Genomic DNA, 72,089 nt, shown 5'->3' on the forward strand with positions numbered 1-72,089 from the left:
AGACTTTAAAGATGTATATGCAATTTTAAGTCAAGGCAAACGAGTAGAAGAATTGGATTATCACATTAAGGACCAACTCTTGTATCATTGTGGGGAGCTATGCATTCCACAAACTGAAAGAGTAAAGATAATTCGAGAAGCGCACACTTCTCTAATATCAGGTCACTTTGGGTAAGTAAAACGGTTGCACAGCTACAAAGATTTTGTTATTGGCCAAAAATGAATGAGACAGTTTCTAGATATGTAAGAGGGTGTACCATGTGTGCTAAAAGAAAGCTCAGCAATAGAAAACTAGGCTTGTACACTCCACTACCAGTTCCTTCTCATCCTTCGGAAAGTGTTTCCATGGACTTTGTTGGAGGACTACCTAAATCTAGGAAAGGTCATGACTATTTGTATGTTGTTGTGGATAGGTTCAACAAAATGTGTATCTTGATACCTTGTAATAAATAGATTACAACTGAACAAACTGTAAAATTGTTCTTTTAGCATGTATGGGTTCATTTTGGATTACCCACTTCCATTATATTTGATCGAGATACCCGATTTGTTGGGAAGTTTTGGTCAAGTCTGTGGGAAATGATGGACACCAAACTGAAGAAAAGCACAACCTTTCATCCACAAACAGATGGCCAGACAGAAGTGGTCAACAAGACAATGATCCAATTGCTCAAAGGCTATTGCAGCAAGCATCCCAAACTTTGGGATGAAAATTTGTGTTATGTGCAGCATGCTTACAACCGAGCAAAACATTCCTCTACACAGAGATCTCCTTTTGATACCTGTTTTGGTTTCACACTAAGGTCTCCCCTGGATTTTGTCTTTGGTAAAGACATAGTAGTTGGTGGACATAGTGATTTGGACAAGGCAACCAAGTTCATTGGACAAATCCAAGAGATTCACCAGGAAATATAGGAACAATTGTTATCGAGAAATCTAGTGCCTATGCAGAGCTGCTAGTCCCACTAAGTCTGGTAGCTACCTTAGAAACAAACAAACTAAAACTACTTTCATTTTCCTTTATGAGAAATAGATAAGAGGGGAATAAAGAGACCAACCTCTGTCTTGCGCTTGGTTCCTCACTCGATTCCTCTCCCTTCTGATAGATCTTTGCCACTCGCTTCCTCATCTACCCAGCTTCAAAGAGCACCTGTAGAATCAAAGCAGCATAACACTATCCAAGAACATAGATCTATTATCATAAACAATATAGGACCATATATATATTGACCACACAAATGCATATAACATCAATCATACAAAAATGTGGAGGAAAACTTGAATAGCTTTATTGATAATCAAGAAAGAGAAAAGAGGATTACAACTAATTGTTCTGACCCAACATCATCCTCTCAGCAAGAAAGCCCTTCTTCACCTCATGAAAAGCTTAGATCACCCAACACTATGATATTGCACCAAGAAACCAGCAGCACTTCCTTACAAGATACAAAATTCCAGCCTCCCAACCTCTGGATCTCTGGGATGAGAGATCTATATATAGATATTTGCAGAGGTGTGTGTCAGCTCTGGGTTTTTGATTAGTGTCTTCTCTCTGATAGTTCTTGTTTCCACTTGGAGATCTCATTGATCTCTTACTCATCCTTGGGCGATTCTGAGAGGCAAGTGTCATATGAGAAGTTTCTGGAAGATTCCATGATCATCCACCTCGCAAACTGTCTCTGCCACTTGTATATTCTCATCCATTGCACCCTATAAAAGGGCTTTTCAGTATGCATCGCACCTCCCATGTGCACTTATGTGGGATGCATCGCACCCTCAGCACTAAGCAATCAGTATGGTCCAATTTTGACCATTTCTGAGTAGTTTTTTGTGGAGAACTTCTGGGAGATGATGTAATCAGTTGACCTTGTTCTTTTAGGGGTTGGAACAACACTTTTAGGGACTTAGGAGCCCTTGGTTTATGGACATATTTGATTGGGGTTGCAGTGCCCAAAAATGTCTATAATAGTTGCCCCCTAAAGCATGAGGTCATTAATCTTTCGATGTCGGGTGAAATTCTTTATCATGAGGATCCGGAGTTTTTTTTCGAGCTGGAAGGCGACCTGTAATAAGATACAATACAATACATTATCTTCATAATATTTTCATGATCTATCTGAGGCGGGCATTCCCATTCTTAACTTTATAAATTCATTTTCATGTACATAAGACAGACAATCGTCTGAGTGCAGACTGATGATTCTGGTAGAGCCATCATCCCTTGGATTGGATGATTATTTGTGCAGTAATGATGTACATTTGATGTCTTTATTTTCCTGAATATATAATGCAGCCCAGATGGATGAAACTAGATCCGGGGTCTTCAATCTCGTTCGATCTTCACTCAAAGTACAAGTCGATCCATGTGAGAGATGTTCTGGAGTCGAACATGGAAAGACATCGCCTGATTACCAGCCAATGATGTAAGCTGTTAATAGGCACGAGAGGAATCACCGATAATGATGATGACCCTCAAGGTACTACAGTACAATTCACGTGGTGTGAATAAGGGACTTGGCATTGAACACCACGCAAAATCTTTCGGTCGAAGGCCATTGATGTAAACCTGTCGTCGGAAGTGAGAAACTTGCCATTGAGGCATGCAAGCTTCAAAGTACTGAAAGGGTTGTTCCTAGATCGACTTCCTGGATAATGAGCTGATGTCGACAAGAAGTGATCCGTCATAGGAGGGCCTTATTGAATCCCACATCAATGACATGGAATGGAGCAAATGATTTTAATGGAGGTGAAAACGATTTGATGACATAAGGTTCAGGGTGGCAGTCATGAAAGAATGGAGCGTAACTATATTGCAGTGGATGAGACATAGGTGAATTCTCTGAGCGACTTCTCTTGAACATATCGGAAACATTGACATGATGGATTGGTGGCGTTAACCCCAAATATGGATGGTGTGATGGACCAATGGTGATATGACCAGTGAACGGAACAACCCAACCTGACTCGGATGTGGAGTGAAAGTGTCATGTTCAAGAGCGATTTACTACCAATAAAGTTTCTTCAAGTTTTCTTCCCAATTTCTCCCCAGTCATTGCTGACGAGTACCTATTTATTTTTGTCAAGCTTGAGGAGGATAACATATGCTTGTTCTATAATTTTCCCTTCGGGCAAACCCATTGCTATGTTTTAACGAGCCTAGCGATAGTGAAACTCGTTCTTGTCTGTATGGACAAGTTTGTCGCTATTCGGTTTTAACGAGTTTAACGACAAAGATAACTTGGTCCTTTTCAATTTTAGAGAGTCTGAAAAGGGACGTAAAGAAAAATCCAATAATCCTTTTTCGTCATATAATCCCTTAAGTCCGAAAAAGTATAAAATAATACAACAGGGATGGATTTTTGGTAATTTTAACAAGCCGAACAAACAAGCGCTCGATATTTTTGTGTAATAATCCCTCAAGTCCAAAAAGATTAAAATCTAAAGGAGGGATAGCACTTCTGATGACTTTAACGAGCTGGAGAGGCAAATTACTCGGCAATCTTTTCATATTTTACGAGTCAAATGAAAAGAGCTTAAAGGAGACTCGTTTTTCGAGGAACGAGTGATAAATTCAGGTAGCAGCTAATTCCATGTAAGGTTTGGGATTTTTCAATCACGCCAGTGTCAAAAGGATGGCTAACAGGATCACTCTTTGCAGCTGTTCCTCAAAAAGGGTAAACAATCAAATGGAGGTGAATGATCGGCCAATACAGAGTGGAGGTGATGATGAGAACACAACCAAGGCTTCAAAGGCTGATGATAATGCATTCACGATGGTTATTTAATAGAAATTGGTTCATTTTTTAATGAATGAGCTTAAACTCTGGGGGAAACATTTTCTCACTGCTTAGGTTTAATTTTTAACGAGCTTGAACTTCACATAAAAACTGCTCGTGGCGGGTTTATTTTTTAACGAGCTTTAACCCTGCGGTAACACTACTCATGGCAGGTTTATTTTTTAATGAGCTTGAACCCTGCGATAACACTGCTCATGATAAGTTTGCATGCCCCCAACATAATAATGCAAATCGAGGTGTATGCCCCCCAAGCTTCATTGCATTCATCTCGGTGGTTGGAATGAAGGTTTACCTTCGAGATCTTCGAAAGACTCGACTTTGATTTTGACTCGATTTGGAAAGGGAGTTGTTTCATTTTTTAATGAGGTTGACACCGTAAAAGAACTATCCTCATGACTCGTTTCATTTTTTAACGAGGTCGACACGAGATAAGAACCATCCTCGAAATCCACCGTATTTACAGTATTTGATAGAAAATCAAAAACTGAAGGATGATTAAGGTCATTGGAATAATCTTCGTTGTAATCCAGAAGATGGGAACGATGGTGGTAATCTTCCCATGGTGCCTCTCCTAACATCATTGACTGAATGATTCCTTTGTCTGTAGAACGTACATGTGACCAAGGATCTGAAGAGGTGTCATATTCCTTAGACCTATCTATCCAAACACTCGATGAGCGTTGATTTGGGTTTGCCCCACAGGCCAAGAAAATTGATTGCTACAATATTTCTAAAATGGCGATGATCCATGCTGACAAAATGTTTAGGAATCTTCCGAATCCATTAGATATAGAAGATTTCATATTGCATGTTTCCACTGTGGCCACTTCCGCCAGATTACTCGGAGGCGGTAGGGCAAAAGTACCCATTAAGGCAGGGTCTTTTAGGAGGCCTACTCCAATATTTTGAAGCGAATGGGAGCTTCCATGGATCATCAGAATGCTTCCTGTAACTTGGGAACTATTGGGGAGAAATGTTTGTTGGTTGACGATTGTAATTCCTCCTTCAAAAGGAAATGCAATCTTCCTAAAGTAGGTCGACACAACCGTAGCCATAGCATATATCCATGGTCTTCCCAGTAGGATGTTTTAATCGAGGTTTTTGTCGATTACTTCGACATCTATTTCTATTGTTTTTCCCCCTAGTTCAACTTGCAAGTTACTTAGAATACCGTATGGGGTATATGTTCGTCCATCAAATGCTTTTAATGTCGTCGAAGATCGTGACAAGGTTGGAGATCCTAAAGTTTTCCAGCAACTCATCGACATAATACATGTAGATGCCCCCGCATCAATAATTGTTCTATGAACAGTTTTGTTGAGGGATTTCACCTGAATGAGGAAAGCTAGTTGAGCTGGTAACTGAGGATCATATCCTTTGTGATTAAAGGACACAAGATTAGAATCCTTTGGGTCTATCCCACCTATAGCTGATAATAAAGCCTGCTTTTTGGATGGGCAATTTTGTAGTACTTCAAGTGTTGACATAACAGATGGAGATTGGGCCAGATATTCCACTATATTATAATGTTGTGTTGCTCTGGCATGAGGATTAAATGTTGACTTGTGTACTACTCCCTTTGGCGGTTTTATTGTCAGCTCTGGAATTATGGGTGGCGCAACTTCTGTCAAAGTTGTTTTCGAACTACTAGGTTGATCCTTTTCCTTGTTGTTCGATAGTTGTTGATTCCCGTAATCTTTATTCCTTGTCGATATGAAAGCATCATTTTGTTGTTTCGAAACTGACAACATCAGCACTTGGGATGGGGAAGCATTTTCACTAGCAACCAGATTTGTTCCTGGATTTGGAAATGGATCAGTCAACACCGCCGAGGTTTTTGAATTCTTGAAGAATTTTCTAAGCTCAGCTTTATATGGACAATCTCTTGTCCAATGATCTTCATCACATATTAGACATGGATGACTTGGTTTCTTATCTCCAAAAGGGTTTGCGGAAGATTTTTCAGGTAATGATTCCTCCTATTTCTTCTTCTTCCCTTTGTTTTTCTTCTTGCCTCCTGGTTGCTTGGTTTCTTTGCCTTTATCAGTCGAGATGGAATTTACTTTCGAGGCGAGAAGTTCTTCTTTTGCATTTTGACTAGAAATCTTATGGGCCTTTTTAGATGTAGCCTTTGTCGATTTCGTGTCTGTCATACCAATCACTCCATCGCCGGCATGAGAGTCATTGTTCGATTTAGGAGGAGGAGGGACGGAAAATTCCGGTCTGGGAGAGTCAGGGATTTTATTGTAGAGCATGCCAGACTGAGTATAAATCAAGTCTAAATATTGCACACGAGCAATAACTTGCTCTTTAGTGACGACTCCTCCTTTTGCCACATCTTCTGTAATGGAAGGTAATAATGACTTAATAAACCATTCAGCTAAAAGCTGATCAGGAACATACGTTTTTACCATTCTACGATGGCGTCGCCACTCATGAATATGATCGGATATGTGAGTGGTCGTCGTTTGTTTGAAATTGGTAAGAAGTTCTATTCTCGTTTCGTACCTTATGGGTAACTGAAAATGGGTTAAGTAGGTTGTGGCTAGGGTACTGAAGTTATCAAACGAAGCTTTAGGTAATTTGATATACCATTTTGCTGCCGAACCAGTTAACGTTCTCTGAAAAAGGCAAAGCCTAATCGAATCATCATTTAGGGTGTTTGATGAACACCACAGATGAAATGTCATCACATGATTCGACAGATACTCACTCGGATTCCCATTAAATTTAGGAATATCTGACGGAAGTTTATGCGGAATCGTCGGCCACCAAGGGGCATAAGCAATTAGATCATTCGTCAGCTGGTTTAAATCTGGTAATTCTAGAGTTGCTACAAAGGGCAACTGTTGATTCAGGTTAGGCGAAGCATACCCAGGACAAGATGGAATCGCCTGAGCAGTGGGTCTTTGCATACCAACATAATGTATTTGATGCTGGTAACTTTGATAAGGTTGATGGGCATAACCATTATAGTATGGTTGTTGATAACCACTTTGGAAATGCGGTTGCCCATTACTTACAAAGACTTATTGCTCAGGTCCTTGATATGATTGCTGGAATTGCGGTTGTTGAGATTGAACCAACCATGGTTGTTGGACCATTTGTTGTTGTCCAATACTGGATGATTAACCAAGATGAGGAGTCATAGTACTTGTTTGAGCCTGAGTCACTCCAGATACGGAGGCACTAACCTGAGGTTGTGATTGAATCGCTGAGACGAGAGGCTGTTGTATTGCAACCTAAGAAACTTGGGGTTGACATACAACAGGTAGCACTTGTACTTGCGAGGCAATCACCATAGCAGGTATAGTGGGAATATTTGACACATGTTGGACTGGTTGCACTGAATATACAACCCTTGGTTGCTGAGGCAGTATTGGTACCCAACCGCCGGATGTAATTCCAGTTTGACCTGAACTTTGTTGTAAACTCCCATATGGTTGTTCTCCGGGAGGGAACAATGAAAAGGCATACTGCCCCCCATATGGTGGAAATCCAGTACTTAAAGGGTAGATTGGCCTTTGAAGACACATTGGATCAATTTGTTGAGTTTCAACATAAGAAATACTAGATGATAATCCGGATGAAGAAATAGGAACTGACCATGTCGTCGAAACAGTCCCTAATTGGACTCTGGCTTGTTGTTGATAACTTGCTGGGACAGATGGTACACCAGAGAACATTGTTGGAGTAGCAGCAGGAGGTTCTGTTGCTGCTGTGTCAGATGACACAGTCCTGGATGTTGACTGTTGTTCTGACATATCTAGTCTATCCAAAAGATTTTCTAGCGATTTCGATTGACTTTCTTCCACGATTGCGGATTACTCGATCAACTAAAAATAAAATGGGAAGAATGTTTCTGAATTGAATGAATTTTAGACGCTTTGACACAACTTGTTTTTTCAATTTTTAAGAGTCGAGAAAAAACAAAAGATGACTCTAGTCGCCTTCGATTTTTAATGAGCTTGAAGTGACAAGTGCTCAGATGGACCTTTTCCTTTAAGGAGTTTGAAAAGGAACGAAAGAGACTACTCTAGAAATCTAGATAGAGGGATTACCAAACCAATCACAAAACTGTAGAATACTTTTTACGGTACGACAGTCAATCTTCCCGAATGCTGTGTTCAGTGCATTGCGATCGATAGGGTGGCAGACACGGCTTCCTATGGATAAAGGATAAAGCCTATTGTGGTCTCCCAATATATACTCGACGGTACGTGGGAGCACAAGTCCGTACTGGCACTTATCATCTCAAAGTGGAGGAATCACCCAACCATCAATGAAAACAACAGTTACCAGGCTTTACGACGCCGGAATACGTCTCTAGCCTAGACTTCTAAATGTTGTGCGTTAGGTTCCAAAGCGTTTTTAGATTCATTAAATTTATTTTACAGTTGATCTTGCTTAAGAAATTTTCCTTTCAGGTTCACCGCGTGATGTAGATGTACAATTCCTAAAATGAAATCTAAGATGATAAAAAATTGTCTAATCTTCTTTTTGCAATGAAAATCCTAGCTACTAAGGAAAGAGAGATGGCGTTCTTTCAACATAGAGTAGAGAGCACACACTATATGCACTATCCTAAATCAAACCAACAAACAGTCTAAATGAAAATGCACATGCATGTATTTGTTTTCAGCCTTCTTAATGTGTGAATGGTAAAAAGAAAGCTAAGCGCAAATCTGAATTGTTTTGCAAAGCGACATTTACTAACAAGTTTCTTTTCAAGACAAAATGAGGACAATGACGACACTTTGCGGTTTGGAATTAAAAACTTTCTTTCGACACTTGAAAAATTACTAATTCAAATCAAATACAAGAGTAACAGGGTAATCGACTATCAAGAACAATCAGATTCTCTTCTATGACTGAAAACGACACTTGCGACACTTTCAAATCAAGAAACGACAGTTCAATTACGCTACTTCTTTGTAAAAGAGAACTGAAAATGGCTCAAAAGACATAAAAAAATTTACAGTTCTTTGCACAATGGAGGCGGAATAATGGCAAGGAAGGGGGTTTCAACAGAGGTGTACTAACTACAGGCAGCAAAACTCTTGAATAGAGCTGAAAAGAGTGAACATAGAAACCAAAATCTAGGAGCAGGAAAGGCCTTGTCTGATCAGCGCACCTGTAACACAGTGAAAAAGAGATGCAGCGCACCTACTACACTCGGGAAGTGCGATGCATCTAGAATTCATAGAAGAGATAGTGCGTTGGACCAGGGACGAGACTTTAACTGGGTTCCGGGTCACAGTTTGCAACTCAGTTCAGGATTTAGGCCGAGCAGGTGGTAATCAGTAAAATCAATCACAGGGGTAGATCTAAAGAGGTTACTAGAGCCACCACAAGGGCAATTAGAGAGCTTTTAAATCAATTGTTCAGTTCATAAACAAAACCTGGAGATAGACTGAAGCAGCATTGATCTACTTTGCACTTGCATAGCAAATGCAGTTCGAAAGCTAGCTGGCTTGACTTCAAGCTCCGTCTATAAGTTTATAAAGCAAACAAATGTAGATAAACAAACAACCTATTCGCTCCCCAGTGGAGTCGCCATTTTGTTATCGGGAAATCTAGTGTCTATGCAGAGCTGCTAGTCCCACTAAGGCTGGTAGCTACCTTAGAAACAAACAAACTAAAACTACTTTCGTTTTCCTTTATGAGAAATAGATAAGAGGGGAATAAAGAGACCAACCTCTGTCTTGCACTTGGTTCCTCACTCGATTCCTCTCCCTTCTGATAGACCTTTGCCACTCGCTTCCTCGTCTACCTAGCTTCAAAGAGCACCTATAGAATCAAAGCAGCATAACACTATCCAAGAACATAGATCTATTATCATAAACAATATAGGACCATATATATATTGACCACACAAATGCATATAACATCAATCATACAAAAATGTGGAGGAAAACTTGAATAGCTTTATTGATAATCAAGAAAGAACAAAGAGGATTACAACCAATTGTTCTGACCTAGCATCATCCTCTCAGCAAGAAATCCCTTCTTCACCTCATGAAAAGCTTAGATCACCCAACACTATGATATTGCACCAAGAAACCAGCAGAACTTCCTTACAAGATACAAAATTCCATCCTCCCAACCTCTGGATCTCTGGGATGAGATATCTATATATAGATATTTGCATAGGTGTGAGTCAGCTCTAGGTTTTTGATTAATGTCTTCTCTCTGATAGTTCTTGTTTCCACTTGGAGATCTCATTGATCTCTTACTCATCCTTGGGCGATTCTGAGAGGCAAGTGTCACAGGAGAAGTTTCTGGAAGATTCCATGATCATCCACCTCGCAAACTGTCTCCACCACTTGTCTATTCTCGTCCATTGCACCCTATAGAAGGGCTTTTCAGTATGCATCACACCTCCCATGTGCATTTAGGTGGGATGCATCACACCCTCAGCACTGAGCAATCAGTATGGTCCAGTTTTGACCATTTCTGAGTAGTTTTTCGTGGAGAACTTCTGGGAGATGATGTAATCAGTTGACCTTGTTCTTTTAGGGGTTGGAACAACACTTTTAGGGACTTAGGAGCCCTTGGTTTATGGACATATTTGATTGGGGTTGCAGTGACCAAAAGTGTCTATAACAACAGTTGGAAAAGAGCTAAGGCAAATACAAGGTAAGGCATGACAAGCATTGGACGGAGCATAGTTTCCAAGTTGGTTATCAAGTCTGGCTATATATCAGCAAAGATAGAATGCAAGGTGAAGGTAAAAAGCTAAAGCCAATTAGGTATGGACCTTTCAAGATACTTGAGAAAATTGGTGAGAATGCTTTTCACCTTGATTTACTAGCTTACATGCACATCTACTCAGTCGTTAATGCAAACAACTTGAGACTATTTGAACCTTCATTAATTGAAGATCTCAAAGAGCAGAGTCAATTGCCTTCTATTGATGATATGTTACCTGAATATCTCAATGAATTGCAGGAAGACACAGTTCTAGACAGGAAGGTGAGGATGATGCGCAGGGGAGATGTTGAGTAACTCAGGATTGGACTCAAGGGTTCAAAGCCAAGCAGTGCAAAATGGATAAAGATTGGACAAGTGAGATAGCTATACCCTCACTTAGTTGATGCTTGAAAACCAACTTTTGGTGGTCCAAAAGCTTTTTCAATGGGAAGGCCGTGATCCGAATTGGATCCTTAAACATCATCTAACTTTTCATGACTATTTCAAATTATGTCAAGCTTCAAAATCTTATGAATATCAAGCTTATCAGAAATAACCTCTAAACAACATTTGGCAATTTGTGGTCAACACGGAACAACGAGGACCCTCGGTCAAAACACAGACCATTGGCCCATGGTGACCGTGCACTAGCACAAATTGATAACAGGAGGTCAAATCAAAAAACCGAGGTAGTTTTTGACACGTGATTAGTGCTAATCACATTTCGCAAGGCATCCCCCTCAGTGAAGGAAAGCCCCAAGTGCTCAGTCACGAGGAAAAGCATAAAACTGTATGGAAATTGTCGATTCCATCAAAATGTGGGTCCCGTGCTAAAGCCGACAGGATATCGGAAGGGATTCAAGCAGTAAGCGGGTTCGACTGAGTCCCGCCCGATGCCATACACTGGGTGACACGCGTCCAATGGATGAGAGAGAAAACTGCTCACATCGTGTAGGTAAAGGTCACGCTACTTACCCGTGCGATATGGACAGAGACCATAGGATCTGGAGGCTCCAGATCAATGGCAAAGAAATGATCTGATGGATGTCCAGATTCGACGGGGAAATAGGCTGAGTCATATGAGATTTGAAGTCCAACATGACCACTGAGTTGACAGAGGAATCATTTTCATGGGAAATATTGGAGCAACGGAAATAATGACTGTTCAAAGAGAACTAACACTCAGTTCGTGAGGAAACAAGTGGCCATCTCTCTATGAAGCATTACACAGTGATGATGATGCAAAGCAGGGGAATTCTAGCGGACAAAGGCAATAGATCCAGAGAGCTGGGAAGCGGAAACGAACAGTCAGGGAGAAGATTGGCTTTAAGCCACAAATAGACAAAGAGTAAAGGAGACAGAGAAGAGAAGTACAAAGCCGAGAGGCAAGAAAGAAATGAATTGTAGAGAACAGAGAAGTCGAACTGACTTGCAAAACAAAGGCAGCATTGAGTAGACAGAGACAGAGAGAGTTCAAGAGTCTGTGAACTCCAGAGAAGGCTTTAGAGGTTCAAGCAACTCTTCTGTGTATACCTGTCATGTATTGAGTACCAAATTGGACTCATACCACTGAGACTAGTTGAGCTCGAGATTCAGTAAGAGGATTCTGTGTACTCTAGAGAGTTGGGGGATCCAAGTACAATCCTACTGATCATCCTCTATTAAGTGAGACTCAAATTGAGCACCTTATTGTAAAAACTCTACTTTAAGACACAATAGGAAAGGCCACCACTGAAGGCTGGACCAGGAGATGTAGCCCAAGAGGATTGGGTGAACTCCTTATTAAATTTTTTGTGTTTATGTATTTGCTTACCATGTTCTCTTACTGTTTCAGTGTCTGTGTATTTTGCAATCTTATCGATCTGTTGCATAAAATAACATAGGCACACCCTAGCACTTAAGTCTGTAATACCTTCATTATTTCTTTGAGGTCATTAAAGGGTGATTTTAGATCACCAATAATGTCGAAAATCTTGACCAAAATGTGCTCAGGAACCTGCTATCTTGATTTTATATAATGGTCTGCAGGATCCCAAAATGTACCCAAATTCATTTAAATAAGAGTTTGTCAGTGTCCTCTGTTGTGATACTCTTCTTGCAGGCCACCAATATAGCCATCTTAGAAAAATTTCCAAGACCACAAATACACAGTCATTACCATGCTTGGTAGAAGGGGGGTCAAACAGATAGTCCATGGAGATGGATTCCGAAGGCTGGATGGGAGTAGGAAAAGGAGTGTACATGCCTTGCTTCTTCATTGTTGGCTTGGCGATGACACAAGCAATGCAAGACCTAATATATTTCCCAACATCATGTCTCAGTCAATAAAAGTACTTTTGTGTAGGAGTTGGCTAACTTTGAGAACCCGATATAGTTGGATCTTCTATTGGTGAGTGTTCTTGATATGTGTGTCCATTATCGATCAATTGTGGCATGTTCCATGTAGTCTGAGTTTTTTTGGCATGAGGTTTTTTGCAATGTCTGATCTATCCAGTAATGGTGGAAAGTATGGGCGAAGGCAGTGCACATTGAACACTAGGTGTAGGCCAAGGAATGGGGGAATGAGGAGCTCAAAATAATTGTCTTCCACAACCTTTTTAATGGTGTAAGGTCCATGATATCGAATTCATATAAAGTTCTGATGGGCTCCAGTAAGTCATTCTTTCTACAAATGCAACCAAAATTTTTTGGCCACCTAAGGCTTGTGTGGAACCCAATGTTGATCATGTCGTTGCTTATACTTGGCATTGGACTTCTCCAAGAGGTCATGAACTTGCTGGCGGATGTGATGGATGCATTCAATAAAACTGGTTGATTTAGCATCCTCAGATAGTACATGTGTGGATTTTGTCTATGTAGTCACATGATGCATGGAAACATCAATCAGACATAATGGTCGAAATCCTAGACCCACTTGAAAGGGACTGCCACTATTCGAGCTGTGGAGAGCTCTGTTATAACAATTTATCACATAGGGAAGGATCTCATCCTAGATTCATTGATGCTTTTGTTTGTACATGTGGAGTATGTGCACTATCATCATGTTGATGATCTATGTTTGGCCATCAGTCTAGGGATGGAATGCAGTTGACTTGGTGAGCTTGGTGTCCAATATTGTCAAGAGGCTTGACCAAAATGCACTCAAGAACTTCCTATCCCGATATCATATAATGCTATGCGGGATCCAAAAATGTACCCACACTTGTTCAAAAAAGATTTTGGCAGTGTCGATACTCTTCTTTTAGACCACCAATATAATCATCTTAGAAAAATTGTCCACGAACACAAATACACAGTCATTACCATGCTTGGTAGAAGGGCGGCCAAATAGATAGTCCAGGGAGATGGATTCCCAAGGCTGAATAGGAGTAGGCAGAGGAGTTATAGGCCTTTCTTCTTTATGGTTGGCTTGGCGATGGCGTAGATAGTGCATGATATAATATATTTCCTACAATACTGTTAGAGTTTTGGCCAATAAACATATTGTTTTAGTATGACTATAGTTTTCTCTGCACCAAAGTGCCCTGCAACTCGACTATAGTGTGCCTCCAGGATCATCTTGGCATACTCACCTAAAGGGAGACATAAGTGGCACAGGTAGCATAACAATGCATCATGGAGGTGGAAATCAGGAACTTTCTTACCATCTACTAGCATCCGGTATGTGGAGGTGAACTGTGGATCATTTTTGTATAGCTCCGACCATCCATATATCTCGTGGCCACAAAAGTTGACAACAATAGTTTGTGCTACGACTGGGAGCCGTTTGAGGCAGTCCACAACATGATTGGTTTTTCTCTTTTTGTATTTAATGTTCAAGTGGAATTGTTACAAATATATAGACCCCTTCTGATGGTGATCGTTCTCCAACTTCCCTTATGTCTGTATAAACTGAAGAGGTCAGGGATTGGTGTGGATGACCATCTCTTTCCCCATAATGTAATGCTTCCATTACTGACAACACTGCAGAATGGAATATATCTATTTATCATAGGTGATATACTTTTGAATTGTGTCGGAAAGTGTCTTAATATGATAGGCCACTGGATGCCCGTGCTAGGTGAGGACTACACCAATAACATAGTTGGAGGAGCCTGTCTCAATTTCAAATGGCTACCAAAAGTATGGCAATATGAGTATCGATATCTTAGTGTTTTACAGGTTGGTAGTTTTATTAGCAACATCCTTATTTCATTTACTGAGAATCTTTGTTGTAGAAGCAAGGGAAGTTACTAGTTTGCAGGAAAATTGAACAAAACTCATTTAGACTACTTTTATTGGCTTCTAACTTCTCTGAGTGCAGTGAACCTTTGCATTTGCACATTCTTAGTCAGTTGTTATAAGTATAGAAATGCCAAAAACAATATTTACTATGAGAAAGAATCCTTTAGGGCGAGAACACTTCTTCCTTCGAGAACCATATGTTGAGATATATGAAGATAATTGTAATCATCTTCTTCTTATATAGGGTAGTGTGCAATCATGCAAGCACATTGCATAGGTATGTGCAATATATGTTATATTTTGATTGATATGTTAAACAGTGTTAACTGGGATAAATAATTAATTGTTCTTAAATCCATAAGTGATTGGTGTGCATATATTAGAGCCCTACCTAGGATGACTAGTCAATCATATATATAAATTGTTGAAGTTGTTGTGAAAGCAAGTGCCCTTCATAATATTTCCCTTCACAATATTTAGTAAAATTGATAAGAATTCTCTTAAAAAACAAATGGGAATTGCAACTCCCCTTTTCAATTGTATGTTGAAAATGACAACCAACAGTCTCAATTTTGTTTATTTCACAGAAGCTTTAATTCTTACTTAAACTCTTATATGACTTGGTTATAAAACTAATAAGATTTCTGAGTGCAAAAATTCAAAAAGTTATTGTAAATATGTTTTCATGGGAGTGTTGCAATTAATGCCTATTTTATAGGTTTAATTCATAATTGATATAATGTGTCATAAGAATGTGAGGATAGATACACACATGTTAGGGAATAATATATGTGTCATAGGGGAATTATATTTGTTTTTATTGTGTTATGAGAGTATTATCATAGAATTAATGGTAGAAATAGAAGAGTGTGAAATTAGACAAAAGGCATCATTTGAATACTCTGATAACACCATAAAATGTATTTGAAATGGTGGGTTCATTCCAATAATATTCACTAATATCTAGAAGATCATCGTAGGTTTTTCATTGCTACAAAGAGAAAAGTATATTCACAAAAGGTATTGGATACCAAACTTAATATTCACTATCAACCCACCCATCACATTCCAACGTAAAATCCAACTCAAAATCATCTAAAACCTCTATATATAAATATTTGTACCCTTAGGCAGGAAGGTTCACCCATGTCATTGGCTCCTTACTAGTGAAATCAATTTTATCCACTAGTAGTCTAGCTCATGCATCTCTAACATCCTATAGTCTCCCACCACGTTGTCCCTCAAAACTTTGCATCATGACCTGATATCCTAGCCCTAATTGTTGTGAATCTTGGTTCTCTTTATTCTTAACATTTGTCCTTATTCTAGCTAGCACAACCTAGATTTTGTTGTCGGCTGAGTTGATGCAACTGTGTCTCCAGTCAGAACAAAGGGGCCAACACAAGTGTTGGGAAAATTGATATACCACACTGGTTAGTGTAACATCTTACTCTTAACGTATATGAGGACATACTCCCTAATATATTTTGATAGATGGAGCTTAAGGCAATGAATTTATAATTCTAGATTCATGATGCCAATGCTTCTTGCTTTGTAACCTAGGTGAACAAGAGCACGGGTGAAATAAATATGAGAAAAAATTCCATATTTAAAAACTCATTCCACGGTTATGTAAGAGTCATGAATATATCTAATGATCATCTTGGCACTTCTCTCATGTAATGTACATTAGTACTACAATGTGCTTCTTTATCTTATGTTGAATGCTTGATTTGATAAGCACTTAATATTCTATGTTTGTTCATATATGTTGTATTTTGTTTGTAATGAATGTAGTTATAGCCGACATCTACAATGTTTCTGAATTCCTTAATTGTTGCATTAGGCGAAAGAAATATTTTGACAGGTGGAAATCCTTAGATAACAAGTGCATATTATGTTGTGTGTATATAATATCATTCTTCAATTGTAATAGTTGAGAGTCGAGACTGTAAATTACGTTTACAATGTATGTTTGTAAATATTTTCAAATGTACCATAAATTGAGGTAGAATGGTGATGGGATTTGATACATCATAATTTATCTTTTCTTGAGTATATGGGAGAGCAAGTAGGAGTGAAACCAAAAGGAGTTGAATTGCCTAGAGATGTAGTAGACAAAGAGATCATGCAAATGAAAATGGAAGATGTACCAAATGAATATCGACCCATATTCCTGTTGGTGTTGATTCCAAATGGAGGTGCATGTGGAGAGTGGACCCTTGACCACTAGAGACGTGCTTTAAGGTCTGATACAGGATGCCATGTTTATTTTGGTGTTCAACCTTTGTTTCCTTGTTTAAGAAAATGTTTCCTAGGCTTTATTACTAAATCATATTCTCTTCATGATCTCCTATATTTTCCTTCATATCCAGAAGTTAAATTATGATCTTGTGATGTTAGAAGGGTTCCCACAATAGGAAGATACTATGGATGGATGGGATTCTATAATGATATCAACTATCGAGGTGATCTAGATATATCATTTCTTATTTATTCTCATAGTACTTGTATTTTCTGTTAATTTTAAAAAAAATTGTTACATTATTACTGGCCCCCTTTCCAGTATATTTATTCAATTATCTAAGTAGGTTGTGGAAGAGATGGCAGGTATTGGTTTTGGGCTTTAAAAAGATTAATTTATTTCACCATTGCAATAGTTATTTAAATTCTTCTAGGACATATCCAAATTTAAGTTTTCAAGTTGCTAAACCTCTATTAATCTGCAATAATTTTGGGCATTATTACCACCAAATGTTTCCCTTTAATTTTGTTACTGATGATGGGAGGGACCTCACTTGCTCACTTCTACACGGAGTGATCTTTTAAGGCATGGAAAATAAGGGACTTTATTTGCAGGTTATCATTATGACCTTAAATTTATGACTCTACATTTGGTTGAGAAATGGTCAAAAAGTTGAATTTCGTGTCCTCATTGGTTCCCTGTTGATCCAAGCTGGAAAACATGTAGTAGGATTCAACATTTCACTATTTACAAATATATCAATTTGAGGCTTATTGAGAATCTGAATTACAAGGCTAACATATCGATTTGGTCTGCATTTTCTACAAAGCGGCTTGAGTGGCTTACAAAGGGGGTGATTTACAAGCTAAAATGCATGAAATTGTTGTCACTAAAAGAACTCTTGCAACTATTGAAGTGGTAAGGCAGGATGGAAAGAGCTTATGAAGGGTTTCTTCCACTGTGAGTGCATTGATAAGAATTATTAATTTGTTACTTTAGCTATTAAAACCATTCGAGAATGTGATATTTATATTTGATATACTCAAACTAGAAATGAAATGAATTCACCAGTATTTACAAGTGCATTACATGTATACAACTAATTCAAGCTAGACTCTATGGATTTCCATTTTCATAACTACATGTTAATTGATTGCCAGTTGTATACTTTGTCTTTGTCACTGAAAAGTTCTAGGAAATTCTTTATTTGTAAGCATGCATTATCGCTAAGGGCGATAAGAATTATGATTCATAATTGAATATGAAATTCAACCCATTCTCCCTTTTGTAAATTTATTTCTGTGAAATTTTTAACAATGTTTTATACCTTGCAATATCGTTAACTAATTTTATTTGTCTTTAATTACATGTTTTTGGAAACATTGCTTTTGTTGCAATAGTACAACCACTTGGTCACTTTGCAAACTCACATCTTGCATAAAATTATCCTCCCATATGCGTTGGGGATTTTTTGGAGCTATAACTTGCAGCCATAAATTTGAAGGGGAGGCAAGATGATGTCTTAAATCTAGAAAATGGGAACTGTGAGCAACAAACAGTGGGGATAATATTATACCAAAAGTGTTGATGGTTCTTTGGAACTAGAAGAAACCCATAATAGTTGCAATAAATAATCATGTACATGAGTTCAACTTACAGTCAATAACTGTAAACATCAATATGGTCTCATCTAAAGGGTGCCAATATGTAGTGTTGGTAGACATCAATATGGTCTCATCTAAAGGGTGCCAATATGTAGCCTTGGTAGTTTCACTGGTGAAAACTTTCTAGTTAAAAAATGTATAATTCCTATAACTAACAAAACTAGATTAGAGTGTCGCCATCTCATTCAGGATATAAGTTTGATCTCAAAGATATCTCAGTTAAATACATTTTTAAAAGTTGAAAAATGTATAATGCTTATAACTAGCATTTCATTTACTCAAATTGAAACAAAAAACTAGAAAACTAGAGTGTCGCCATGTCATTCAGAATGTGAGTTTGATCTCAAACATATCTCAATTAAATATTTTTTTTAAAGATGATGATTTTGATGAAACTTAAATTCTTAAAAATCTAAATTAGGTATTTTTCAACATCAATATGACTTTGTAACTAATCTAATAATATAAAAAAAATCAAGGGTAGAAAATATGCAAATTGAGGAAACCATATATTGTAAAAAAACACCTTCTTGAAGTTATCTAGTTTCTCAAAATATGTTTCCTTAATGTTCAAAAACCTATCATTAACCTCCGCTCGGCCCCTCGAGTCTTTGACCACCAATGCCCCTGTTTGTTTGAGAGACTTCACCAATTCATCGCATAAACTCTTCAAATACATACCATACTTGAGTTCACCATTTGGGTGACAGATAGGCTCAATTGGTTCACGTTTGGAGTTAGAGCCACATCTAGATCTGCTCATGAATTCCAAGTATGGCTCCAAATCAATCATAGGGACCTCCATTTCTCGCTTTCTCAAACACCCAAAAATATTTAGTGGCTTTTGACCTTCCCTTAAAACAACCCTAGTCCTTGGTGCATTGTTGTATGAGAACAAAGTTTACATACCTCTGATTCTTATTCCTTGTGGTCATTGTTGAGACCTTTGTTGTGACAACACTCTGGTTTTATTGAAACCTATTTCCTAGAACTGTTGGAGCTGACATGCTTCAACAATATCTGGGTTTATAAAAAGGGAAGTGGTGGGAATTGTTCCAATAGTCCTTCCATTGAGCTCTACATCATGAGTGACTTTGATTGCAAGGATTGGAGTGGTTCATGAGGTGCGAAGGTGTTGTGGTAAAAACACAACCCCCCATTATTAATGTGTTCACTTCAAATAATGGGGACCCTTTCTATAAAAATTTGGCTAAACACCTTTTTGACTTTTATTTAGTTGATTGTCCTATGCTTTTGTTAATTTTTTATTTTCTTTGGATTCTTGTTTTGATTGCTTTGTTAGAATCGATTTTTTATAAGCTTCCCATTGACACTTGTTTTGCCTCATTTGGTCAACTGGTTTGAAAATGGCACTCCTTTGAAAATCTGATTATTTATGTAGCCTAGGTTAAAAATGCATAAAATGTACAATATTGCATTTTATAAATAAATTAGTTCAATAATGCATCCATTTTAAATATTAACTCCTAGTTAGTTTTTACTAACATTTTTTTGTTTTTTACTTATACAGCCAAATCATGAAGCAACTGGATTTTAGTAATTTACTCCAATAAATTACTAATTTCGGAAAATCATAATTTCAAAATGGCTATAATATATTTCTTTTTTATTTTCAAATTAGCTGTAGTTTAATTTTCATTTTTTAAAAAGTGGTTGTAGTTTATAAAATAAACCTCATAAAATAAAACCAAATTAAATAAAAAATTGATCTTTAATATTAAATCTTAAATTAAGTATTATTTAAAATATAATTAATTTAATTAAATTAAAATTTAATATATAAAAAATATATACAAAAAATTATTTCGCAATCGGAGGATCGCATCGGGACATTTTAATAAACACATCTCTTAAATCCCCGATACCCCTCCCAACGCCAATTGCGAAAAGGCATGTCCCATGGCAAGTTAATTGATTTAATATTGAAATATATTTTTTTTCATTGCCCGATCAAATCGGAACTATTGCATATAACAAAGTTTGAAAACCCCGACATTTGAATATCCCCGATACCAATTTCCTCGTATCCCCAATTACCGATTCTCGAAAAAGACTCAAACAAATTAACCTAAGTTTTATCGCTCCTTTAGTTTTTGAGTTTTACACTGATTCATATGAATGAGTTAAAAGGAAAGGGAGTGATGGGTAGTATTAATATAATATTATAAATAATATTTAAATATTAAAATTAATATTTTTAATTAATTTAATTAATATATAAAATGTAAATTAAATTAATTATTAATTAGATTAATTTGTTAATTATATTAGTTAGTTAGATTAATAAATAGTTCATTAATTAATTAGTTTAGTTCATAATTAACAATTAAATTAGAATTAATTATTATATAATTAGAATTCTAATTTAGGATTTAATTTTTAATTAAAATTTTCATTTTTAGCCCAGCAACAGAATTTCCAGATTCATGTCAGATTTGATCCATCAACTTTGGAGACTCATAGATTGAGTTATACTTGGCCAAATGAGGCCCAGGATGGCTCATTGGAAAGATAAAATCAAGGAGAATATTTCTGAAGAGGTTTCACTAATAGGCTTAGTCATTTATTGGGTCAAAAATCAAATAGAAGATCAAGCTCCGAATTTTGAAAAAAAAAATCAATTTTCTGAGTTTTATTTTCATTTGTCCAAGCCTATTCTAATTGCAGATTCACTCGTAATGATATTCTTGGCCAATTAAATCATCCTAGGCCTCAATAGAGAGCTTATATTTTATTTTCAATTATTTAGTTAAATAGAATTTGATTGGATTTTATTTAAATGTCAACAATGCCATTTTGATTTTATTGTTGCATTTTAATTTATTTTGATTTCTTCTTACAGGAAAATAGTAGAAGAGATATGGAGAAAATTATTTCAATCAATGAGAATGCTCCAACAATTAAATATTGGAATTTTAAACAAATAAAATTGTATTTGGCAGATTCCTCTTCAACAAACTCTCCTCTTCAAAATTCCTTTGCAAATAGTATAAATAATAGATTGCAAAATTTAATTGGGGCTGCTCTCCTCTGCAATTCTAGACTTCTAAAAGCACTATTGTAATAGGAATTTAGAGTTGTAGGAGAGGAGAGAAAATATCAGATCTGGGGATTATTGAGGATTTTTCCTTCGTATCTTGAATTATGTATGAGGGGCAGAGTTTGCACTATTGTGGCTTTGGTTTTGAAGGCAGAAGTTCAAGAAATGTAAAGGATTGTTGGAGACCAAGATCAGAGAAATGGATGCAATAAATTGGTATTTTTAATATTACTATTTCAAATATCAGTTTCATTTTTATGGTAACAGGAATGTCTCATTTTATTCATGTTTGTGCACTATTGTCAATATGGGTAATTTGTCTCAATGTTGTTATTATGTATCTCTGCTCTTATGAATTAATTTCTGATTTTTTAGTAACTATTTACTCATAAATATGTCTTATAAAACTGATTTATCGAATAGTAATGTGTTGTGAACTATTTCCACATATTATTGTTTAATTATTGGATTGACTGATCTGATAATCAATATCATCTTTGTGAACTACTTCCTGAGTGTCGTTGGTTTATTATTTCAGTTAATAGGTCTCAATAGGATGTGTTTTGATATCCATAATATCAATTAATTGAACTACTTCATTAACTTGATATTTATTATAAACAAGACATATTTAAATCCCAATACTTTAATTATCTTGCTCTTAGTTGGGTTAGATCTATATCTGCCTAATTAAGATAGGATTTAGATTAGTTTCTTTTGCTTGCATCATAGAATAAGCTTGCATTTAGAGTAATTTCTACATTCTTTTAAGTCTTCTCCTCAAAGAGGCAAAACTTTAGTTGTGGCTTGGCTGAACCCAAATCAACTTAAGGGTCATTCTCTTGCCTGATCAGTAAGAAGAAGTGATCTGATATCCCTAACTATTGGTAGTGAAAGATACATCATAAACCAATAGCTATAGGGAGAAGGTAACTGGACCTAGTTAAACCAGTCGGAGCCACCACACCAAACGGAAAAGGAGCTGCTTTAAAGTCCGGACCGGGTGGTTATCCCCCATTATTGCTGCAGCGATTTTCAAGGCATCAACATTTTTGGCGCTAGAAGGAGGGCCTGAGATTTTTTGTCTATTAGAGTCTTTTCAATTTTAATATTTTATTTATTGTGATGGCTCCTCTTAAACTTCCAATTTGGAGTTGTATCCATGGACGTGCATCTTCTAATACTCCACCCGAAGTGGTAAGACTCTTGTCTCAGGTAAAGTTTAATGGTCAGAGAAATTCTTCTGCTTTTAATCATGTCTTTCAATTTATTCAAAATGTTTCAAATTATGATTTTCAAGGAATTGATGAAGGCATCTTATGCAGAATCTTTACTCTCACATTTGTGGCAAAAGCCAGAAACTGGTGTAAAACTCTTCCAGTTGCCTCAATTCGCAGCTGGGATCAATTTGTTACAATTTTCATTTGTAAATTTGACGGCTATGATTATGAACAGGTATGTGATGAAATTGAATATCTACGAAGGTTTGAAAATGAGTCTGTTAATGATTTTAATATTCGATTTCACTTGAATTGTTTAAGATTTAAAGTTGAAGATAAACCTATGGAAGAAGAATCATTAGATTGGTTTGAATATATTTGTTCTCTTCCAACCATTCCCAATCCATATGAAATTAATTCAAGCTTTGTTCCATCCCCTTCCAATATAAATGAGAATCCCAATTTGGATGTGCAAATAAATTGTGATGAAGTGGTTTCACAAAGCTTAGAAGATATTTCTAATCAAATGAAAGAAGACAACAGCAGCAATTTTGAAGAAAGAGCCGCCTTAAAATCTGAAAGCTACTCTACAGTGAATTCAGAAAATCAGATCGCAAATCAGCAAGTGCAAGCAACAATAAAAGTAAATAATAACACGCAAACTATTGTGAAAATTTCTGAATTTTTCCATAATGAGCAAATGCCGAAATCAGAACAGCAAAGCAACCTTCTTCAAGAAAGCATGAGTACACAAAGGAATGATTTAGAATCTGATATTTACAATGAGCATAATGCACAAGAGTTCTCAAACAGAGACAGTTTTAAATGCATTGTTTCAGGTTCACATTTTTCCCTTTATCCTGATATTTTTAATGTTGGTAATTTTTCTCCCCTTGGTATTAATAATATTTCAGAAAATACAGAGGCTGAGCTAAATGAATTACCATTAATTTTTTATCAAGATAGAAAAGCAATTAACGATCATCCTTTTGCCATTAATGAACATGAAATTCTTGTTCCTCCTTGTTTGAATGTATTGGATGAGATAGAAGGGAATTCTAGAGAATATTGTAAAGTCAATTATGATAATTACTTTGATATTGAGGATGTTGATTTCTATTCATCTCAAGAGAATCCTCATGAGAAAATTCAAATAACATCTGTGAATGAGGAACATTTCAATTTAGAAATTATTCCAACCTATCCTCATTTTAAAGTAGAAAATTATCTTCATGATTTCACCATTCAATAAAACATTCCAATTTATGATTCATATCATGATCAAGCTCTCATTCCTAATCATAATCATAATTTGTTTTCTAATTCACAAGTTGGAATTCAAAATTACTCAAATTCCATAATTCTGACCAATTCTTGTGAAAAGGAAATTATTTCAAAACAATCCCAATTGTGCTGTAACATTAGTTGTACAAATAATGATTTCAGTTTATTTTTGTTTCCTCACTTATCTTGTATAAAATCAGATTTATTTTCTGATTTTATTTTTCAATTTTTTCACACTTTCTGTTGGCATATTGAAAACTTTATTATCAAACACTCAATTGATGAATTGCCTTATTGGGAAATTGAAGTTTCATATTATAACCATGAACATCAAGAGCTGTTAACATGTCAATGTCAATTGATGTTCATTACTTATCAAAAGCTTTTATCTTCTCAAAGGCAATATCAACAAGAGAATGAATTTTTAGAAATCTGCCAGCAATCCAATTTAATTAATAATTTTCCATTTCATTTGAAATATTTCTATCCATTTTTCATTAATTCATTTAGAAAATATTTGGAAATTTTTCCCTCAAAGAAGATTGTTAATAATTTAACATTTGTATATAACACTAACGATTTTTTCCAGGCCTTTGAATTTAAAACCTCATCTTCACAATCTGGTCTGTTATCTCTTCCTTTGAACATTTCCCAATCCTTAATAGAAATCCATCCAGATTTCTATGATCCAATTGGTATTCAATTGGAAAGGAAATTTCATGAGAAGGAGATTTTAAACAAGTTACTAACAATAACTGTACATTTTGATTTCATATTTAATTTTCTTAGTTCAATAAGATTTCTATTTTTATTACTAACATTTGAACTGTACATATATGCGGGAATAAAAATGAGAGAATGGTTACACTAGAAATATGACTATACCTAGTCATTTTCATGTATATGGTTAGAATAGGAGTAGAATTAGTTTAGTTTGTTTGTTTTATGTAGTTAATTTATTTTTAATAGTTTTGTAGATTAAAAAAATAAAACAAAGCAATCAGCCATTTTCATACATGTTCAGTAAAAACATCTTCTCCTTATCAGAAAGTTTTAATTATTGTTTTCCTTTTTTTTATTTCTTACAACAATACCTCTACTCTGCCTATTTCGAATAATCTCTTGATTAATTCAATTAATGTTGCACTTGGCATCGATTGCCTCAAAGCCACTTTTCTTTATTTCGAGATTTCCTTCTAAAATTTTCTTTTGAAATTTATATGGTAAGGATTTGAGGATATAAAAACTTCATGATCCCATTATCCCATGAAATGTATGACTGTCTATGATAAGCTTAATTCTAATTCAATCATTATTAGTCAGTCTAACCTTTCACAATAATCATATGAAGTTTATATTATCTTCCTCGGAATTTGCTAAAAGTTGACCTTAAAGATGTCCATTTTGCTAAGTGCACACATTCAAATCTGTTTTGATATTTTTCCACAATTAGTGGCTTAATCTCATTCTAATATTTAGTTTATTATCTGATGCTGCAAAACGCATCATTTTTATTTATTGAAGGCATTATTGAACAGTCACTATAACAATACAGATTTTTCTCAAGATTAATTCGGAATGAGCAGAGGTAATAAATTGTTGTTTCACTTCAAAAGGGAAGCATAGTTTCATATTTATTTCTGGTAAATTTTATATTCCCTGGACATGAATAAACAGATTTTATTTAGGCTGATTGCACACTTAGATTTAGAATAAATGATGAGATGATTTTGAACAAAGTCAAAATTTTGATAAATCGAAGGAAGAATTTGAAGATTCATAAGGTAAAATTTACAGACAAATTCCTTTCAGGTACGCATTTACAAGTTTATTCTCATCCATTATTAGTTCATCTTTTCCTTAGTTTATTTTTTATTTGTGTTCTGTTTTATTTGCAGGTTTTTATTTCTTTTCAAAACATAAAGTAAGCAGTAAACCCATTTCAAATTTGCAACAGGTTCAGGGAAATTTTATTTGTTATTCATTAGAATTTGAACATTCTTTAACTTTGCTTTTATTCACTTAGAAAACCCAATTGAAATTTCAAGGAATATCATAAGACCATTCGCATCATAAGATTTCATCGGAAGTAGTTCTTAGCATTTCTTTTGATAACAAATTGTTCATAAAAGACCTCCGATGTATTATCTTACTCATATGCCATATCGCTTTTCGCATATTGGAGCTTTGCAGTTGAAGTATACTTCCATTATTGTGAATCGCCAATAATCGACTTTACCGATATTGCGATGAACACATAATTCCAGCCCCGATATAAAATTCAAATCAAATTCATAAAAAATATCGCGTCTGTTTAATCGCAGTAATGGTAAGAGCATAACTTTAAAAGGGCCGATGTCTCGGATCCAATATGTTATTAAAATCCCATCATAAAAAGTTATCGGGTCCGCTATTCATCGCATATCAGCATCGCAAGAAATATTATCTTACATCGGATGCTTAAGTTTTCCAATCGCCGATTAGTTATGATATCCATCGCATCGCCCATATTGCGATCGCTTCATCACATTTTTATGGCCATATCACTATTCCAAATTTGCAATGCGCAATGTGCAATATGCAAAATACAAATCGCGAGATGCGATGTGCGATATAAGAATTGCAGCATGACTGTCCCCGATTCGCAATATAATGGCTCTTTAATAGTGTGATCACTACATCTCATCGCACATATTTTCTTCGCGTGTTCTCATATCTGCAATCTGATATTTCAACCACCGATGCGATAGCTTCCAATGCATGCCTTTGAGCCATTAACATTTAATCGATATATGGCATAGCAACAAAGTTGAAGTCTTTCAAATTAAACGTGAAGCATGGTGAAGAAACATGTTATGTGAATCATCCAATACGACGATGTGTAATTTTAAAAGCGAGCTTGGGTAACCACTATGGGAAAAAGCAATTGATGACAAATTTGCAGCATACAAAAATTATTTCAATTTCTCATACATTTTAGTTTTAAATATATAATTCCATAATTAAAAATGGAATTCAAAACCTCTCTATCTTCATATTTAAATTTTATTATCTTGGATTTGGTCTTGATTCTGGACAATTTATAAAATCATGAAGTTTAAATGAAACCTATAATATTTTGAGAAACATTTGTTACTGCAAATTCTCATTCTCATTTCTGATGCATTTCTTTTAATTTCAATTCCCTTGAGCACTAAGCATTCCATTTTACATTTTACTGCTTGCTTTAGTGTAAATAAAATAAATAATGATTTTGGGTTATAGGATTTTGGTTAGTTTGACTTCTTCATGTTTTTAATGATAATTAAAATAAGAAGTCAGCTAATTTGGAGAAACTGATACATTTCAGGTAAGATCAAAAGCAATTATCCAATGGTAAGAATCATGTACCCACTTTCATTAATTTCCATTTCGTTGCTTTAGTTTCAGTTTTGTTTTTTCTGATATAAATCTGTTTTGCAGCTCTTCATAAAAAACTTCCGACCTTCTGCCGGATCATATTTTCGAAGTCCTATACTCTTCTCCTGACTTAATTTCAAGAAACAGCAATAGTCTTCATCGAAATAGCTACACCAAGGAATTTTTGAACCTTTAGTTTGTTTCTTTGAGCATTCCTGTTATTAAAAAATGATCAAGACGATGCTTTGAAACAAGAAGATTGATATCAGACAGAAAATTTTCAATGTGGCTAAATTTTATCGTCACTGCTATCCAAAAAGCCGAAAACACTTACAACCCTCCAAGGTATGATTTTTCTAAATCTCAACATAAGAAGGAATGATTACATGCTTATTTTCTTTTTCTTCATATTGTTGAAGAGATTGGTATAAACATTCTTGTTGGAGTTTATCTTTTGAAACTTGGATTTTCCTTCATTTTTGAAATTTCTTAATTTTAATTTTGTTTGTTGATTTCTTTTCTCACTTTAGCATAAGAATTATTTTCTTTTGGTTTTCAGTTTTGATTTTGGTGATTGTGCCATAATTTATATGGAAGGTCTACTTGTTATCTAACAATGGTCAGCATACATAGAAAAAAATAGTTAATAGTCACCTATTAGCTTTTTCTTAAATCTCTTGGTAAAGTTTAATTTTCTTATTATAAAGGTAGACATACTTAAGGAAGAGATTACCAATCAAGAGAAATTGGCAAAGTATCATAAAATCTGAAAAATTTCTTTTTCATCAAAATGTAATCATCTTGAGATTTCAAAATTTCATTCAGATCTTTCAAAGTTCTATTATTAGTCAAGAAAATTTATTTTTAACCAAGTAAAGACACTTTACAGCAAAGCACTTTTAACTCTGAAATTGTCATTCTTAACTCTTAAGGAGTCAATGATTCTCCTTGTCCCAGAAAGTCTTATTTTTCTAGAATGTGATCTAGAAATATATTTAAACTTAAAAGATAAGAGGTCTCATCATGAGCCTGCTTACCATGATCATAGGGGAAAAATAGGCTGACATTATCAACACTGCTAAACAAACTAGGGTAATGACTTATGATTGCCAACAATTATAAAACAAGGGGTCTCATCACGAGCTAGCTTGTTCAATCCAATTTTAACCAGTGAATGGCATTGTCAACTATCTGGCCACCAAACCAGGACAATGGCTTTTAAGATTTATAACAAAAATAAAAATAATAAATAATAAACATATATATATATATATGGATTTATCTCTAGGTCAATAATTCTTAAATAGATGGGATTCTGAATCATTGATGATTAAAAGGTAACCTTGTCGAGACTATAGATGTTTGCTGGCAGCAGTGGCTCTACCTGTGACAAAGGAGTATATTTTAAAAGCTAAGCTGTAAAGTGACCCCTGCTTTATCGCTATAACTAATTAAGGATTGATGAGTTTTGAAATATTTTAATTCATGAGAAATTTTGAGAAAAATTACAGTTAGATGATTCTTGTTTATTCAGATTAATGAACCTAATCAAGCATTTCAAGCATAATTTTCTCTTCTTTAATTATTTTTACTTTAATTTTAGGAAAATCTCATTTATATCAAACAGAGATAACTGGTTCTTCTCCCGTGTGTCGCCATTGTTGTGGTAAAAACACAACCCCCCATTATTGATGTGTTCACTTCAAATAATGGGGACTCTTTCTATAAAAATTTCGCTAAACACCTTTTTGGCTTTTATTTAGTTGATTGCACTATGTTTTTGTTAATTTATTATTTTCTTTGGATTCTTGTTTTGATTGCTTTGTTAGAATCGATTTTTTATAAGCTTCCCATTGACGCTTGTTTTGCCTCATTTGGTCAACTGGTTTGAAAATGGCACTCCTTTGAAAATCTGATTATTTATGTAGCCTCGGTTAAAAATGCATAAAATGTACAATATTGCATTTTGTAAATAAATTAGTTCAATAATGCATCCATTTTAAATATTAACCCCTAATTAGTTCTTACTAACATTTTTTCGTTTTTTACTTATACAGCCAAATCATGAAGAAATTGGATTTTAGTAATTTACTCCAATAAATTACTAATCTCGGAAAATCATAATTTCAAAGTGGCTGTAATTTATTTTTTTTATTTTCAAATTAGCTGTAGTTTAATTTTCATTTTTTTAAAAACGGTTGTAGTTTATAAAATAAACCTCATAAAATAAAACCAAAATAAAAAATTGATCTTTAATATTAAATCTTAAATTAATTAAATGAATTATTATTTAAAATATAATTAATTTAATTAAATTAAAATTTAATATATAAAAAATTATTTCGCAATCGGAGGATCGCATCGAGGCTTTTTAATAAACACATCTCTTAAATCCCCGATACCCCTCCCAACGCCGATTGCGAAAAGGTATGTCACATGGCAAGTTAATTGGTTTAATATTAAAATATATTTTTTTTCATTGCCCGATCAGATCGGAGCTATTGCATATAACAAAGTTTGAAAACCCCGACATTTCAATATCCCCGATGCCAATTGCCTCGTATCCCCGATTGCCGATTCTCAAAAAAGACTCAAACAAATTAACCTAAGTTTTATCGCTCCTTTAGTTTTTGAGTTTTAAACTCATTCGTATGAATGAGTTAAAAGGAAATGGAGTGATGGGTAGTATTAATATAATATTATAAATAATATTTAAATATTAAAATTAATATTTTTAATTAATTTAATTAATATATAAAATGTAAATTAAATCAATTATTAATTAGATTAATTGGTTAATTATATTAGTTAGTTAGATTAATAAATAGTTTATTAATTAATTGGTTTAGTTCATAATTAACGATTAAATTAGAATTAATTATTATATAATTAGAATTCTAATTTAAGATTTAATTTTTAATTAAAATTTTCAATTTTAGCCCAGCAACAGAATTCCCAGATTCATGCCAAATTTGATCCATCAACTTTGGAGGCTCATAGATTGAGTTATACTTGGCCAAATGAGGCCCAGGACGGCTCATTGGAAAGATAAAATCAAGGAGAATATTTTTGAGGAGGTTTCACTAACAGATTTGATCATTTATTGAGTCAAAAATCAAGTAGAAGATCAAGCTTCGAATTTTGAAAACAAAATCAATTTTCTGAGTTTTATTTTCATTTGTCCAAGCCTCTTCTAATTGCAGATTCACTCGTAATGATATTCTTGGCCAATTAAATCATCACAGGCATCAATAGAGAGCTTATATTTTTTTTTCAATTATTTAGTTAAATAGAATTTGATTGGATTTGATTTAAATGTCAGCAATGTCATTTTGATTTTATTGTTGCATTTTAATTTATTTGATTTCTTCTTGCAGGAAAACAGTAGAAGAGATATGGAGAAAATGATTTCAATCAATGAGAATGCTCCAACAATTAAATATTGGAATTTTGAACAAATAAAATTGTATTTGGCAGATTCCTCTTCAACAAACTCTCCTCTCCAAAATTCCTTTGCAAATAGTATAAATAATAGATTGCAGAATGTAATTGGGGCTACTCTCCTCTACAATTCTAGACTTGTAAAAGCACTACTGTAATAGGAATTTAGAGTTGTAGGAGAGAAGAGAGAAAATCTCAGATCTAGGGATTATTGAGGATTTTTCCTTTGTATCTTGAATTATGTATGAGGGGCAGAGTTTGCACTATTGTGGCTCTAGTTTTGAAGGCAGAAGTTCAAGAAATGTAAAGGACTGTTGGAGACCAAGATCAGAGAAATGGATGCAATAAATTGGTATTTTTAATACTACTGTTTCAAATATCAGTTTCATTTTTATGGTAACAGGAATGTCTCATTTTATTCATGTTTGTGCACTATTGTCAATATGGGTAATTTGTCTCAATGTTGTTATTATGTATCTCTGCTCTTATGAATTAATTTCTGATTTCTGAGTAACTATTTACTCAGAAATCTGTCTTATAAAACTGATTTATCGAATGGTAATGTGTTGTGAACTATTTCCACATATTATTGTTTAATTATTGGACTGACTAAACTGATAATCAATATCATCTTTGTGACCTACTTCCTAAGTGTCGTTGGTTTATTATTTCAGTTAATAGGTCTCAATAGGATGTGTTTTGATATCCATAATATCAGTTAATTGAACTATTTCATTAACTTGATATTCATTATAAACAAGACATATTTAAATCCCAATACTTTAATTATCTTGCTCTTAGTTGGGTTAGATCTATATCTGCCTAATTAAGATAGGATTTAGATTAGTTTCTTTTGCTTGCATCATAGAATAAGCTTGCATTTAGAGTAATTTCTACATTCTTTTAAGTCCTCTCCTCAAAGAGGCAAAACTTTAGTTGTGACTTGGTTGAACCCAAATCAGCTTAAGGGTCATTCTCTTGCCTGATCAGTAAGAAGAAGTGATCTGATATCCCTAACTATTGGTAGTGAAAGATACATCATAAACCAATAGCTATAGGGAGAAGGTAACTGGACTTAGTTAAACCAGTCGGAGCCACCACACCAAACGGAAAAGGAGCTTCTTTAAGGTCCGGACCGAGTGGTTATCCCCCATTGTTGCTACAGCGATTTTCAAGGCATCAACAGAAGGTCAGAAAATTCGTTCCCTTTAGCATGGCATTGCGCTCCCCATAATGTGACATCAATATTACATCTTGACATTTCGCATAAAGTGAGAGTTTCCTTCCACATTTCCCTCCTATAACTGTTTCTTTGCACTTCTATATACAATTACGAATTTATATTACTAAACTAATTTATAAAATATAGACGTACAATTTTTTATTTTTTTTATTCCAATTTCATGTTTGTAGTTTGTATCTCTCTGCACAATTGCTCGTTTATATTACTAAACTAATTTATAAAATTATGGACATATATATTTTTTTTCTTTATTCCAATTTCATGTTTGTAGAATGAACTTTGTGTTTAGTGAACGGGCGTTAACCGGTAAGTAGTTTGTACCTCTGCACAATTGCTCATTTATATTACTAAACTAATTTATAAAATTTTGGACATATAATTTTTTTCCTTTATTCCACTTTCATGTTTGTAGAATGAACTTTGTCTTTTAGTGAACGAGCATTAACCGGTAAGTCAATTTGCACAAGTAGCTGTCTCTATTAAGCTTTTACATGGCTCCGGGTCCTTGGCTTTTGGAGGAGTAGCTAGTCTGTGCCGACTATTTAATATCGCATTTTGGTTGACGAGCAGAAGCAACGTGAATCTGGACCAACCGGTAAAGCTTTTGCATGGCTCTGGGTCCTTGGATTTTGGCAGAGCAGCGCGTCTGTACTGGATGGTGACTGCTTAAAATTAGATTTTGGTTGACCAGTAGAAACCACGTGAATCTGGACCAGCCGCTGATTTTGGTTGACCAGTAGAAACCACGTGAATCTAGACCAGCCCTTGATTTTGGTTGACCAGTAGAAACCACGTGAATCTAGCATTTAAAATGTGTGGGCCATTGGATGAATAAAAGAGTAGTTTAAGGAGGCCATATTTTCTCAAAAAGATTATATAGATTTTGATAAAATGTGATAGAAATTTTGGGAAATCTATATTTTATATATAGATTTTGATAAAATGTGATAGAAATTTTGGGAATTATGAATTACAAATGTCAAGTTTCAAGATTTTGAGTGCTCCAAGGGTTTTTTTTTGCTAGTGCTCAATCCATTTCCACGATCTAAATGTTAGAAATTAAATGGAAGTTTCTAAATCTTAATGTGACCCAACTAATTAAGTCATTCCATAATTAAAAGCATTAAAGCATTAAAGCATTGAATTGGTATATGATGGACGTACCAGATTAAGAGTTAAATGATATATATAAAGGATTGGGTCCTCTCTCTCCACACAAGAGTTGTATTCTTCTCCATCAAGAAACACATAAGGAAGTGAGGGCAAGAGGAGAGAAACCGAATTCTGAGAAGAAGACAGAAGACAGAAGACAGAAGACAGAACAGAAGACAGAAGACAGAAGATGGCAGCCATTAATTCTTCCGCTGTTAATAAAGGTATGTCATCTTAAACAAAGATCATATTAAGTTCTGAATGTGAAATATTTGGTGTTGATGATCTTTGGGCTGTTAAGTTAAGATTTTTACATTTGGTATCAGAGCCATGATCAATAACAGAATATTTCCTATGATCGTAATTGATCTGTTCTGTGCTTTACTCATGTGATTGAGCCTTCGGGAAATTGTGGGGTTTCATGAAATGATCTCGAAACAAATCCTGCGCATGCTTCACAACGCCCATCGTGGGTTAAGAGTGATTGCCCTTTGCTTATACTCTGGTTTCGAGATTAAATACCTCTTGCTGGATATATAATCATGCTTTGTTGGATTGTTTTCTCATCTGCGACATTCCCATTTGGCGTCACTAACAGAGTTCTGGGAATAATGGGTATTTTTAAGTGGGGATGAGTGTTGATCCGTGGAATCATTAGACTCGCACATAACGTTGCTGTGCGAAATCAGTGTTTTGAAGCATGGATCATAACACGACTCCGTTTCTCAGTAATTGGATCTCGAACCTAGATTATGAGTCCAATTTTTATAGGACTGTTTTATATGTGCGAAGCTTGTTAAACACACATTACAGGGTGATTTATTTATTTTATCCTATAAATTTAAAAGTGTGATATGACGCCCAATCAAATTAAAAATCCATCTGTTCACTATAAGACGAATGTAATTAAGGTTTCTTCTTGTATGTTCATTGTTAGTATCACGTGAGTATGGATGTCAATCATGATTTGACTTCGAATTTTTAATTTTGTTAATGTTACTCTGTTTAATTTTTCAATTTGGGTAAAATACGGATGGAATTTTACGGTAAAAATATCGATGGAAATCCAATCTGTTGGTTGAATGAACCGTTCATGTGAAAATCCAGACCTTCGTAGAGACAGTCAATATCAATCATAGTCTCTACCCTAAAGACAAATTTCTTTTTGCCCTTTCGCATTCTGAACGGAGCTTCCGAAGGGCTTTGGCGCTTGTGGTCTAGGCATTATCTGTTGTTTACATTGTTTAACTAGATATGCGTTCGTGTCATCGTACTCTTCCCATCATCGTGGTATTCGTAGGAGCTTGTTAATACCATCCCAAAGGCTATCTTCCTGCCGTGACTCCTGTGGAAGCATTTGAATTATTCGCTGGAGACTTTTATTTGCACGTAGGACATGCATACTTTTCGTTGCTTGTTCGGAATTTACATTCATATTCAAATGAGTATTATGCTGTAATGTTGCATTTAAAGACCACATCCCTATTCCCGAACAATTGCTTGTCTCATTTACATGCATGCGTGAACAATAATGTGAAGGGGTCCGTAGTAAAATGAAAATAAAATGTATGATCCTCGGAGACCACGTAACTATGGACAGAGATATTTGTTTTGAATTCCTTGTTACTATTCATATGGGCGTCTTCCCTTCAATCCAGATTGAAATTATTGACACATTTATTTTGATCATGAAGGATTAAATATTTGAAGAGTTTTGATGATGAAACGTTGACTTTACACGAAAGTGTATGCTTGCATTATAGTTTTGCAGTGTTTACAAATTAATGAAGGGAAAAATAATGTGACGCGTAGCAGGGACAAATATTTGAAAGTGTGCATTCTTTAATTGTCTGTGCATGCATGGTTTCAATGCCAAAAAGAATTAATGGTAAGCGTAAGTTTTTAGAAATGCATGATCTGAATATTTGAAGTATGAAATAAAGGGGTTTCAATTGGGTTAAGTTTCGTGCATCATTTACTGTTTTGGCTTTGCACGATTAAAGTTTATTGGTACAAAATAATCGTTTGAAATCTGGGCATAAAAGTAAATGCTCTATGACTGATTGTTTTGCATAAGGTATGTGTTATAAATTATTTATACACATGAGATTTATGATTTTGTTAATCACCAAAGTGGTCAAAATCAGAATGTTGTTTTGCATAAGGTATGTGTTTATGCACATGAGATTTATGATTTTGTTAATCACCAAAGTGGTCAAAATCAGAATAATCATTTAGTGCATAAGTGACATAATGATTATTGATAGAAATTGCCAGTTATAATAATACCAATTAAGAACTGGCGTCACTAATGATAGAACCTGAGAACTTACCCAAAGGAAAGTCTTGTTCTATAACTAGTTGACATGATGAGGTTTAATAGATATTTTGATTAAATAAATATTGATCATCCAAAGATGTCAGTTCTATTTAATTGAATATATTTATTACCTACTTATGTTTGGTATTTAATTATGTTAAGTATAAGATAGTATCTACCCAAAGGAGTGCTATATTATACTATTATGCCTACATCTGAATCGCGTTAGTTATGAGCTAACAGTTATTTCATTTTGCAGGAATTTCCATGAATACACATGCTTCATCTGTTACATTGTTCACTGGTGTTAATTTTTCTGAATGGAGTGAACAAGTCAATTTCCATTTAGGTGCTCAGGATCTTGACTTGGCACTCCTTGAGGATAAACCTGCTGCTCTTACAAGAGATAGTACTGAGGCAGAAAAATCACACCATAAAGCATGGGAACGCAGTAACAGATTGAGCCTTATGTTTATTAAGATGACTGTTGCTAACAACATCAAGTCAACAATTCCACAAACAGAAAGTGCTAAGGAATATATGCAGTCTGTGGAAGAGCGTTTTCGTTCAGCTGATAAGTCACTCGCTGGTACTCTTATGGCAGAACTCACGACCATGAAGTTTGATGGGTCGCGAACTATGCAAAAGCACATTATAGAGATGACTAATATTGCAGCAAGGTTAAACTCCCTGGGACTTACAGTAGAGGAAAGCTTTCTTGTCCAGTTCATCTTGAACTCGCTACCTTCTGAATATGGACCTTTTCAGATTAACTATAACACTATAAAGGATAAGTGGAATGTTAATGAATTGGCCAGTAGACTTGTTCAGGAAGAAGGACGTTTGAAAAATCAAGTGAATCACTCAGTAAGTTTTGTGAGTAATAAAGCTGGTAAAGAAAAGAAGGAACTAAAGGGTGTTCAATGTCGTGTCTGTAAAAAGAGACTTATCGTCTAATTCTAGAAAGTGGATATGTATTAAACTTATACAGTACCCTTTATGTACCTTCATTATCTAGAAACCTTATTTCCGCAAGTAAATTGGATATTTCTGGTTTTAGTTGTATGATTGGATCTGGTTGTTTTGATTTATATAAGAATACTGATAATGTTGGTTCTGGTATTCTAATTGATGGTTTATATAAATTGAAACTGAATGACACTTATGCAAATTCCTTGTTGAATGTAGTAAATAATGTTGGATGTAAACGTAGCAGGTTGAATGAAAATTCTGCTTTCTTGTGGCATAAACGACTAGGTCTATATCCAAAGAAAGAATGATGAGATTAGTAAGTAATGAAATTTTGTCAAATTTGGACTTTAGTGATCTAGAATTATGTGTGGATTGTATTAAAGGTAAACAAACCAAACATAATAAGAAAGGAGCCACTAGAAGCAGCCAGCTTCTTGAAATAATACACACTGATATTTGCGGACCTATGGACACTCCAGCCTTTAATGGAGAAAAGTATTTCATCACTTTCATTGACGATTTTTCCCGTTATGGTTATGTCTATTTGCTTCATGAAAAATCTCAATCTGTGAATGTCCTTGAGACGTTTGTAAAGGAAGTTGAGAGGCAATTAGATAAAAAGGTGAAAATCATATGGTCTGATAGAGGTGGTGAATATTATGATGAGTCAGGCCAGTGTCCAGGTCCATTTGCAAAATTCCTTGAAAGTCATGGAATATGTGCACAATACACAATTGTAGAAACTGATAATGCAAGATTCATTAAGAATGGTGAAGTCAGTGGGAGTACTAGAAAAGAAATAGTAGAAATAAAGGAAACAAGGGTAAATGTTACATTGCCTAGAATAGTTCCTTCATCTACTATTACTCCAAATGTTGTTCCAGCTGTTGTAGAACAGCATGATGATAATGAACAACATATAAATGAAGAAGTACTTCCTGAAGGAAATGACTTACATAATACTGATATGCATGAACCACAACAAGTAGCATTAAGAAGACCTCAAAGAAATCGTAGGTCAGCTATTTCTGATGATTATGTGGTTTATATGCAAGAATCAGATTATGATATTGGAATCAATAAGGATCCACAATTCATGCATTATGGTTGCAGAACTTTATTTCAGGACTTGCGGTTGTCGACACCATTAGCAAGCCGCTGAAAATTTATTGTGATAACTCTGCAGCAGTATTTTTCTCAAAGAACGACAAGTACTCTAAAGGTGCCAAACACATAGATCTGAAGTATCTTGTTGTGAAAGATGAGGTTCAGAAACAAAGAGTGTCAATCATGCACATCAGGACAGAACTTATGATTGCAGACCCTTTGACGAAAGGGTTACAACCAAGACAATTTAAGGAACATGTTCAAAGAATGGGTCTTGGTTGTATTAATAATAATTGATGTGTGACATTCTGAGCTCTTTTATGTGTTTCTGATATACAATCATGTGTTTCTTGTTTTAATGTAGTAGTACGTACTTTATGTAATTTTAAAACAAGAAAGAGTCTTATAAAGATATTATGTTTAATCATTATGATATAAGACATTATGTGGACCATTATGCTGTTTTATATAAATTATGAGTATGAATTGATGGATTGCTGGTATTGTAGTATATGGAAGGGAATGCATTGAATTAATAGTGCACAACTGCCATAACTCTCAGCAATTTATCATAGTATGATGTTCAACGCTTAATATTATGAATAGTCGGGTCAAGTGGGAGAATGTTAGAAATTAAATGGAAGTTTCTAAATCTTAATGTGACCCAACTAATTAAGTCATTCCATAATTAAAAGCATTAAAGCATGCATTAAAGCATTAAAGCGTTGAATTGGTATATGATGGATGTACCAGATTAAGAGTTAAATGATATATATAAAGGATTGGGTCCTCTCTCTCCACACAAGAGTTGTATTCTTCTCCATCAAGAAACACATAAGGAAGTGAGGGCAAGAGGAGAGAAACCGAATTCTGAGAAGAAGACAGAAGACAAAAGACAGAACAGAAGACAGAAGACAGAAGATGGTAGCCATTAATTCTTCCGCTGTTAATAAAGGTATGTCATCTTAAACAAAGATCATATTAAGTTCTGAATGTGAAATATTTGGTGTTGATGATCTTTGGGCTGTTAAGTTAAGATTTTTACACTAAATAAGTATTTAAACTATTCAAACACTCCTATGAGGAAATATTTGAAAAAAATCTGGTAGAAATTTTGGGAAATCTAGATTATAATTGGCAAATTTCAAGATTTTGAGTGCCCCCTTACAGTTTGGTTTTTGATGGTGCTGAATCCATGCTTGGTAGAAGGGTGGCCAAACAGATAGTCTAGGGATATGGATTCCCAAGGCTAAATAGGAGTAGGCAGAGGAGTTACAAACCTTGCTTCTTTATGGTTGGCTTGGCGATGGCGTAGACAGTGCATGATATAATATATTTCCTACAATATTTTCAGAGTTTTGGCCAATAAACATATTGTTTTAGTACAACTATAGTTTTCTCCACACCAAAGTGTCTTGCAACTCAACTATAGTGTGCCTCCAGGATCATCTTGGCACACTTGCCTGAAGGGACACAGAGGTGGCACAGGTAGCATAGCAATGCATCATGGAGGTGGAAATCAGGAACTTTCTTACCATTTATTAGCATCTGGTATGTGGAGGTGAACCGTGGATCATTTTTGTATAGCTTTGACCATCCATATATCTCGTGGCCACAAGAGTTGACAACAATAGTCTGTGCTACAACTGGGAGCCGATTGAGGCAGTCCACAACATGATTGGTTCTGCTCTTTTTGCATTTAATGTTCAAGTGGAATTGTTGCAGATATATAGACCCCTTCTGATAGTGATCGTTCTCCAACTTCCCTTACGTCTGTATAAACTGAAGAGGTCAGGGATCGGTGTGGATGACTGTCTCCTTCCCTAGAATGTAATGCTTCCATTACCGACAAGCCTGTAGAATGGAATATATCTCTTTATCATATGTGATTTACTTTTGAATTGTGTCGGAAAGTGTCTCAATATGATAGGCCATTGGATGCCCGTGCTAGGTGAGGACTACACCAATAACATAGTTGGAGGAGCCTGTCTCAATTTCAATGGCTACCAAAAGTATGGCAATATGAGTATCGGTATCTTAGTGTTTTATGGGTTGGTAGTTTCCTTAGCAACATCCTTATTTCGTTTACTGAGAATCTTAGTTGCAGAAGCAAGGGAAGTTACTAGTTTGCAGGAAAATTGAACAAAACTCATTTAGACTACTTTTATTGGCTTCTAACTTCTCTGAGTGCAGTCAACCTTTGCATTTGCACATTCTTAGCCAGTTGTTATAATTATAGAAATGCCAAAAACAATATTTACTATGAGAAAGAATCCTTTAGGGTGAGGGCACTTCTTCCTTCGAGAACCATATGTTGAGATATATGAAGATAATTGTAATCATCTTCTTCTTATACAGGGTAGTGTGCAATCACGCAAGCACATTGTATAGGTATGAGCAATATATGTTATATTTTGATTGATACGTTAAACATTATTAACTGGGATAAATAATTAATTGTTCTTAAATCCATAAGTGATCAATGGTGTGCATATATTAGAGCCCTACCTAGGATGATTAGTCAATCATATATATAAATTGTTGAATTTGTTGTGAAAGCAAGTGCCCTTCATAATATTTCCCTTCACAATATTTAGTAAAATTGATAATAATTCTCTTAAAAAACAAATGGGAATTGCAACTCCCCTTTTCAATTGTACGTTGAAAATGACAACCAACGGTCTCAATTTTTTTTATTTCACAGAACCTTTAATTCTTACTTAAACTCTTATATGACTTGGTTATAAAACTAATAAGATTTCTAAGTGCAAAAATTTGAAAAGTTATTGTAAATATATTTTCATGGGAGTGTTGCAATTAATGCCTATTTTCTAGGTTTAATTCATAATTGATATAATGTGTCATAAGAATGTGAGGATAGATACATGCATGTTAGGGAATAGTATATGTGTCATAAGGGAATTATATTTGTTTTTGTGTCTTATGAGAGTATTATCTTAGAATTAATGGTAGAAATAGAAGAGTATGAAATTAGACAAAAGGCATCATTGGAATACTCTGATAACACCATAAAATGTATTTGAAATGGTGGGTTCATTCTAGTAATATTCACTAATATCCAGAAGATCATCATAGGTTTTTCATTGTTGCAAAGAGAAAAATATATTCACAAAAGGTATTGCATACCAAACTTAATATTCACTATCAACCCACCCATCGCATTCCAATGTAAAATCCAACTCAAAATGGTCTAAAACCTCTATATATAAATATTTGCACCCTTAGGCAGGAAGGTTCACCCATGTCATTGGCTCCTTACTTGTGAAATCAATTTTATCCACTAGTAGTCTGGCTCATGCATCTCTAACAACCTACAGTCTCCCACGATGTTGTTCCTCAAAACTTTGCATCATGACCTGATATCCTAGCCCTAATTGTTGTGAATCTTGGTTCTCTTTATTCTTAACATTTGTCCTTATTCTAGCTAGCACAACCTAGATTTTGTTGTCAGTTGAGTTGATGCAACTGTGTCTCCAATGAGAACAAAGGGGTCAACACAAGTGTTGGGAAAATTGATATACCACACTGGTTAGTGTAATATCTTACTCTTAACGTATATGAGGACATACTCCTTAATATCTTTTGGTAGATGGAGCTTAAGGCAATGAATTTCTAATTCTAGAGTCATGATGCCAATGCTTCTTGCTTTGTAACCTAGGCGAACAAGAGCGCAGGTGAAATAAATATGAGAAAATTTTCCATATTTAAAAACTCATTCCACAGTTATGTAAGAGTCATGAATATATCAAATGATCATCTTGGCGCTTCTCTCATGTAATTTACATTAGCACTACAATGTGCTTCTTTATCTTATGTCAAATGCTTGATTTGATAAGCGCTTAATATTCTATGTTTGCTCATATATGTTGTATTTTGTTTGTAATGAATGTAGTTATAGCTAACATCTACAATGTTTATGAATTCCTTAATTGTTGCATTAGGCGAAAGAAATATTTTCATAGGTGGAAATCCTTAGATAACAAGTGCATATTATGTTGTGTGTATATAATCTCATTCTTCAATTGTAATAGTTGAGAGTCGAGACTGTAAATTATGATTACAATGTATGTTTGTAAATATTTTCAAATGTACCATAAATTGAGGTAGAATGGTGATGGGATTTGATACATCATAATTTATCTTTCCTTGAATATATGGGAGAGTAGGTAGGAGTGACACCAAAAGGAGTTGAATTGCCTAGAGATGTAGTAGACAAAGAGATCATGCAAATGAAAATGGAAGATGTACCAAATGCATATCGACCCATATTCCTGTTGGTGTTGATTCCAAATGGAGGTGCATGTGTAGAGCGGACCCTTGACCACTGGAGATGTGCTTTAAGGTCTAATACAGGATGCCATGTTTATTTTGGTGTTCAACCTTTGTTTCCTTGTTTTAGAAAATATTCCTAGGCTTTATTACTAAATCATATTCTCTTCATGATCTCCTATATTTTCCTTCATATCCAGAAGTTAAATTATGATCTTGTGGTGTTAGAAGGGTTCCCACAATAAGAAGATACTATGGATGGATGGGATTCTATAATGATATCAACTATCAAGGTGATCTAGATATATCATTTCTTATTTATTCTCATAGTACTTGTATTTTCTGTTAATTTAAAAAAAAAAATGTTACATTATTATTGGCCCCCTTTCCAGTATAAGGGTTGTGGAAGAGATGGCAGGTATTGGTTTTGGGCTTTAAAAAGATTCATTTATTTCACTGTTGCAATAGTTATTTAAATTCTTCTAGGACATATCCCAATTTAAGTTTTCAAGTTGCTAAATCTCTATTAATCTGCAATAATTTTGGGCATTATTACCACCAATTGTTTCCCTTTAATTTTGTCAATGATGATGGGAGGGACCTCACTTGCTCACTTCTACTGGGAGTGATCTTTTAAGGCATGGAAAATAAGGGACTTTATTTGTAGGTTATCATTATGACCTTAAATTTATGACTCTACATTTGGTTGAGAGATGGTCAAAAAGTTGAAGTTCGTGTCCTCATTGGTTCCCTGTTGATCCAAACTGGAAAACATGTATTAGGATTCAACATTTCACTATTTACAAATATATCAATTTGAGGCTTATTGAGAATCTGAATTACAAGGCTAACATATCGATTTTGTCTGCATTTTCTACAAAGTGGCTTGAGTGGCTTATAGAGGGGGTGATTTCCAAGCTGAAATGCATGAAATTGTTGTCACTAAAAGAACTCTTGCAACTATTGAAGTGGCAAGGCAAGATGGAAAGAGCTTATGAAGGGTTTCTTCCACTGTGAGTGCATTGATAAGAATTATTAATTTGTTACTTTAGCTATTAAAACCATTGGAGAATGTGATATTTATATTTGATATACTCAAACTAGAAATGAACTGAATTCACCAATCTTTACAAGTGCATTACATGTATACAACTAATTCAAGCTAGACTCTATGGATTTCCATTTTCATAACTACATGTGAATTGATTGCCAGTCGTATACTTTGTCTTTGTCACTACAAAGTTCCAGGAAATTCTTTATTTGTAAGCATGCATTATTGCTAAGGGCGATAAGAATTATGATTCACAATTGAATATGAAATTAAAACCATACTCCCTTTTGTAAATTTATTTCTGTGAAATTTTTAACAATGTTTTATACCTTGCAATATCGTTAACTAATTTTATTTGTCTTTAATTACATGTTTTTGGACACATTGCTTTTGATGCAATATTACAACCAATTGGCCACTTTTCAAACTCACATCTTGCATAAAATTATCCTCCCATATGTGTCGGGGATTTTTTGGAGCTATAACTTGCAGCCATAAATTTGAAGGAGAGGCAAGATGGTGTCTTAAATCTAGAAAATGGGAACTGTGAGCAACAGTGGGATAATATTATACCAAAAGTGTTGATGGTTCTTTGGAACTAGAAGAAACCCATAATAGTTGCAATAAATAATCATGTACATGAGTTCAACTTATAGTCAATGTGTTCAGAAAACTGTAAACATCAATATGGTCTCATCTAAAGGGTGCCAATATGTAGCCATATGTAGCCTTGGTAGTTTTACTCGTGAAAACTTTCCAATTGAAAAATGTATAATTCCTATAACTACCTTTTCATTCATTAGAATATAAGTTTTATATCAAAGATATCTCAATTAAATAAGTTTTTAAAAGATGGTGATTTTGATGAAACTTAAATTCTTAAAAATCTAAGTTAGGTATTTTTCAACACCATTATGACTTTGTAACTGAACTAATAATATAAACAAAATCAAGGGTGGAAAATATGCAAATTGAGGAAACCATATATTGTAAAAAAAAAATGATAATGAAGATATGGGTGCTCCTATTGGTGCTTGAAGTCATCTAGTTTCTCAAAATATGTTTCCTTAATGTCCAAAAACTCTGTTGTTAACCTCTGCTAGGCCCCTAGGGTCTCTGACTACCAATGCCCCTATTTTTTTTAGAGACTTGACCCCTTCATCGCATAATCTCTTCAAATCCATATCATACTTGAGTTCGCCATTTGGGTAACAGGCAGAGACTTCACCCCTTCCTCGCATAAACTCTTCAAATCCATACCATACTTGAGTTCGCCATTTGGGTAACAGGCAGGCTTGATTGGGTCAATTTGGAGTCAGAACCACATCAAGATCTACCCGTGAATTCGAAGTATGGCTCCAAATCAATCATAGGGACATCCATTTCTCACTTTCTCAAAAACCCAAAAATATTTAGTGGCTTTTGACCTTCCCTTAAAACAACCCTAGTCCTTGGCTGCATTGTTGTATGAGAACAAAGTTTACATACCTCTTATTCATATTCCTTCTGGTCATTGTGGAGACCTTTGTTCTGACTGGTACTCTGGTTTTATTGAAACCTGTTTCCTAGAACTGCTAGAGTTGACATGTTTCAACAATATCTGGGTTTATAAGAAGAGAAGTGATGGGGATAGTTTCAATAGTCCTTCCATTGAACTCTGCATCATGACTGCCTTTGATTGCAAGGATTAGAGTGGTTCCCTTCAGCATGGCATTGCTCTCCCCATAAGCATGGCATTGCTCTCCCCATAATGTGACATCAATGTTACAGCTTAACATTTCACACAAAGTGAGAGTTTCCTTCCACATTTCCCTCCTATGACCATTTCTTTGCACCTCTATATACCATTACTAGTTTATATTACTAAACTAATTTATAAAATATAAACATATAAAGTTCTTTGTTTTCTAATTCCAATTTCATGTTTGTAGTTTGTACCTCTCTGCATAATTGCTTGTTTATATTACTAAACTAATTTATAAAATTATGCAAGTATAGTTTTTTTCTTTATTCCAATTTCATGTATGTAGAATGAACATTTTCTTTATTCCAATTTCATGTTTATAGAATGAACTTTGTGTTATAGTGAATGAGGGAATCGTCTACCGAGGCGGAGGAATTGTCTGGACAGTCAAAAGTGGCCGAAATCCAAGCAAAAAAATTTCAAAAAATCTTGTAGAGGCAGTGCTTGAATCATGTTTTTGATGGTGGAAATAGATTCAGCACCATCAAAAACGTCTAGGACACCTAAAATTTTGAAGTTTAACAACTAGAACTTGGATTTAGAAAAATCCTTGCCAGATTTTGTCTAAATATGACCGAAATTTCTATAACTTCTGGGGCAATTCCTCCGGCTAGTTAGATTACAGCTTAATAGACCACAGCTTAATAGGTAAGTCAATTTGGACGAGTAGCCGTGTCTATTAAGCTTTTGCATGGCTACGGGTCCTTGGCTTTTGGAGGAGTAGCTACTTTGTGCCGACTATTTAAAATCGGATTTTGGTTGACGAGCTGAAGCCACGTGAATCTGGACCGGCCAGTGAAGCTTTTGCATGGCCCCGGGTCCTTGGATTTTGGAGGAGCAGCGGGTCTGTACTGGATGGTGACTGCTTAAATTCGTATTTTGGTTGACCAGTAGAAACCACGTGAATCTGGACCAGCCGCTGATATGTTAGGCATCTAGCGTTTCAAATGTTGAAGATTGTCGATGTGTGGGCCGTGGGCCATTGGATGAATAAAAGACAATAAAAAAGTAGGGTAAGTGTAACTGTAAGTGTAAGGAGGTCATATTTCAATAAAAAATTATATACATTTTGATTAAATGTGGTAGAATTTTGGGAAATTTAGATTACAAATATAAGTTCCAAGATTTTGAGTGCTCTAAAAGTTTGATTTTTGAGAGGGCTGAATCTATTTCCATTATTTAAATAACTATTTAAAGATTTTTTGAAAAAAAATCTGGTAGAAATTTTGGGAAATCTAGATTACAAATGTCAAGTTTCAAGATTTTGAGTATTCCAAAGGTTTGGTTTTGATAATGCTGAATTCATTTCCACCATCTAAATAACTATTTAAACCATTCAAACACTCCTATTTGAGTACTCTAAGGGTTTGGTTTTTGATGATTCTGAATCTATTATCACCCTCTAAATAACTATTCAAACACTCTGAAACACTCCTGTAACCCTTGTTTTGAAAAAAAACTAAAAAAACAAATTGTATATTATATTACATTTATATTATAATGTAATAATTGAGTTATATAATTATGTCATATTATAATGCAATACTTGGGTTATATAAGACAGGGCAGGCAATTCATGTTATCCTTCAACGGAGAAGAGCGCAGCCCAATCGAGTGATGGCATCCTGTCAATTCCCTCTCCCAATCATCGATCTTAATCTCCTTAAAGGTGGAGGAAGCAGCGATATTGAAGAGCAGGAGGTGAAGAAAGTGAAAGAGGCTTGCAGCGAATTGGGCTTCTTCCGTGTCATCAACCATGGAATAGACCCAAATGTTACTCAAACAATGGACTCCGTTGCTCGAGATATGCTTGCACTGCCCACTGACATCAAGGAAGGGGACATTTTCCCGTCCTATTCTACTAATTACTGCCCATCAAAAATAGGTCCTCTTGGGAAAGACGATTCAATGCCTGAAAGCATGACTTTCCACAGTCCCCGTATAGTTGAAGAGATCTATTCCAAGTTGTGCCCCCAAGGAAACGATAAATCTCGGTAATTTTTTTTCTTTTTCAAAATGATGCAATAGAAGTTCGAAGAAGGAAGTGATATAGTTTATTTTTAGTGTTTATTTTTTATTTTTGATATAAATAAAATATTTTATTTGATAATGTGTTGCAGAGAGACCATACCTGAATACATGTCTGGGATGAGTGAGCTATCAAATGGAATGCTAAAACTCATTATGTACAGTTTGGGTGAGAACGTGGGTAAACAGTACGGATCATCTGTTTTTGACGAGAAACTACGCTTCAATTTCTATCCTAAGGTCGCTGAAGCATCACTTGATGAGGAGAATTTGTACAAAGGCCATACAGATGTGGGCTGCCTTACTATTATCTACGAGGATGACGTGGGTGGCCTCCAGATCCGAACAAAGGAAGGACAGTGGGTTGATAGCAAGCCCTTGCCTGGGTCATTTGTTGTTATCATTGGTGATTCTTTACAGGTGATCAATTATTTTTTTTCTTTTCTGTACACTGTTGGGTATTTTTAACTCGAATGTGCATTTTAGAATCAGGATTAGGGTTATCAAGTCAAGTAATTTATTTTATTTATATTTATCAGAATATTTTAAAACTAAAGTCAAATAATTTGATCAAAAGAGCCTATTAATTTAAATAGTTAATGTAAATGGCAGATGTGGAGTAATGGCAGATACCGCAGCTCAGAGCACCGTGTGATCCATGGCGGCCCAAAAAGTAGCAGGCTGTCTATAGCGTTCTATTTGTTATTCTCGGACGAAGTAGAAATTCTCGCTCCTGGAGAACTGATCAGTGAGGAGTGTCCTCAACTGTACAAGGCAGTTACAACTAAAGATCTCAAGTCGCTCAGAAAGGAAGTTGGCCTAGGTTTGGGCGCACTTCTCGCTCACCTTCGACTATGAGTTCGTCAATGTAATTTACTAGCTCCTTCCAGGATTACCTGCTCCAGTTTCTTTAGTTTACTATGATTTATGGAGATGTGAAGCATTCAAACAGCTATGATATCGCTGCTCGATAGGGATCATGATGTTATTTTCATAGGTCATCTAGATATAGATAATTGAATATTTGTTTTTCTTGGGTGGATTGTATCTGAACAGATAGTACAGCATTGATAGGAATCATGATGTCTTTTTCATAGGTTATCTAGTTAGATAACTGAATATTTGTTTTTCTTGGGTGGATTGTATGTGTGGGTGGATTGTATGTGAACACATAGTACAGCATTGGCATGATTATAAATCTACTGTGGTTATTTAAAACAAGAGTTAGGTTGTAGGTTGTGGCATGTTATTGTATATTTGTAAAATGAATTATGTATATATAGTTTTTAGTTTATTTGGTTGAAACAATATTTGTTAAAATGAAATTAATTGAAATAAAAAAACTTTATTGAAAATTTATATAAAGTTATGTTGGAATTTTTATTATATTCCAGGAAAAAATTTGAATTTATAATTATTATTTAAAAACATTAAACATTATACTATTTATATTTTATGGTTTAGTCACTTCTTATATTACAATATTTAACCAGCTAATATTAATGAATGAAATACATTAGTTTAGAATAAATAATGTAAACCACTTCAACCACCATGTAGATCATTTATAACATTACAAGTAAACCATAAAAATTATAATCTTCCTTGCCTAAACTTGATTCAGAAAATAGAAGTAGATCATAATGCAGTCCTTATCATAATGTAATCCATCTCTACATTTGTCTATATTATAGTAATAATTGGAAAATGTTCTCTGTCTTTTAGAAATACATATAAAAAAAATATGCTTATGTAAGTAAGAGTCCAACCAATTTTTAACTATACTTGCTTCAACTACTAGTTTTCAAATCTGCCCCCTTAGACTTTTCACTAAAATAAAATACTGAGCCTCTATCATCAATTTTCATCAATCCATAATCAAATACATCTCTACAAAAACATTTACATCTAAGTTATAATATATTCTAATTAAGTAGAACTCATCACTACGACCCTAAATAGTAACCACATAAATTTTACTATAAAAGTATTATCCTACTGTATACAAACTCTACTTTAATTACTTTTAAAAACAATTAAAATATAATAATATTATACAATTAAAGTTTCTAATTAAAATATAATAATATTAAATAATTAAACTTTATATTTGATTTTGGAATTACGGATGTGCTTAACTCTTTGGTGCTACCTTGACACTATGCTACAGCTAAACATTTAGTGTCCTTTGGCGCGCACAAATTGATGAAAAGGCTTAATTTTTTATTGAAATTTTATTTTTAATATAATTTTCGAAAGTCATAATTTTGTTATTCAAAGTTTATTTTTAATATGTTTTTGGTTGGTTGGGTTGTTATTTATGAGGGACACACAAATTGATACAGATTGATTTTCGAAAAGTTATAATTTTGTGATTCAAAGTTTATTTTTAATATGTTTTGGTTGGTTGGGTTGTTATTTATGAGGGACATATAAATTGATACAAATTGATTTTCGAAAAGTCATAATTTTGTTATTTAAAATTTGTTTTTAATATGTTTTAGGTTTGTTAGGTTGTTATTTATGGGGATATACATATGGATGTAAATTGATTTTCGAAAAGTCTTAATTTTGTTATTTAAAGTTTGTTTTTAATATATTTCTGCTTAGTCTAATAAGATGGAGGAGTTGCTTTGAAAGTTTCTGGTCATATTTAGAAAGAATATGTCAAGGATTTTTGTAAATCCAAGTTATAGTTGTTAAACTTCAAAATTTTAGGTGTTCTAGAATTTTTTGATGGTGCTGGACCCATTTCCATTATCAAAAACAAGATTCAAAGACTGCTTTTACAAGATTTTTTGAACATTTTTTGCCCAAATTCTAGCCATTTTTAACCATCCAGGCAATTCCTCCGCCTCATTAAACGACTCCATATATTTCTGATTAATTAGATTATTATTTATGGCAGACATTTCAGAGCTCTATACACTTGGTGTATCACATAACATAATAATTAAGATAAGACCGGTACTCGTGAGTCCAGTATGGTCACTGAGACGAAATTTATTATTGCTTCCAAATTAATAGCAAAGAAACAGACAGATATGGTGATTATCGTTGCAAAGAAACAGACAGATATGGTGATTATCGTTGACCATCGTTGACCTGAGAGCACATGTGGAGTGCATGTTCTCGTGATTTTAAAGGTATAAGATTACCAGAAACCTGAGAGCACATGTGGAGTGCATGTTCTCGTGATTTTAAAGGTATAAGATTACAACCAGAAATTGTCGTTGACGTGAGAGCACATGTGGAGTGATTTTAAAGGTATAAAGATTTGATTACATGAAATTGTAATTTCATGATATATGATATATGCTGTGCATAAATTTATTTTTGTTTAATTTTTTTTTTAAATCACAGTAATGTCACATCACGATTTAGCGTTAGTTTAACATCAAGATCACGAGTATTAAGAATTACTTTTTAATAATGATAAACAAAAAGTGAATTTTTTTTATTATTATTGTTAATTTAGTAGATATTTAAATTAATAAATAAAATTTTAATAATATAATTAATGAGAAAGATATCTATTTATATTATAGATTACAAAAATCTTAAATTTAACAAAATAAAATAAATTTATTCTAATTACAAATTTAAATATTTAAAAACAATAAAATTAATAAGTATTTAAATATAAGAAATAGAATAAATAAACTTATTTTTCCAATAGACATTAATATGTGAAATCTGCAATCAATACAAAGATTAAAATTACTATCAAAAACATTTAAATAAAATCACAAGAATATACCATTTACATATCTGCTGAAAACATTTAAATGGAATCACATCAATTTGAAATTCAACATCTCTACCTTGGAATGGCTCCCACTTGAGGTTTGACATCAAACGGAGTTACCTAGCCGTTCTTGTGAATCGAGGCAGTTGCTGGGACATTCTCCCATATTATCAAGATTTCCGGCAAATGATTTATTGAAATCATTATGAATAAATTTTATATATAGAAAGTGGGTACATTCTTAGGTCGATAGTAAGTTTCATTTTATGAACTATGATTTGGAAATTTTATTTTTAGCGAACCCACGTGCCAGACATCTGTAATCAAAGTTCGTATTAAAATTGCTGAAACACTGACTTCGAATCATATCACTGCCATATCCGACAATGGTGGGCTGGGGTCTATCTCATTATTCATCCAGTTACTCCCTGACTTTATCTGCATTTCTAATTTGCAATCACCACGTAAGTACAGAGAAATTAATGTCGGCCATGATGTTTCCACTGAATCCAACTGTTTGTGGCGCAAAATCTGAACCCTGCTGAATGTGTGGCCTGTGAATTTGAAAAGCAACCTTCACCTACCAGACTACCGACATGAATGTGAGTCCCGCGTCTGTTTTGGAGGGATTGTTTATTTTATTTTTTTAATGATAGTTAATGGATTTGCTTGATATGGCCAATATTAAGTCCTCTATAATGTGTTTTTATTGACTTGTTGACTTTACGAAGTAAAGTATCAGTCTACACAAAGTTCGTAAACTCATCATTAATTAATTTCTTACATGGTGCAGGGTGTGTTTATAGACCTATCAAGTGGATTTCACCGATTACTAATGATAAACCGGTATATGAAAATAAAATAATATTCAATAAAATGTTAGTAAATTAATCATTAGTTTTTACATGGTGCAAAGTAATATTCAATAAAAAGTTAGTTTGTAAACTAATTGGTGCAAATTTATATTCAATAAAAAGTTAATAAACTAATCATTAATTTGTTATTTCTTACATGGTACACTATGTGTTTATAGACGGATCAAACAGATTTCATTATCTACAGACCACGAACAAGCCATGTATAGTTACATGAAAATAAAATAATATTCCATAAAAAAATTAGTAAATTAATCATTAATTTTTTTTACATGATACCTTATATGTACAGGGATATATATGGATTGCATGGACTACTAACTAAAAGAGAGATTTATTGGATTTTATTGACTGCTAATCAAAAACATGATTGAAAATAAGGAAAATAATTTTTGTATTGGTTGTTTCAGATTTTTGAACACGCTCACAATTTTCATGTCTGAAAATCTTTAATTACACAGAACTTAGCCTTTATCGAAGGGTGCACTTTGCATCCGTACTAAATTCATAGCTTTATAAGTATCGAAATGACGTGAGATTAACTTTATGGTCCAAATTGATCTACTTATTGGAAGTAATGCTTCCATGTGTTGTTTTGAGTTGTCATTGAGAGTTCCCAAGAATTAATCTAGAAGTTGTTGTTTCCTATGCATGTGTTGTAGTGTTTTTGTAGCAATGGGGTACCAAAAGACACCTTCTTAGTACTTGGTTGTTCTCTACAAAGAAATACAAGCAGTTTGGTTGTTGTCAGTAGACAAGCATGAAGAAACAAAGCATTGCAAATGGTGAAAACAATGCATATACAAACATAAACTATAAAAAAAGAGATAAACACACAAATAATGCTTAATGAAGCAAACAAGTCAACACGATTATGCAAAATGGCTCCCTTTATTGACTGTTGGTGGTAGAATATGAATACAAATAGAAGAATACTAAACACTTGAAGAGAATTCTTTGAGCTATGGTGCTCAAAATTCCTCAGCAAGGAGCTTCTTTTCTTCGCTTTCTTTGCAAGTTTCTCCTTTCTATCAAAGAAGTATCAAGGCTCTCTCAATGGTGAAATACTCTCCACACTAGAGTGATGGATTGCTAAGAAGAAATTATGCCAACACAATAGTGCTCTACTTCTTCTACTTCAACAATGAAATGAAGGATTTCTCTCATAGCAATTTGGTCAGCATAACATTGTCTTCTCTTTGGTCCTCCCATGGCCTATTCATATAGAATTTTTTGAATCCCTCTTCCTTCTCTTGGTTCATGAAGGAAAATGACTTATGAGTAGGACAAGAGGATTCCTTTGAGGGTTGCATATCTTCAGGCCACTTGAATTCGACAGTCCTTGACTGGAACATGTCAGGGAATCATCTTCCAAGTGTGGGAAGTGGTCCTGAATTTGATGAATAGGCCTTTTCTTCGACTGTGCGGATTTCGAAGGAAATGACGCACTATCGCACGACTATCGAAGGAAAAGTCGCACATTCGTCACTTTTTAGTTCAATTTTATACATTAGACCTTAGTAAAAATTAACTTTTTTAACTTTCATAATGTCTTTAGCTGGAAAATCATCACCTGTACATTCTAGTGGACGACTTTGGGCATATTTTGGATTATACAAATGCGTGTATGATTTTTTGGTGTTAAAAGTTGCCCCCTGATGTATGAGGTTAGGATAAAACGTAGAGCCGAAAGACATCATGTTTTTTTTTTTTTTTTTTTTTGACTGAGAGTTTGATCCACTTTTTGATAGAGAGAATAACTTGTTGCAGAGATGAGTAGGGAAAAACCTTAACTGAGGATAAAAGATAACCATGCTCTGAAAAAAGTGCTTATATGAGGCAGGCATGTCCCATGCTCGTTATGATGACTCGTGACTATTTATTACAATCAAACATGAAGTATTACTATTAATTCAATGTTGGAGTGGTTGATTTGTTGATGGCTGATGATGATACCTTCTTATACCCGCAGGGGCTGTTCTTCGAAAAATAGACCGAACTAGGTGCCTCCATGCATAAGAGAAGGTGAAGCACTGCTTAAATGAGGTGCTTCTGAGTGCATGGGTCTGCGGTTGTGGGTACCTCCCATGCATCAATATGTGAGCATTGTTAAGTGAGGTGATACATGATGCATGGGTCATCGACTAAATGAGAGAATTGCAACGGTCATGAAGTACGGTACCACCCTGACATGGGTGTGTATGTTGGTGTCGAATGTCATAGGGACCATGAAATTAATGTGAAATAGTGATTCCCATTGTGCCACCCGAGGATGTCCCGTAAGGGGGGGGGAGCACCCAAGGTATTACCTCGATCCTGGAAGATGGGTGTCAAAGGAAAGAGGCAGCAACTGCTTGAAATGTTGATTTGGGAAATAAAGTTGTGTAGTGAAACAAATTATAATAAGGTGGGTCAGCAAGGCATGATAATGAAAGCTGACAATATGAATGGATGTGGACAACTAGCTCGAGGTCAGAGCTATAATGCGAGTGGTGACCATCAAAACAATTATTTTGAGAGGAGTGGCCCTGGAGTTAGTAGGACATCCAGGGTAGGTGTGAGTATGTTTTGAATCGTGTCAAGAGGGTGAATGAACGTGGATTATGTGCGAGCTCCAACCAAAGGCAACTAGGGACTGCCGTCAGGTACAAGGCATGAAAATATGGGTGTGAACCATTTTCCTAAAAAAATTGTACACTTGCCAAAAGAATGTAAAGGTGTTTTACGATGTACATACACGGAGACGGGTGCCCCATGAAAATAATGACCTACATGATGATGGAGGTAAAGTGTATTGTAGTGAGGGGGGTCGATTGGTTGGTCTCGGTAGTGGGTTGATGAGGCGAATGAAGTGATGCTAATGAGCTTATGATGTATGGAGGGATGATAGGCCCAATGTACAATACAGGAGAGCATTCATCTTTATATATCACAAATGAATAAGGTGTTATGGGAGTATGGTTTGTTAAGAGTAAGATAAGAAGAGAGGAATGAGGCTAATATTCAAGGCATGCAAGTGAGACGGCTCCCAAGTTGGAGTAGATGATCATGGATTCCAAATAGAACATGGGGGTCTATAACATGAGTTGATCCTCGAGTGGGGAGGATCTATCGTCAAGTCATGGGAATTTTACCATGTGCAAGGGGAGGTGGTGGTAAACATGGTCCAGATGATGGACCCTATGGTGCGTTTCAGAGAAATTATGTTAGGATATGCAAAGCTTCTGGAGAAAATCTATCATGCGGAGTGAAAAGTGATACCTTAACTATTAGTTGGCACTGGGGGAATGAGTTTTTTGACCAACATTTGATAACCTGCAACTTCAGGAGCCAATACCCCAAGTGAAAAAATTTGTGCATAACAATATGGAAACTGAAAAGAAAGATGTAACAAAAACATAGGAAGGTGCACCTAAAGGGTTCTCTAAAAGGGTCCTTGGTATTGTATATTATGGTTTTGGACCGTGGTATTGTGGAAGGCCTAAGACTATAAAAGGAGAAGAAGATCATTAGGCAAGTGCATTGAGAAAGTCTTGAATATCTGATGAAGTATGAGATCCAGTATGCAGGTTATGGGTTGATGATGCATTGCTTGATCTGAGCTAAGGAGGGATCTCACCGGTTGATGGAGAACAAGATCTAAGGATAGATCGGGATCAAATGGTTTGAAATGAACTATCTCTATATGATTGATTATGCTTATCTGTATACTGACACATGTAATGATCTGAACTGGGTATAACTAACGTTTGAAATCGCTGCAAGTCATGATTGAATATTTATAGATCTGTACGCGGGTTGGCTTTGGTATAAGCGCATATGTACGCAGGTTTGATTCATTGTAGTAGTGTATACCATTTGAGCTATGATGTTTGAAGTTACAAGTGGTTCTGGTTGTTGATGACAATTAAGGTGTCAGTATTTTGCATATCCTGTTTGGTTGATTGTGAGAACTAACATTGGATCAAGATCACAATGACTCATATTTATGTGATCTTATGGACTAGATCCGGGTGCTAACACATATATTATCCTTGTATATGTAATGATTGTAGGAATTTACAGGGTAAGTTCCTCAGAAAGAACACCAAAAGGACACCGCTCACAACCAGATCTCAAATCAATACACCAGTATTTTGACGTGGTTAAAACCCTCAAAGAGGGAAACAGTCCACGGCCTGTCCCAACGTGGGTACTACAGGGAATTTATTAATCAAAGAATGAAAATTTACATAAGCTTCTCTCATGCACGGATTACCCGAACAATGACCCTCCATGCGCTTTAAATAGAACTCATGGACCAATCGGGTGTCAAGCCACGGATCAAGTGTCAGTAATACCGAGGAGAGAGTGAACCGTCGGATCACTACATATCGTGACCGTCGGATTGTAAGTTACAAAATGTACAACGGTAAAGAAACACACTTTACCTAACTCTATACCTAACTCTATACTAGACCAAGTTGAACTTAACTATTTCCTATGTGTCGGAATATCCTAACATCCCCCCTTAAGAACAACTTGGGATAGGATTGAAGGATTTACAAATATGACACAATAGGAGAAGGAAGGAGGCACTAGAGCCTATCCCCCCTTAGTGACAACTTCCTGAACTCCAAGCATATATCGAAGTTTAGTGAACTTCGCCTCTGTGAGAGCCTTTGTGAAGATGTCTGCAACCTGATCATCTGTTGAACAATATTGCACTTCAAGAACATGGTCATGAATGAGCTTTCTGATGAAGTGCATGTTTAGTTCAATGTGTTTGCTGCGCTGATGCTGGACTGGATCTTTGCATAGCTGAATGGCACTTTGATTATCACACCAAAGTGTGGTTGGATGCTGCTGCTCAAAGCCAAACTCTGATAGGATCTGACGAAGCCACAAGGCTTCCTTACTAGCTTCCACGGCACCACGATACTCTGCTTCTGCTGACGAAAGAGAAATGGCAGCCTGTTTCTTACAAGCCCATGTAATAGGTCCTGAACGAAGAGTGAAGACATAACCGGCAGTAGACTTCCGATCATCAGGGTCACCAGCCCAATCAGAATCAGTGAAACCAAATAATAGAGGAGCTGCTTTGGCACTGTAATGAATCCCAAACTGTACTGTACCTCGAACATAACGAAGTATTCTTTTGGCTGCTTTCCAATGACTTTCATGGGGGTTTTGCATAAAACGAGCAACAAGGCCAACAGCAAAGGAAAGATCAGGACGAGTATGGGTTAAATACAAGAGTTTTCCTACAAGTTGACGGTATAAGGTAGCATCAACTTCAGGAGAAGTACAAGAGACTGAAAGTTTGACTCCAGACTGAAAGGGAGAAGGGGCTGGCTTACAGTCTTCCATGTGAAAATGACGAAGAATATCACAAGCATACTTGGACTGGGAAAGGGAAATACCCTCCTTGGATTGCAAGACTTGAAGACCGAGAAAATAGTGTAAGTGTCCTAAGTCTGTCATTTCAAATTTCTTTTTAAGGCTGGACTTCACATGGTTGATAAGGTTGGGATCACTACCAGTAAGAATAAGATCATCAACATAAAGAACAAGGATGATAAGAGAGTTGCCCACTTTCTTGGTGTAGACAGTATTGTCAGAATAACACCGAGAAAAGCCAGATTCTAAAAGAAAGCTATCCATTTTGGCATACCAAGCCCGAGGAGCTTGCTTGAGACCATAGAGAGATTTCTTAAGTCGACATACAAGGCTGGAGTCTGTTTGGATGAAGCCAATGGGTTGTTCCATATAGATTTCTTCATGCAAGTCCCCATGCAAGAAGGCAGATTTAACATCCATTTGATGGACTTCCCATTTTAAAGAGGCAGCAAGGGAAAGAACAAGGCGGATAGAGTTCATTTTGGCAACAGGGAGAAGGTTTCAGTGTAGTCAATGCCTTCAACCTGTGAAAAACCCTTAGCAACAAGACGAGCTTTATGTTTATCAACTTTCCCATCTGGTCCATACTTGGTTCTGTAAACCCATTTACATCTAACAAGTTTGCGTCCCTTTGGTAGAGGAATAAGATCCCATGTATCATTTGTCAACAATGAATGATATTCTTCATTCATAGCTGCTTCCCAATGTGGATGGCCTGAAGCTTCTGCAAAAGTGTCAGGATCATGATTTACTGGAGCTTGAGCCAGTAAAGAAGAGGCTCTTTCAAACTGAGAACGTGTACGTCGCTGATCTGTAGGATCACCGGCAAGATCACCTGCTGCATCCCGAGTAGCACGGACCCATCTTGGAAGTTGAGGATCCTGAGAAGGTGGGGAAGGATTATCATCCTCACTTTCATCATCTGAAGAAGAAATGTTTTCAAAAGTAGAAGAGATAGGAAGAGGTGGCACATCCGCCGGACTAGGCTCGCAGGCCGATTTATTTTCATCAAATTTTACATCTCTTCTAATGATAACATTTTTGGACTTAAATGGAATAAGTCTATAACCTTTTACATCTTCAGAATATCCAACAAAAGTACATTTCTCACTCTTAGGTTCTAAAGCTTTATGCTTTTCATCTGGAATATGGGCCCATGCTTCACTTCCAAAAACACGAAAGTGACTTACATCTAGTTTAATGGAACTCCAAGCTTCTTCTGGAGTGATATTATTTAGAACCTTAGTAGGAGTGCGATTGATTATATAATTTGCACAATTAATTGCTTCGGCCCAAAAACTAAGACTGAGTCCTTTAGATTGCAGCATACAATTAGCCATTTCCTTTAAGGTGCGATTTTTCCTTTCAGCTACACCATTTTGTTGTGGAGTGTATGGAACAGTATGTTGCATTTGAATTCCATTTTTGGTGCAAAAGTTGATGAAGGTGTTTTTAACATATTCTCCACCATTATCAGTTCTTAGCTTAAGAATTTGATGTCCAGATTGTTTTTCAACAAAGGATTTGAAGGCCAAAAATGTGTTAAATACTTCGCTCTTGAGTTTTAAGAAGTATACCCAAGTGCGTCTGGAGAAATCATCAATGAAAGTTAAGAAATACTTGCAGCCAGAGAATGAAGCAACAGGAAGTGGACCACATAAATCACTGTGCACAAGCTGTAAAGGGGTTGAGGCGTGCCAAGAGGCACGTTTTTCAAAACTGTCCCGATGATGTTTTCCGAGTACACATCCGGAACAAACACCATCTCTGCAAGATACCATAGGAAGACTTGTCACCATATTTTCTTTACATAGATGCTGAAGGGAGCGATAGTTTAAGTGACCAAATCGCTCATGCCAAAGTTTGCTCACTTCATCATTATGAGCAACAAATACTGAGGGAAGATTTGATGACCCAAAGTTGTGAAACTTATACAACCTTGTGGAATCATCAGCAATACCAGTAGCTAGAATCTGTTTAGGATCTCTCAGATCCTTGATTACAACATCATGAGGTGAAAATTCAACAATTTTACCTTCACCTGAATGAGTTATCTGATATACAGATAGAAGGTTGCAGGATAAGGTTGGAACACATAATACATCATTAAACTGACCATTGTCTAGATGAACAGTTCCAGTCCCTACAAAATTAAGAGATCTATCATCACCAACATAGATATTTTTGGTGTTACAATCATTTAAAGAAGAAAACATGGCTTGGTTTTTGGCCATGTGATAAGAGGCTCCAGAATCAATGAGCCACTCATGAGAATGAGAAGAAGAAGATACATTTAATGCATAACCAGACTGAGATGATTGACAACAACATGTAGAAAGTGCCATTCCGGAAGTTGAAGTTGAAGTATGCTCCACATGGATGTTATGTTTCTTCATTGCGGCTTCCAAGGCTTCCATCTTCTTAAAGTATTTAGATTCTAAGTGGCCATCTCAATTACAAAAGTTACAATGTCTATCAGTCTTCTTCCATTTGTTTTTATTGGTCTTATCATTTTGCTGAAATGATCTTTCATTTTGAGGCTGAGTTTGCTTAGGACCCTTGTTTGGTTTAGGACCATTCTTTTTAGGATATGACTTCTTAGGATTCTTTGAATTTGGTTGCTGCTGGGCGGCTAACGCTTTCTTGGAAGAGTTTCCAAGATTAAGAAGACCAAGGTGTAAGAGTTTTTCTTGTTCTCTTATTAAGGAATCACAAAAGGAGTCAAAGGAAGGGGCCTTGTAGTCTTTTCCTTGACAAATGAAAGCTTCCCTTGTAGAATGGAAAGTGGAAACAAATACAGAGTAGGCTGGTCCCAACTTAGTAAGGATGGAATAAATAAGGTTACTATCTTCTTTCTTAACCTTAACACCTTCCAAGAGATATCTAAGGGTTTTGAATTTGGACAAGAAATCTTCAATGCAAGAAAAATTATTAGGATCCAAAGTAAGCAACTCATTTTCAAGTTGATGGGCTCTAATTTCATTTTTAATCCCAAAAACTTTAGTGATTTTTTCCAATGCTTCATGAGGAGTCTCAAGTTCTGCAATATGGAATCTAAGATCAAGAGAAATAGACATCCCTATCAAACCACGTGCTTGATCTTGTCTATTTTCCCATTTTGCAGCCTTGTCTTCATCTTTTGGTTTCTTCTCTTAGTCTGTGGCTATTCTGTAGAGACATTTACTTCTAAGTAAATCTTCCATGTAGGCTATCCATTGGAAGTAGTTAGTGCTGTCAAGAATGACATGGCATGGACTTTCCATTTTTATTTTTTAAACTGAAGCTGAAGATGCTGAAAGTAAGTGTTCCAATGGATAGATCTCGAAAAATTAGGCTGTTTTAAAAAAAAAACGGCTCTGAAAAAGGCTTCCGGATGAAGAAGTTATGGCTTTTTGAAAAAAAATTGTTGAAATTGCCGGCAAAGTGCGCGAATGTGCGGGAATGAAAAAATCCGCCCCCACAAAATGGAGACTTGAACCCAAGACCTCTACTCTCTTAAAATAGCTTTGAACCAATTGATCTATACAAAAAATTTGAGAGAGAGAGAGAGAGAGAGAGGGGGGGGGCCTTGGTTTGCGTGCTTTCCTTGAGAAAGCTCTTTTTCCCTACAAAACACAAAACACAAAACCCAACACGAATATGCAAAGAAAAACGAACCTTGCGGCTCGAAGTTAGTTTTAGCCAAAAAACTAGATATTTAAAAAAAATGAACCTTGCGGCTCAAAGTTAGCTTTAGCCGAAAAACTAAATATTTTTCTCAATGTTTCTGATTTTCCGAGATCACACTAAGGTGCAGGGAAAAGAGCATACGCATGAGAAAAAATCCTTCCTTTCTGTTTCTGATTTGCCCAGATCGCACAGAGTCGCAGGGCAAAGAGCATACACAGAAATGAAAGGTATAGATCCAGTTAAAAAAAAGGCTAAATAAACCGAAACGGAAATAAGCAGAGAGAAAATAACAGTAAACTGCAAAAACACTGTATGCCTCCCGATCTGAAAAATGACGCAACTAGGGCTACCGGAAACCTTTTCGCGTGAAACGAAAGGGGTTCCTCACTGGAACAGATGCTCCGAACGCAACAGAGCAGTCCTCTCGGCCCGAAAGCAGTCAGAAACAGCAGATCTAGGAAACGACAGCCGCATGCAGTTCTACCGGCTTCAGATTTGGATCACCAACGGACGCGGCCCTCAAATAGCTCTGATACCATGTAGGAATTTACAGGGTAAGTTCCTCAGAAAGAACACCAAAAGGACACCGCTCACAACCAGATCTCAAATCAATACACCAGTATTTTGACGTGGTTAAAACCCTCAAAGAGGGAAACAGTCCACGGCCTGTCCCAACGTGGGTACTACAGGCAATTTATTAATCAAAGAATGAAAATTTAAATAAGCTTCTCTCATGCACGGATTACCCGAACAATGACCCTCCATGCGCTTTAAATAGAACTCATGGACCAATCGGGTGTCAAGCCACGGATCAAGTGTCGGTAATACCGAGGAGAGAGTGAACTGTCAGATCACTACATATCGTGACCATCTGATTGTAAGTTACAAAATGTACAACGGTAAGGAAACACACTTTACCTAACTCTATACTAGACCAAGTTGAACTTAACTATTTCCTATGTGTCGGAATATCCTAACAATGATATGGGTATGTCTGAAGTCAGGAAGTGCAGTGAAGTTATGAATAAGTAATTAATGACATATACGCTGGTTCGCTTTGGTGAAGATGCGTATACACGCTGGTTCGGCACTTCCAAGTAGCGTATGCACTCTGATGCATGATTTTGATGGTACAGTTAGTTCTGAATATTGATGCAGAGTTCAGTGTTCTGCTCTGTGTTCTAGTGACTGTGTTGTTGACAGGGTTTCAGTGTTTAAGTGATTCAGAAATTAATGATGCTAGTATTGACTGTTTTGTGCTTCAATGATATTTATGGGTCCAGTATGAAAATTTGATGAAACGCGGCCTTCAGATTATATTGTTGTGCTTCAGGAGTATCCAGTCTGAAAATTTATGAAATGTGGTCCCTGGAGGGTGAAAGGAGATTGTAGGCCGACGCCTATGTACTAGTACATCAACTAGTACAAGAGCAAAGGGGGTAGTAGCTCCCTTCCGGTAGCAGTTGGAGAACAAGTGAAGATTGAAGCATTCAGTAGGCAGGCACCTACGTACTAGTAAATGGATCAGCTAGTACAAGAGCTAAGGGGGTTGTAGCTCCCATCCAAGAGAGTCTGGAAAACAAGAGAGGGTTGTAGCCCTCTGCAAGTAGAAGCCTGCGTACTGGTAAAGGACTGCACCAGTACAAAATATTGTAAAATGAAGTATCTTATTGAAAGAAGATAAAGACGACTTGCAACAGGTGGTTTTCACCCACATTGGGTTTCCACCTTATATCATGGTGTTCATGTGTGCTTCTTGTGTGTGATGATCTGTTCTGTTTTACTGCACCTGCTTAATGTTCATATGGTTAGTGAAGTTCTGATGCACTAACTAAAGATCAACATTTAATGGATTAACTGAATCATAAGTATTTTGGATATACGCTAGTTGCTTTAGACACAGTTGCGTATACACGCGGTTTCCCTTAAATGAAGTAGCGTATATGTATCTAAGTATGGAAATGAAAAAGTTTTATTGATCTGATAATACTGATTCACCCCCCTCCCCCTCTCAGTATTATTTCCAACAATTGGAATCAGAGCAGGTCCTTTTGTAGAAGCTTGATCGCTTGAAGGAGATCCGTGGAACAATGGGAAAGAAGCTTAAGAAGAAAGCGCCTAAGCAGAAGAAGACATCTCAGAAGAACTATGACAGTGGGAGAATCGATTGGGGATTATGTGGAAGAAGCACTTCAGGTTCAGAATCTCTTCAGAATGAAGATGAACAAGATTTATCAGGTATGAATTGGGTATCCTCTGGTTTCCATCCATGTGAAGATGATGAAAGTGATAGTGAAGCAACTGAATTTGCTCTTATGGGTGAGCAAGAAAAATATCAAATAGAGGCAGTATTTAGAAGGCTTACAGACAAAATTAAAGATCAACAAGATCTATTGAACAAAAGGGAATGTGCTTTCAAAGAAGAAGTTACCAAACTAAAAGCTCAATTAGAGGAAGGAAACAAGGTAAGAAAGTTACTCAAGGACAAGGAAAATCAATGTCAAAAGTTGCAGGGTGAAGTGACATCATTAAGAAATGAAGTCAATGAAAGGAGCTCAATCATCAAGAAACTCAGAGATAGATCCAGTTATTATGAAAGGCTTGAAGCTATGATCCGCTCACTAAAGGAAGATCTTGAAGAATCAAAGAAGCAGAATAAAGATCTACTCCAAAAACAAGAAAACGAAGTTCTTGAATTAAGGCATCAGTTGGAAGAAGGAAGGAAAGCTGAAGAAGACATGAAGAAGCAATGTCTAGAAAAGGAAGAACAACTTCAAGTTGAGGTAAATATCTTGAAAGGTAAATTAGAAGAAAAGGATAAACTGTTACGATTTCAAGATAGTACTAAAGCCTTGGATGATATTCTTAGTAGTCAAAGGTCTCCTGCTATCAAGACTGGTCTTGGTTTTCATGAAACTGTTGAAGGTGAATCTAGTAAGACAAGGGACTCTAATGCAAAATCTGAAATGCTCAAAAAGGAGATGGAAGGTCAATCTCATCATCAAGCAAGGAAAGAAGTCCTTCAAAGAAAATCTTTTACTCCTCCTATGAATAATGTTGAATGTTATGTATGTCATAATCTTGGACATGTTGCAGCCAGATGTAGAAGAAGAAGGGCTCAAGACCATCATGCAGAAAGATCATCACATTCAAGGTACTTTAATGGATATTGCTTTGCTTGCAATATGTTTGGTCACAGAGCTGTTGATTACTATAGAAGAAATATGAGACATGTAAGACGTTACACATGTAACAAGCTTGGACATATAGCTAAGGAATGCAAGAACAAAGTATGGGCATCATACCAAAAGGAGAAAACATCATCATCACACTTGAAGATGTGGAAGAAGAAAGAAGTACAGTCAGAAAGAGGCAGCACAGCACAACACACAGACATAACAGAATCAGAGGGAGCTGGAATTGTAAAACTTCAGTGTCCTGAATCTCATATGCAAGTTTCTTAATGGGAAGTTGCGTATATATGTGAGTTAGACACTGCAAAGTTGCGTATATGTCAGTCTGAGGAAAAGCAGTAGGGACAGGCTCATAAAAAGTGTTTGATATGATTATTTGCTCTATTGGTTAACAGTTACAGTCTGTTGAGGATGTGTGGAAATGTCTTGAAGTATTTTGATCCTAACTTGATGATGATGATGTATTGATGCTTATTGCTAATATATGCATGATCAGATCTAACAAATGGCACAGGTTGAGGGGGAGCATATGCCTTTAATAATGCATTGTTGGTGTTATCACTCAGGTTGTCCCTCAAGTTGTAATAAAGGGATACGGCCAAGGTAACCACAAACCAACTTTGGACTACAGGTTCTAGCCAACCTACAATCAGAGGGGGCTCTCTCTTTATGATTCAGATTTGTTGAAATTGATTTTAGGCTAGATATTGGGCTTGAGGGTTTTTGTTTTGATTTTGGTGGGAAAATTGATGTCTTCGGGTAGAGAGGCAAAGCATAGTTTGATAAGTTTCAAACCATTGGGCATGGAGTCGAGGAGGAAGACTGGTGGTGCGTTTTATTGATCACATGAGAGATATATGGAGCAAGGTAGCTGCACATGAAACAACGTTTCAGGTTTAAAGGATGGAATGAATGCTAAGGAATGAGAGGCAATCAAGAATCTCTCATTCAGCTTAACAGAAGGAGATAACAAAGCTCTACCCAAGGGCAGTAAAGAATCCCTAGATATTTAGCGAACACAGGTGAATTAGGGTAAATATGAGCCAGAAGGAATTCATATTCATTACCAATTCATTCAGATGAAAACATACAGAAACAACAGAAATTGAGCATAGAGTGCTGTAAACAAATTCTAAGCTAATCTTTCTTCCTGCTATTTAGATAGTGGTTAACAATAAAACAGAGGTAAGATGCACTTATTGTTCCAGGCTGCAGCACAGGAATTCCACATACAATCTTCAGAAATCAACACATCAGACAGTCATACTCCAAACTCTTCAGCAGTCTTTTATTATAGAAAAATTCTCAGGTATACAGTGCGAGTCTCTAGTGAGAATTATCAATCGACCAACCCTTAAAACAGTGCAGAGGGTGGTATATATAGGGAAAACTCTTCAAAATTTCTTATTTACAGTTTGACCTAAACAGGTCTGGAGGAAAGATGATTACTTTAACCTAATCCCATCCAGAAATAAATGCATAAAATATCTTGAGCTGCGCTGAGGGCCGCCGTATGGGGACTGAGTGAATGTGTTGTCCTCGGTGGCTTGGTGCAATTGTCTTTGTAATAACTGTGCATGGGTCTCTGCTCCATTGTAGTTCGGTGTCCTTAAATGCTTCAACTGTGATTTGAGAGGTGGGATGGGCTTTCACCACCTGATTTGACTTTGTTGGCAGCCATTAAATGTTAAACTGCTTTGGAAACTGAAGGTTTCTTTTAAACAATTTAATTGGTACACTTTGCTGCTTCTCTTTCCTCTGATACTCTCTGACAAATGAATTGGGTTGCTTCTCTCCTTTGTTGTCGGTCTAATAAAAAATTAATGGCCACTGTTTGGCCTTTGTTTCCTCTAAAACTGTCTTCTGCTCCTTTCTGCATGCTTCGCAAAGAAAAACGGGTCATTCGGCGCCTTTCGGGCTTGCTGGGGGCTGCGTGATGAAAATATTCCCCATTCAGGCCTATTTTATCCAGCGATGTGCATCAAAAACTGCCTCAGAAACTGATTCTGGGGCTCCAGAGTGCGATTTTCGCCCTTCGCGCTAAAATTGTTGATGACGTCAGCATGACGGGACTTTGTACGGCGGATGACGTCAGCGGGATGATGTCATCACGTACGGAGGTGATGTGGCAGTACGACAGGGGACACGGTGGCAGGACACGTGGCAGGGTGACTTGGCGGTACAGTGGCAGGAGGCCACGCAGGCGGATGATGTGTCATGGTGACTGGGCAGATGGGGGTGACGCAAGCGGGTGACGTCACTGGGCAGGAGGCGGTTTCCGGTTTTGGGGCGCACCGCCTTTGGACAGAGGTGGTTTCGGGGGAGGGGGCTCCGCCACGCCCGGGAAGGTGACGCGTGGCGGGAGTACGGCGGCAATACCGCCCATCTCCCGGACGCTAACCTTCGGGCGCGTTGGGGGACGGGAAGGCCCGCCCACCGTAGATCTGTGGGGCGGGCGATCTAACGGTTGGCGGCGAATGTGAAACGGCGGAGGTATAAGGGCGGGATTCCGGGGAATATTCCCATTTTAATATGCACGCTGGTGGGGGTTTAAACTTAGGAAAACGGGTTTATGGGTTTAATGAGCGCGGGTTAATATATTTACACTTGGGACTTAGGGATAGGGGCGAAATGTGAGTTTTTTGAAGGTTTTAGGGCTAGGGGGGAGGTTGTTAGCATGACCAGGTGTCATCTAACTCCTGCTATGACACGGATGGGCTAAAAACAGCCCCAAATAGACTGCTTTTTCCCTGACTAAGAAGAAATATGGCTATATTGCCAGGGAGGGGATATTTACATAGGGGAGTATTATATACATAGTTTTAGTAGGGGAAGGGGAAAACTGATAGGGAGTTATGTACTAGAGTTAGTAGTTAATATGGAGATGATCAGCAGGCACTAAGGTAGGGGACCTTAGGCTAATTTTGGGGAAAAGAACTTGTAAATGAGAAATAAAGGATCCTTGAGTGAAGGAAATCTTCACCAAGGCAAATGACATGGAGAATGATGAAACTAAGAGGAATCAAGCAGATCTTGACCTCTTTGGGGAAATTAGTAAGTGACTTGGGGAATTAGAAGAAGGGGTAGTTAGTGATGTCCAGCTTGAGCTCCTTCAGATGAAAACCGCCTGATAACTGTGATCTGAAAAGATAAAACACTTTGTAACACAAAATTGATCATAAATCATCATTCTGCCACCTTACAGCTACCTACCCAGCCTATTCACCTAACATTTTTTCTTCTTTTTGGTTTGGGTGCACTTAGACTTGCAGACCCAGCTTTTCAATTTTTCTTTTGAATGTTTGCTATCTAAATCTACACTTATTTCTGCCAGGGCCCAGATTAAGCAGTTGGGTCCCTTTGATTCTCTACCTATCTACAAATCTGCCAAGATTAAACTGTTTGGACAGATACATTCTCTATATTCTAAAACAGGAAATTGAAACCTAGGGAGACCAAGATTAGACTGTTTGGACCTCCCTTTAAAAACTTTTCAAAACTGGAACAATTCATCAAAATCGAAATACAGCAGTGGCATTTGGACTAGCACCCTTCATGGCATCTTGTGGAAATATGGAACACTGTAGCCTGCAAAGTATGACATATTTGGCATGTAAAAATGTCAATCATGAAAAATGAACACCTGTTGCAACAGGAGGCTAACAGTTGGAATTATGGTTAATAGTCCTTGGTGATGATGTTTATATAGCTAAATGATATATCTTGCTATGATGTGGTTATGAGTTGTCCATAATAAAATCTCATATGATTCTTGGGGTTACATAGTAGATGTTCAGATCATATTTGTGGATTGATTCTTAGATGGTGCATATATACATGGTGATCTTCATAAGGATAAGGAGAAGTACAAAGTACTTTGTAATGGGCCACTCATATGATACTATGGTCATATGCATAAAGCTCATATAATACAGTTATGATGCAGGCACTCATGTGGATAAGGATTTTTGCTATTGATGATATTAAGAAGTTTTGACAAATGAGCTTGAGCTCAAGATACATAGTGTTGATACATGGATGACTACTCAAAGTTGCTTTGTTGGAGACATGATGATGAGTTCTTATCTATATGATACTTACATATGTTGATTGATGCAGATGTTCCCAAGTAATGATACTTGGATCATGTAGATCTTGATGTTGATGAAATGGCTATGGTGGTTTCACACATGATATAATGTGAATGACTCTGTATGACATATGCAGAATTATGTTCAAAGGGATGAATTGATGCAGACATACCTTGTTATAGGTTGATGACTTATACTCTACAGGACATTTACAGGTTGCTGATCTGGAAGTGGTTGTACGCGAGTTCTATGAGTAATATCCGCATATATACGCCTGTTTCTGTGGATACAGTCGCGTATATGTTGGTTTGAAGGAAATCAGTAAGAAGGGTCTGATAGAGACCATCTGCACAAGTAGATTAGCTGCAGAAGGAGAACATGATTGCTAATGATTGACAGATGCTGCTGATATTAGTTATTGGTGATTTTCATAAGTCTTGCGCTTGATATTTGGTCTCTATGTCATGTATTTCTTTTATTATCAAGGTCATGTAATGGCCTATATTGGTTTCCCCACTATGCCTGGGATGGATGATGTAATGTTCTTACTTTATCATGTGTAAACTTTTGATATATCCCCACTTGGTTGGGAGATGGATGTATGAGTCTTTGGTGCTAGGAAGGTCACTTATGATGTATAGAGTCATGTTCTTTCTTGTAGAACATATTTTTGTAGACTTTGCTTACAGTTAGGGGGAGCATGAACATCACAATTCAGCTAGAGCAGAGCTTTAGCATGTACTAAGAGGGAGCATGGTCAGATTGGTACACCTTAGCATATACAAAGGGGGAGCTCATTCGGAGATTTCAGCAGGTACTCAAGGGGAGTATGGTCAGCGGGATGTTTATCACAGAAAGTGAATATCTTGGTCCGCCCTTTGCCCTTGATGTCAAAGGGGGAGAGTGATTTGGTGTTGTTTCCATCAAGTCCAAAGGGGGAGATTGTTGGCATTATGATGCATGTGTTGTACTTGATGGCAACCCACTCATAGAAGAACATCTCACTTAGTTAGATGAATCTTCAGAAGAGATATCAGATGTGACTGAATGCATGGGATGCAGGACAGCTCAAAGGAATCAAATGATAGTTCTAAGTGTGACAAGTTAGCTTTGCCATCAAGTCCAAAGGGGGAGATTGTTGGCATTATGAGACAAGTGTTGTCCTTGATGGCAAATCACACAGATGACAGATCATAGTGCAGCAGGTCAGCAACAAGGATTTGATGATCAGACTACAAGAATCGAGAGAAAATATATATACGCAGGTTCATCATGACAGAGGCGCGTATAAACGTGGGTTATACGTTACAAAGGCGCGTATGCGTATACACGCACTTTCATGCAAGGAAAAGCGTGTATATGTTGGAGAACTTACTTTTGGTCCGTGGTAGTTAGTCCTCAGTATTTGAACCTATGGTTTTGGACCATGGTATCTCGTCAGAAGTGTTGACCCCAGGTATTGGGTCCTTAGTATTGTTTATTATGGTTTTGGACCGTGGTATTGTGGAAGGCCTAAGACTATAAAAGGAGAAGAAGATCATTAGGCAAGTGCATTGAGAAAGTCTTGAATATCTGATGAAGTATGAGATCCAGTATGCAGGTTATGGGTTGATGATGCATTGCTTGATCTGAGCTAAGGAGGGATCTCACCGGTTGATGGAGAACAAGATCTAAGGATAGATCGGGATCAAATGGTTTGAAATGAACTATCTCTATATGATTGATTATGTTTATCTGTATACTAACACATGTAATGATCTGAACTGGGTATAACTAACTTTTGAAACCGCTGCAAGTCATGATTGAATATTTATAGATCTGTACATGGGTTGGCTTTGGTATAAGCACGTATGTACATAGGTTTGATTCATTGTAGTAGCGTATACCATTTGAGCTATGATGTTTGAAGTTACAAGTGGTTCTGGTTGTTGATGACAATTTAAAGGTGTTAGTATTCTACATATCCTGTTTGGTTGATTGTGAGAACTAACATTGGATCAAGATCACAATGACTCATATTTATGTGATCTGATGGACTAGATCTGGGTGCTAACACATATATTATCCTTGTATATGTAATGATCTGGGTATGTTTGAAGTCAGGAAGTGCAGCGAAGTTGTGAATAAGTAATTAATGACATATACGCTGGTTCGCTTTGGTGAAGATGCGTATACACGCTGGTTCGGCACTTCCAAGTAGCATATGCACTCTGATGCATGATTTTAATGGTACAGTTGGTTCTGAATATTGATGCAGATTTCAGTGTTCTACTCTGTGTTCTGGTGACTGTGGTGTTGACAAGGTTTCAGTGTTTAAGTGATTCAGAAATTGATGATGCTAGTATTGACTGTTTTGTGCTTCAATGATATTTATGGGTCCAATATGAAAATTTGATGAAACGTGGCCTTCAAATTATAGTGTTGTGCTTCAGGAGTATCCAGTCTGAAAATGTATGAAATGTGGTCCTTGGAGGGTGAAAGGAGATTGTAGGCCGGCGCCTACGTACTAGTACATCAACTAGTACAAGAGCAAAGGGGGTAGTATCTCCCTTCCGGTAGCAGCTGGAGAATGAGTGAAGATTGAAGCATTCAGTAGGCAGGCACCTACGTACTAGTAAATGGATCAGCTAGTACAAGAGCTAAGGGGGTTTTAGCTCCCATCGAGGAGAGTCTGGAAAACGAGAGAGGGTTGTAGCCCTCTGCAGGTAGAAGCCTGCGTACTAATAAAGGTCTGCACCAGTACAAAATATTGTAAAATGAAGTATCTTATTGAAAGAAGATAAAGATGACTTGCAGCAGGTGGTTTTCACCCACATTGGGTTTCCACCTTATATCATGGTGTTCATGTGTGCTTCTTCTGTGTGATGATCTGTTCTGTTTTACTGCACCTGCTTAATGTTCATATGGTTAATGAAGTTCTGATGCACTAACTAAAGATCAACATTTAATGGATTAACTGAATCATAAGTATTTTGGATATATGCTAGTTGCTTTAGACACAGTTGCGTATACACGCGGTTTCCCTTGAATAAAGTAGCGTATATGTATCTAAGTATGGAAATGAAAAACTTTTATTGATATGATAATATTGATTCACCCCCCCCCCCCCCCCAGTATTATTTCCAACAGATGGTGGGACTAATGCATGGAATTCCCGAGTAAGACCATGCAATGATGGCCCTATATTCTTGAAACAGGGTCATGTATGAGGCCACCTCCTCTTGAGAGCATGCTGACCCCAATGAGATCTCTTCGACTATGCCAGATTTGTTTGAAATATCGACCTTAATGATGGGTGAGATATTCGACATGTTTCCTTCCTCAAATGCATTTGGTTTGGGATGGGATTCTTAAACCAATATACCTATCATAGAGGCAGGGAATTTTTTTATTCTATGGCGCAAATATCGTGTCTTGGTGCGTAAATATGCACAAATGCTTTTTCAAGTATAAATAAGGTACGATGGTGTATGGCATGCCATGGACATTTGGGTTCCATCATGGCCTCTAGAATATCTTCTTCTGAGTGAAAAATACCATCCAGTGTTGAATTGGGTTGCGCGAGGCCATGAGGGTGGAGTTCAGGCCCAGCTGTGCTAGTCAACAAACAAGAACATGATTTGGTAGTTGATGTCATATAACCTAGCAAAGTTGACAATGTGCATATAGGATGGGTCTACACCATCAATGATGGTACCACCGGTGTGGTGGGTTTAGCAATCTCAACACCAAAAAATGATAAGAAGATAACATGAATCAAGCTTCCTACGAATGAGGAAATGAATCATATGTGATGTTGTGTGTCGTCGGCATTAGGTGGTGGTATAATTTCCATAATGCCGGGTTGATAATGAGTGGGAGGAAGTTGTTGAAACTTGGGGGGTGTCCGAGGGGCAAACTTGTCTTCCTCATGATGAGGTTGATGTTGAATCCTAAGCTGTCTAAATGTTTGCAACATATGACATGTCTCGGAACTATGAGAGATACTGGTGCAAATACTGCACACATGACTAGTGCTAACACTATAAATAGTGTGTGTCTCAATATCATCCATAGCATGAGACGATGACACCTCGTTAGTGTCATGAGGTGGGGAAATTATGGGTGTCGGCATCCTATGGATCTTAGTATTAGCATGAGGGGTGTTCCCAATGTTAGGTTGTCTCAATGCTTCTCTCGCTACTCAAAAACGTGGAAG

At 36.1% G+C, this 72,089-nt stretch overlaps 1 protein-coding gene and 2 pseudogenes across 1 annotated transcript; all 3 read left to right on the forward strand.

The window, feature by feature from the left end:
• Window positions 1–16,773: 16,773 nt before the first annotated feature.
• LOC149154700 (uncharacterized) lies at window positions 16,774–17,726 on the forward strand (annotated as a pseudogene).
• Window positions 17,727–17,829: 103 nt separating this feature from the next.
• Window positions 17,830–43,765, forward strand: LOC149154701 (uncharacterized; annotated as a pseudogene).
• A 2,742-nt stretch (window positions 43,766–46,507) lies between these two features.
• On the forward strand, window positions 46,508–48,078 carry LOC149154702 (C4-beta,C20-epoxidase-like). The gene is made up of 3 exons (XM_089445088.1): window positions 46,508–46,901; window positions 47,028–47,355; window positions 47,548–48,078. The coding sequence occupies exons 1-3, from the start codon at window positions 46,525–46,527 to the stop codon at window positions 47,791–47,793; spliced, it is 951 nt and encodes a 316-aa protein (XP_089301214.1). The 5' UTR covers window positions 46,508–46,524; the 3' UTR covers window positions 47,794–48,078.
• The last annotated feature ends 24,011 nt before the right edge of the window (window positions 48,079–72,089 follow it).

The sequence above is a fragment of the Pinus tabuliformis genome, chromosome 9, assembly GCF_031772625.1.
Source record: "Pinus tabuliformis cultivar Carrire ecotype Pingquan chromosome 9, CPIR1, whole genome shotgun sequence".
Lineage (NCBI taxonomy): Eukaryota > Viridiplantae > Streptophyta > Pinopsida > Pinales > Pinaceae > Pinus > Pinus tabuliformis.

Coding starts and splice junctions, on each gene's coding strand:
- LOC149154702 (XM_089445088.1), top strand. CDS start 46,525: ATGGCATCCTGTCAATTCCCTCTCCCAATCATCGATCTTAATCTCCTT. Junction 46,902..47,027: donor CAAGGAAACGATAAATCTCG/GTAATTTTTTTT, acceptor AATGTGTTGCAG/AGAGACCATACCTGAATACA. Junction 47,356..47,547: donor TCATTGGTGATTCTTTACAG/GTGATCAATTAT, acceptor TGTAAATGGCAG/ATGTGGAGTAATGGCAGATA.